Source organism: Procambarus clarkii, chromosome 22 (genome assembly GCF_040958095.1).
Source record: "Procambarus clarkii isolate CNS0578487 chromosome 22, FALCON_Pclarkii_2.0, whole genome shotgun sequence".
Taxonomy (NCBI): domain Eukaryota; kingdom Metazoa; phylum Arthropoda; class Malacostraca; order Decapoda; family Cambaridae; genus Procambarus; species Procambarus clarkii.
The window spans coordinates 35870012-35942100 of NC_091171.1; the positions used below are offsets into that span (position 1 = coordinate 35870012).

General features: G+C 47.2%; 1 protein-coding gene across 1 annotated transcript; it reads left to right on the top strand.

The window, feature by feature from the left end:
• Positions 1-35084: 35084 nt before the first annotated feature.
• LOC123761071 (golgin subfamily A member 6-like protein 7) lies at positions 35085-35615 on the top strand. Its single transcript, XM_045746982.1, has one exon. It carries the CDS (start codon positions 35085-35087, stop codon positions 35613-35615), a length of 531 nt encoding a protein of 176 aa, XP_045602938.1.
• Positions 35616-72089: the final 36474 nt, after the last annotated feature.

Below are 72089 nucleotides of genomic sequence, written 5' to 3' on the forward strand. Positions count from 1 at the left end.
ATACACAGCCTCCCTGGGGTCACCCACCGTTGTCCCCCATATACAGCCTCCCTGGGGTCACCCACCGTTGTCCCCCATATACAGCCTCCCTGGGGTCACGCACCGTTGTCCCCCATACACAGCCTCCCTGGGGTCACCCACCGTTGTCCCCCATACACACCCTCCCTGGGGTCACCCACCGTTGTCCCCCATACACAGCCTCCCTGGGGTCACGCACCGTTGTCCCCCATACACACCCTCCCTGGGGTCACCCACCGTTGTCCCCCATACACAGTATACGCCATCCCTCTATACCTTCTGTCTCAGGTGGTGCGTATAGAGTGAGTCATACACTGAGCGTATAGATATACTCATAGGATGAGTCATGGACGGTGCGAAAATACGTTTCTGTTCTCACGACACGAGAACATTATTCATCTCTGTCTCTCTCTCACTCACTCCATCTCTTGATCTCTCTCTCACTCACTCCATCTCTTGATCTCTCTCTCACACACACTCTTTCTCTCACGCTCTCTCTTTCTCTCACACACACACACTCTTTTTCTCGCTCTCTCTTTCTCTCACACATACTCTCTTTCCATCAAGCTCTGTTTTACACACTTTCTCTCTCACACACACCCTTTCTCTCACTCTCTCTCTCACTCTCTCTCTCACTCTTTCTCTCACACACTCTTCCATGTTTTGACTAAGGCCAGGAATTATTGGTTTAGCTCTGGTAGTTGTGGTGGCTGTGTGTGGTTGAAATTGTGGTGGTGGTGGTGGTAGTGCTTACCTACCAGTGTCTGTACGGAGGAAGTGAGCTCTAGCTCCTAATCCCCCGCCTGTACTAGCCTGGTTGTGCTCGTTACGTTATTAGTTAAATATTCTGGCATTCAAATTCCTTGTCGAAATTGGGCCCTAAGGCTGTGGATGGAGGTGGCTTCTGGAGCTTCTTCTTTCAGTCCATTTCACGTGATTAAACCTGCGAGGATTTTCTTACATATCTAAGAAATACATTTCCGCTGATAGTGGTAGATGTGGTAGTGGTGGTTGTGGTAGTTGTGGTTGTGGTGGTTGTGGTAGTGGTGGTTGTGGTGGTTGTGGTTGTGGTAGTGGTAGTTGTGGTAGTGGTAGTGGTGGTAGTTGTAGAAGTTGTGGTAGTGGTGGTTGTGGTTGTGGTAGTGGTAGTTGTGGTAGTGGTAGTTGTGGTAGTGGTGGTTGTGGTTGTGGTAGTTGTGGTAGTGGTGGTTCTGGTAGTGGTGATAGTGGTGGTAGTTGTGGTAGTGGTGGTAGTGGTAGTGGTGGTTGTGGTGGTAGTTGTGGTAGTGGTGGTAGTGGTAGTTGTGGTGGTTGTGGTGGTTGTGGTAGTTGTGGTAGTGGTGGTTGTGGTGGTAGTTGTGGTTGTGGTGGTAGTGTTGGTAGTTGTGGTAGTGGTAGTAGTGGTGGTTGTGGTAGTGGTGGTTGTGGTGGTAGTTGTGGTTGTGATGGTAGTGTTGGTAGTTGTGGTAGTGGTAGTGGTGGTTGTGGTAGTTGTGGTGGTAGTGGTTGTGGTAGTTGTGGTGGTAGTGGTAGTGGTGGTTGTGGTAGTTGTGGTGGTAGTGGTTGTGGTGGGGTGTCGGGATACAACAACAGGAACAATAACATTGAACTGTGGGCGTGTTGTTGTTTTTGTTGACAGTGACGTCATCACTAGCACACACACACACAAGGTGAAACTATTGTACATCGTGCATGCCGAGTAGTGACGTCATCATCATCATAAGCTTCACGCCGCAGTGACGTCATTGTTTTCGCGCGCGGGTGGTCACCTATCACACACAGCGATTTTCTCAGTGCTGACGTCACTGCCGTCTGATTGGACGATCATCGTGCCCCCTCCCCCACCCACCACCCCTTCCAGTGACGTTATTGCTTAGTAACGCGCCTGAAGTTATCGTACATCAGAGGAGACCATCTTGCCAGTTCGTATACTGAATTACTGAACCATATAATTACTCAACAGGTGTGACGACTGGGATATAGCGCACCTGTACCAGTTCCGGTGTAAACAGTACATATACCGACATATATAATGACATGGAAATAGCACTTGTCCTACAGCAGTCTCAGCTGTCCTCCGTCACCTGTGTATATACAGATGATTATAGACCTAACTGTAATCGGTATAATCCGTCTATATAATTGCTATATAATTCCGAGATAAACTACTGAAATGCCTCCTGTTCGATTATAGTTATACCTGTTTATAGCTGTATATTATATATATTATATATATATATATATATATATATATATATATATATATATATATATATATATATATATATATATATATGTATATATATATATATATATATATATATTATTAAATATGACCGAAAAAGTAAGATTAATAATTCTAACACGAATTTTCTCAATATTTCTTATGCTTCTTTTCACTGTCGATGGTAATTGAAAAATCAGTTCTCCAAAATTCATTATTATTTCTAGTCTGACGCGACACTTGAATGCGTTTTGTAATAACTTATTACATTTTCAAAGACTTTAGTTTACACACACACAACTATAACCTGCAAATACTAAACAGATTTCTTACTATGCTATAATTCAAACGGCTTTTCATTTTATACACCTGCATTTGGGTGAGGTGATATGTTACAACAGTTTTGGATGAGGTGAAAACAAACTTTCAACACAAGACAGAACACGAAACAATGGGTATAATATTGGGTAAGTTAAAGGGAAGAATGGAAGTAACTGCAAAGGGCTTATTGGTCCGTATTTCTTGATGCTTCTATATTGGTGCGGAGTCTTGAAGTGGGTAGAATATAGTTGTGCATTAATTGGCTGTTGATTGCTGGTGTTGACTTCTTGATGTGTAGTGCCTCGCAAATATCGCAAAAAAAAAAAAAAAAAAAAAAAAAAAAACACGGAAATCATCGATAGATACAGCGATAGCAGGCGGCCTGATATCTGCAAGGCACTACATTCAGGCTTGTTCGCATTTGTGTTCCTCACGTGTGCCCCAAAGAATGAGGTAATTAGATAAAATAAGAACAAAGGTAACTGCAGAAGGCCTATTGGCCCATACGAGGCAGCTAAATGTTACAAAAATGCTATGTCCAAGATTACCATCCGAGTGCCGGCGGGGAAGTGGTTCAAATAGCTTCGGCTATCACTTCCTTTTGTCCAGTCGTGATGGTCAAGCGTATTAAGGCATCCTGTACATACCAGTTGCGTTGCTCCTGGCAGTATGGGTTCGAATCACTTCTGGGGTGACTCGAACTATATCGCGTTGTTATGGGGATGACTCGTATCTTTGTCACGTGGGGCTGGAGGGGTAGAGAGCCTGTGACTACACGTGACTATTCTTCACAGAGCCCTTCTAATCAACTCTGCAGCCCTTCTAATAATAATGGGTAACCAACTTCACAATAGGGTACAAATGTACATAGTACATTTGTTCATTTGTTTACATAGGCTACATTCATTTGTTGAAACATGAACAAAAAGCAATCATGTAACCCTCTCACACTCCCTATCCCTGCCCCATCCCTTCCCCTCCCCCTCTTCCGCAGTCTCAACACCTTCCCTACACCTTCTCCTCTCCCCCTGCATCCCTTCCATCCAGCCCCCAGTGTCCTGCGCGCACGGACACACACACACACTCGCACTCACTTGATTAAAGATCTAACTTGTGTAAAGAATCATTCGGAACTTTGTATACCACATATGTCAGGCCAATCCTGGAGTATGCAGCCCCAGCATGGAGTCCATATCTAGTCAAAGATAAGACTAAACTGGAAAAGGTTCAAAGGTTTGCTACCAGACTAGTACCCGAGCTGAGAGGTATGAGCTACGAGGAGAGACTACGGGAATTAAACCTCACTTCGCTGGAAGACAGAAGAGTTAGGGGGGGACATGATCATCACATTCAAGATTCTGAAAGGAATTGATAGGGTAGATAAAGACAGGTTATTTAACACAAGGGGAACACGCACTAGGGGACACAGGTGGAAACTGAGCGCCCAAATGAGCCACAGAGATATTAGAAAGAACTTTTTTAGTGTCAGAGTGGTTGACAAATGGAATGCATTAGAAAGTGATGTGGTGGAGGCTGACTCCATACACAGTTTCAAGTGAAGATATGATAGAGCCCAATAGGCTCAGGAATCTGCACACCTGTTGATTGACGGTTGAGAGGCGGGACCAAAGAGCCAGAGCTCAACCCCCGCAAACACAACTAAGTGAGTACAACTAGGTGACTACACACACACGCACTCTGAGGACTTCGCCACCTGCTTCCTGACTTTATACTTGCACAAAAAAATTACTCTTGATTTACCCGTAAAACAATGGTTATTATCGTGACGCTGGCAGGTGTTTGGCAGAAGGTTAGGGAAGAGAGAAGGAGGCAGGGGGAGGCAGGGGAGAGAGAGAGGGAGGCAGGGAGAGGCAGGGGAGAGAGAGAAGGAGGCAGGGGGAGGCAGGGGAGAGAGAGAGGGAGGCTGGGAGGGAGAGGTAGGAGGAGAGAGAGAGAGAGAGAACTCTAAATTTGGCGCTTAGGGAGAGTTGGCGTAAAGGGCGTGTTTCCATTGCGTGTAAAAGTTAACGGGCGATATTGTCACAAACACTTACTGTGCAGTCTGCCGCCTGACGGTGAGTTGTTATTCGTGAATATTCAACATCTATCCGTAGGCTCCACCAAACACTTACCTCTTGCGAAACCTGTGCATCTTTACTCATGTGTGGCTTCTTAGTCTGTATTTATTAAAAAAAAAAAAGAGTTTACGAGCTCTGAAGCACTCTATACGAGGTTGTTTACAATCATTTTGATTGTTGCCGCCGGAGCCGGCTAGTTTATTGTGCACCCCATACCCATCCTGTGAGCGGTAGCGCAAAAAGCATTACAGAGGGCACAAAAGGACTTTATCAGTTGTGTTGCTCCCATACTGCCAGGAGCAACACAACTGGTATGTACAGGACGCCTTAATCCACTTGACCATCACGACCGGACAAAAGGAGGTGATAACCGGAGCTATTTGAACCCCCCCGTCCCCCCCATCCCCTGCCGGCACCAGGATGGTAATCTTGGGCATAGCATTTTATCAAATCGCCTCATTCTTTGGGGCACACGTGAGGAACACAAATGCGAACAAGCCTGAATGGTCCCCAGGACTATATGCAACTGAAACCTCACACCCGGTCCGGTCGTGATGGTCAAGTGGATTAAGGTGATGTAATAGATGACGGTGTTCAACACGAGTGTATACCAGGCCACCTCACTGGTATATCCACTCGTGTCCACCTCACTGAAGCGTGCCGCCGGCGTCCTCTAACCGGTGTTATCAGAGCGTAACAACGTATAAATTGCGGTGGTTTAGAGGAAATTATAAACCGCCGAAATATTGACGCGTAAAACGCCAGCCATGTTCTGACGATCTTGGTTAGGTGAAACCGCTGCGTTTTTGACGGATTGGTGGTCGAGTGAACGGGCGAAATACTTACGGTAGATATTCCTTTTTTTTTTTACACGTGTATACATCTGGGCTTACATACGTCACGTGTATTTTCCAAACACTTAGACAACAGTATTAAGCACATATTTGTTAAGAACATGTTCGCATTTGTTCAGGTGGCATGGCACCTGTCGCAGGTGCCATGTCAGGTGTGGATGACACTGATACAGGTGACGGGGGGGGGGGAGAGGAGGAGGAGGGGCGGGCAGGCACTGACACAGGTGAGATGGATCAACCGGAAGTTGATCATTTCCTGAAGATGCTAAATTGCTGATTGGCAGGTTGAGCCGACCCCTAACCCCCCCCTCTCCACGCATCTCTTTTCCTTCGTCGTCGTCATTTTAATCATCATTGTAATCATCAGTCATCATCTTAGTTATCATCAACGTATAGTCATCGCGTTCATCATTATCGCATTTTCCGTTGTTCTGCTGTTCTTGAATGTTGTTCCAGTTGTTGTTTCTGATGCTTAATCAACCCCTTCACCCCATCACCCCGCCCTTCCACCCCCCCCCCCAACCATCCCGTCACTGCCCCGTCCCTATAGCTTCACCCCATCCCATCATTTCGATGTATTAACTCCGTAAAAAAATGTAACCGTTTGGCCTGACCAGAAACTCACGAACCCAAACAACCCACCTCACCTACAACAAACAGCCAATATCCAGAAAACGTCAAGTACGTCGCAAATTAAACGGTTTGGTACGTGAAATACAGCGACGTATTGTGAGGGAGGGGGAGGCTGGGCTGAGGGTCGCAGCATCACGTGACCTGGTCACGGGCTGTGCTCGTCACCATCTGCTTCCGCTTCACGTGGCGAGAGAGGAAAAGGGGAAGGAGAAAAAAATAGGGGAAGTTCTAATTGTCCTGTCACGCGGTCACCTCTCACGCGGTCACCTCCTCTCACGCGGTCACCTCCTCTCACGCGGTCACCTCCTCTCACGCGGTCACCGCATGTACTGGTGACTGCTTCCAGTGTGTCACCCTGTGGATGGTTCTCCCGCCCCCCCCCCCCCCCCCGCCCTTGGCTTACGCCATGAGGATAGTGTGTGTATACTCCTCTAGTTGTGCTTGCGGGGGTTGAGCTCTGGCTCTTTGGTCCCGCCTCTCAACCGTCAATCAACTGGTGTACAGATTCCTAAGCCTACTGGGCTTTATCATATGTACACTTGAAACTGTGTATGGAGTCAGCCTCCACCACATCACTTCCTAATGCATTCCATTTACTAACTACTCTGACACTGAAAAGGTTATTTCTAATGTCTCTGTGGCTCATTTGGGTACTCAGCTTCAACCTGTGCCCCTTCGTGCGTGTACCACCTGTGTTAAATAATCCGTTATCTACCCGACCAATTCCTCTGAGAATTTTGTAGGTAGTCATCATGTCTCCCCTTACTTTTCTGTCTTCTACTGTCGTGAGGTACATTTCACGCAGCCTTTCCTCGTAACTCATGCCTCTTAGTTCTGGGACTAGTCTAGTGGCATACCTCTGAACTTTTTCCAGCTTCGTCTTGTGCTTGACAAGTTACGGGCCCCATGCTGGGGCCGCATACTCCAGGATTGACGTTTCATATGTGGTATACAAGGTTCTGAATGATTCTTTACACAGGTTCCTGAGGGCAGTTCTGATGTTAGCCAGTCTCGCATATGCCGGTGATATTATTCTTTTTATGTGGGCTTCAGGAGAAAGGTTTGAAGCCCACATATGTTGGCGTGAGTTGGTGTGATATCAACTCTTAGAGCTTTCTGTCCATTTTATGAAGTACTTCATCTCCCATTTTGTATCCTGTGTCTGGCCTCCTGTTTTCTCCCCCTGGTTCCATCAAAATGTGTCTGTGTGTGTGTGTGTGTGTGTACTCACCTAGTTGTACTCACCTAGTTGTGTCTGCAGGATCGAGCATTGACTCTTGGATCCCGCCTTTCGAGCATCGGTTGTTTACAGCAATAACTCCTGTCCCATTTCCCTATCATACCTGGTTTTAAAATTATGAATAGTATTTGCTACCACAACCTGTTCCTGAAGTGCATTCCATTTTCCCACTACTCTCAAGCTAAAAGAAAACTTCCTAACATCTCTGTGACTCATCTGAGTTTCAAGCTTCCATCCATGTCCCCTCGTTCTGTTACTATTCCGTGTGAATATTTCGTCTATGTCCACTCTGTCAATCCCTCTGAGTATTTTATACGTTCCTATCATGTCCCCCCTCTCCCTTCTTCTTTCTAGTGTCGTATATCTTGAGGTTATCTTGAGATGATTTCGGGGCTTTAGTGTCCCCGCGGCCCGGTCCTCGACCAGGCCTCCACCCCCAGGAAGCAGCCCGTGACAGCTGACTAACACCCAGGCACCTATTTTACTGCTAGGTAACAGGGGCATAGGGTGAAAGAAACTCTGCCCATTGTTTCTCGCCGGCGCCTGGGATCGAACCCAGGACCACAGGATCCCAAGTCCAGCGTGCTGTCCGCTCGGCCGACCGGCTCCCAGGCACAGTTCCCTCAGGCGCTCCTCATACCCCATCCCTCGTAGCTCTGGGACGAGTCTCGTTGCAAACCTCTGAACCTTTTCCAGTTTCATTATATGCTTCTTCAGATGGGGACTCCATGATGAGGCGGCATACTCTAAGACTGGCCTCACGTAGGCAGTGTAAAGCGCCCTAAATGCCTCCTTGATACCTGGTTGATACCTGGTTGATGGGGTTCTGGGAGTTCTTCTACTCCCCAAGCCCGGCCCGAGGCCAGGCTTGACTTGTGAGAGTTTGGTCCACCAGGCTGTTGCTTGGAGCGGCCCGCAGGCCCACATACCCACCACAGCCCGGTTGGTCCGGCACTCCTTGGAGGAATAAATCTAGTTTCCTCTTGAAAATGTCCACGGTTGTTCCGGCAATATTTCTTATGCTTGCTGGGAGGACGTTGAACAACCGCGGACCTCTGATGTTTATACAGTGTTCTCTGATTGTGCCTATGGCACCTCTGCTCTTCATTGGTTCTATTCTACATTTTCTTCCATATCGTTCACTCCAGTACGTTGTTATTTTACTGTGTAGATTTGGTACTTGGCCCTCCAGTATCTTCCAGGTGTATATTATTTGATATCTCTCTCGTCTTCTTTCTAGTGAGTACATTTGGAGGGCTTTGAGACGATCCCAATAATTTAGGTGCTTTATTGCGTCTATGCGTGCCGTATATGTTCTCTGTATTCCCTCTATTCCCTCCTTACTTAGGTTTCTGAATGATGTTCTAACTTTTGCCAGTGTAGAGTACGCTGCTGTCGTTATCCTATTTATATGTGCCGCAGGAGATAGATTAGGTGTTACGTTCACACCCAGGTCTCTTTCGCGCGTCGTCACAGGTAGGCTGTTCCCCTTCATTGTGTACTGTCCCTTTGGTCTCCTATCTCCTAGTCCCATTTCCATAACTTTACATTTGTGTAAACACACACATTTGTGTAAACACACACATTTATGTAAATACACACACACACACGTGTGTGTGTGTGTGTGTGTGTGTGTGTGTGTGTGTGTGTGTGTGTGTGTGTGTGTGTGTGTGTGTTTTAGCCAGGAAGTCTCACGGTTAATGAGTCTTTCCACCTGTCCGCCACCTGGTCACTATGCCTCGGGTTCCTTCTCTTCCTCCTTCTCCCACATCCCTCCCTTACCCATCCTCCCTCTCTTACCCATCCTCCTTCCCTCACCCATCCTCCCTCCCTTAAAGTTATTACACCCCTCACCCCACCATCTCCTCCAGTCTCCACACACTCTCAATCCCACAAACAATCAGTATATTCGCTTTAATTATAATGCGGATGACATACATAATGACACCGTCTTTCTGCTTACAGCCAGCGTAGGCCAGTCTCCTCTCCATAGTCTAGTCGCGACACCCCCTCCCCCACCCCCCTAGTCTCCTCTCCATAGTCTAGTCGCGACACCCCCTCCCCCACCCCCTACCCCACTAATTTGAGGCCCAGTGGGACTTCCCTGCGCTATATATAGGAGACAATTGCTTGGTAATGACCCCAGGACGTTCCTCCACAAGCTGATGGTATTGAAATGAAAAAAAGTAATAGATTTCCTTCTTGCTCGGAACATAAGATATGTATTTCCTCCGAGGCCAGTCAGCCAGTCTCTGTATAACCAAGTTGGTGTATGTATGTATGTATGTATGTATGTATGTATGTATGTATGTATGTATGTATGTATGTATGTATGTATGTATGTATGTTATCTTTGTTGTATTTCTTTAGAGTCTGTGGTGGTGTGAGGGACTCAAGGGAAATAAATGCGCTTTAATAGACAAACCATTAGACCCAAACTGTGCTTATAAACAGAAGGTCTCGTGGAAGTGCAAACGTTTCCAAGGTATGAATTAAACAAGAAAAGTATTTTATCCAAACGTATTAAAAATGTATATGCATTATTGCTCTTAATCTGTAATCTTTCCCACTACCGCCCATTGGATGCGTAGTGTTCACAAAATGAACTTAAAACTGGTAGAAAATAGGATTTCATGCCGGCGAGAGGCTTGAAATAAGAGTCCCCGCTGTTTTTTTTTTTTTTTTTTTAGATTTAGGTACTCAGAACGAAATGTCCAAGTAGCACGGGCTATGGTGAGCCCGTAAGAGTCCCCGCGCATTTCGGGTTGTATATAGAGGCAGATGCTAAGGCCAGGAGAGGGATAAATAGGCTGAGAAACAAGAGATTGACGAGCTGCAAGCGTCTTAGCCTTCAGGAGGACGAGAACAGTCCGTCTCCAGGAGGTTAGTGTGTTGCGGGCTGTGCGTGCAGACAGCCCTGGTGATAGGCCCTTCAATCCTCTAAACAGATATTGAATTGTTGACCAGACCACACACTAGAAAGTGAAGGGACGACGACGTTTCGATCTGTCCTGGACCATTCTCAAGTCGATTGTGAGAATGAATCGACTTGAGAATGGTCCAGGACAGACCGAAACGTCGTCGTCCCTTCGCTTTCTAGTGTGTGGTCTGGTCAACATATTTCAGCCACGTTATTGTGACTCCTCGTCTGCAGATATCGAACTGCAATTGCATATGCTTCCCTGAGTGTTCGGAGATAACCTTTTTTGAAACGCCAAGGGAAGTGTGTCCATCGCAAGTGATCCCTGTTGCATTCTGCCTCTAGTCTGCAACATACTTTGTATATTATAAATACATTACTTCCCTCGTTTGACATAATTTCCCTTTCACCGTAAATGTATTTCTTTGTCGGTGAACGTGTCCACTCAGAGCAGGTGTAGGGCCCCCTTCCTCCTCTTCCTCGCACCACGTGTTGTGTCCAAGTGAGGAGAGATAGGCTTCCTTCATATATAGGCCTAAAATGTTCAGGTATCCCCCTAGCAATGGTATAGGATATTGTTGCAGGCCGAGTTAAACCAGAGTGGCGTTCGTAGGTGTACTCGTGTTAAGGTCAAGAGGTTAAGGTTAGGTGTGGTGTTGGGGTTTAAGGCTAATTAACCTCTAAAGGATTGATTGATTGATTGATGAAGATTAAGCCACCCAAAAGATGGCACGGGCATGAATAGCCCGTAAGTGGTGGCCCTTTTGAGCCATTACCAGTATCAAGAGTTGATACTGGAGATCTGTGGAGGTGTGACTGCACCCTGCGTGACGGGAGAAGTCTCCCGTGACCTCTAGAGGGTCTAGAGCACCACCATATAGGCTTACTGACCAATCAGCTGGCACATTCTGGACCTCAACATTGTCCAGGACAAAATTCAACTTATTGTTTATTCCTAGGGTATATTTTATGTCGAAATTCATTTCTTGCAGAAATTTTGTTTAATCCAACGCTTTCCTGTGACAAATATTTTGCAGGATTGAGAATTGTTATCAGTCAAATTCTTAAATATTATTATGTAAATTCCTATGAAGCTAAAGATAATTATTATATCAAATTTACATATTAGGATACTGTAAGCTGCCATATTCGCGAAGAAATCGTCAACATTCTTAGACTTGTTACCCACAGATTTGATGGTAGTTTACGTTCATTAATAATAATTTTATTTGAAACTATATAAACTACTTTTATACACTTTTGCTGTGTGCCATTCCTTTCCGCCGTCCTATCCTAAATCCGAGTGTAGAACAACACCTCCATAGAACAACACCTCCATAGAACAACACCCCCCCTCCCCTGGAACAACACCCCCCTCCCCTGGAACAACACCCCCCTCCCCTGGAACAACACCCCCCCTCCCCTGGAACAACACCCCCCTCCCCTGGAACAACACCCCCCCTCCCCTGGAACAACACCCCCCCTCCCCTGGAACAACACCCCCCTCCCCTGGAACAACACCCCCCCTCCCCTGGAACAACACCCCCCCTCCCCTGGAACAACACCCCCCCTGGAACAACACCTCCCCCCCCCCCCGGAACAACACCCCTAACCTGACTTCAGTATTAAAATGTCTCTAATATTTTGTTCTAGGATTATAATTTTTTTCCAGATTAACTCATGAAATTCAACTGATTTTTTTTGTCCTATCGGGGAGGAGGGGGGGGAGGGTTTCTGGACCCCCTCTAGATCTTATCCTCTTAACACGTGCTATAGAGTCGTAATGGCTTAGTGCTTTCCCCTGATGTGTGTATGCGGAACCTTACCTTTGACGTCAGATGTACCGTTGTTTACGTTTTCTGTTGTTGAAGGTGTACCGTTGGGTAGGTGAGGGGGGGGGGGAGGGGGGGTTACCTGCTGGTGCCTGTACCACCGTGTCTGTGAGCACGTGGGTATATCTCTTACCTTATAGGTTTGTCCCTGAGGCAAGGGGGCGTCTTCCGCTACTACTGTAGAGATTACTGTGAGGCCTCGACCCTCCCTCACACTCACAGGCAAGAGTCTCCCTCACACTCACAGGCACGACCCTCCCTCACACTCACAGGCAGGAGTCTCCCTCACACTCACAGGCCACGACCCTCCCTCACACTCACAGGCAGGAGTCTCCCTCACACTCACAGGGTATATCACTATACTGCCCTCCACGTGTTCTAAACTGCCCCTCAACAACTGGGAAGGTGTTCACGTCGCCACAATGACACCACAGTTGAACAACTCACAGTCCTCGACCCTCTTGTTCACACACACTTATATTGTCTTCTCCAACTACCTCGTTACGTCTTTTTTTTTGGTAGCAGTCATTCTTGTGAACATTATTGTTGGATATGACCGAAAAGGTAAGATTAATAATTCTAACACGAATTTTCTCAATATTTCTTATTTTTTTCTTCACTGTTGAAGGTAATTGAAATATCAACTCTCCAAAGCTCATTTTTATTTTTGGTCTGACGCCTAGGAGCGTTTCGTAAAGGCTTCTTACATTCTCAAAGATTTGTTTTCACTTAACACTACACTTATGATACACTTGATACACTGTGTATGGTATATTTAACCTACATCTTGCTTTTTATATTCGTGTTGGGTAAGGTGACACAGAGAGTTTTGGTTGAGGTGGGTATTGGGTGAGGTGGGAACATAAGAATTAAAGTAACTGCAGAGGGCCTATTAGCACATACGAGGTCTTGAAGTGGGTAGAATGTAGTTATGCGTTAATTGGCTGTTGATCGCTGGTGTTGACTTTTTGATGTGTAGTGCCTCGCTGATATCGAGCCTCCTGCTATCGCTGTATCTATCGATGATTTCTGTGTTGTTTGTTAAGATTTCTGTGGTAATGGTCTGGTTGTGAGAAGAGATTATATCTTCCTTGATGGAGCCCTGTTGTTTATGCATTGTTAATTACCTGGAAAGAGACGTTGGTGTCTTGCCTATATACTGAGTTCTTTGGGACTTACAGTCCCCAAGTGGGCATTTGAAGGCATAGACGACGTTGGTTTCTTTCAAGGCATTCTGTTTGGTGTCCGAGGAGTTTTTCATGAGTAGGTTGGCCGTTTTTTTCGTTTTATAGTAAATCGTCAGTTGTATTTTCTAATTTTTGTCTGTCGGGATAACGTTCCTATTAACAATATCTTTCAGGACCCTTTCCTTCATTTTATGAGCCGTCGAAAAGAAGTTCCTGTAAAACAGTCTAATAGGGGGTACAGGTGTTGTGTTAGTTGACTCTTCAGAGGCTGCATGGCATTTCACCTTTCTTTTTATGACGTCTTCAACATATCCGTTAGAGAAGCCAGTATTGACTAGGACCTGCCTTACCCTACAGAGTTCTTCATCGACTTGCTTCCATCCTGAGATGTGACTCAGAGCCAGGTCGACGTAAGCATTGGCAACACTCCTCTTGTACCTCTATCGGCAGTCACTATTTGCACTGAGGTACATTTCTATGTTTGTTTCCTTAGTGTAGACTGCAGTGTGGAAGCCTCCGTTCCTTTCGTGACTGTTACATCTAGAAAGGGCAGCTTCCCATCCTTCTCCATCTCGTAAGTGAAACTTAACACAGAATTTTGCTTAAATGCCTCCTTCATCTGCTGCAGACATCTCACATCAGGTATCTGCATAAAAAAGTCATCAACATTCCTGCAGTATACGGTGGGTTTCAAGTCCATGTCAACTAAGACCCTCTGTTCTATGGTACCCATGTAAAAGTTCGCAAACAGGACACCTAGGGGAGAACCCATGGCGACCCCATCTACTTGTTTGTACATGTGCCCATCTGGGCTCAAGAAGGGTGCCTCTTTAGTGCAAGCTTGGAGTAACTTTTTTAGTATGTTTTCTGGTATGTTAAGAGGGGTACAAGCCGGATCATGATATACTCTGTCCATTATCAGCCCGATTGTTTTATCCACGGGTACGTTGGTAAACTGCGACTCTACATCCAAAGAAGCTCTTATCCCTGTGGCCCATGATCCCCACAGCAAGTCGACGAATTCCTTTGGAGACTTCAGGCTGAAAGCACAAGGTACATAAGGAGTCAGCAAGCAGTTGAGTCGCTTAGCAAGTCTGTATGTGGGTGTAGGTGTCTGGCTGATGATTGGCCGAAGTGGGTTTCCAGGCTAGTGGGTCTTGACATTTCCATACATACACCCAGGTTTGTATTCCCCAATAACCTTTGGCAAGTGGAGTCCGGATTTCTTCTCGTTCACAGTTTCGATCAATCTGTTTACCTTCGTTTTCAATTCGGCTGTAGTGTCCTTCGTTACCCTTTGGAATTTAATTTGGTCAGAGAGTATGAGGTTCATTTTTGCCAGATATTCGTTTTTTTAAGAATAACGTATATTGGCCACTTGTCACCTCTCCTTGTTCTAGAGAAGGCTCTTAGCTGCCGCTTTGAGCTCGGGGGACAGTATGGTGCTTCTGTAGTTACCTCGAATCTTTCCTCCTTCTGCAATAAGTTCTGCTTGCAAGGTGTCTTTGGTTGTAACCTTCTGTTAGAAATTACCTTTTTTATCGGGTTTCTTTTTTTTAGAATCCTGATAACAAAAATCTATACGAGTAAGGAGACAGGAAGGAGGATAGGGAGAGAGGAAGGTATGAAGGATAGCAGAGAGGAAGGAAGGGAAGCGAGGTGAGGGAGGGAAGGGACAGAGGGACAGCGGGCCTCTACACCACGTGTGACCAGGAGAGGAGATCCCCAGCATCAGTGACCATTATCAGGAGAGCTCAGCCATGAAGACATTATTATCATCCCTTAACCCACCACCGTGAACACTCACTAAAACTCCGACCTTCCGCTCCCAATGGTTCTTTTGTCTTAACACACACGCACACACACACACACACACACACACACACACACACACACACACACACACACACACACACACACACACACACACACACACACACACACACACACACACCTGCAGGGATAACAGCTTCACTTTGACCTGCCGTGCAGTTCATACCCCGGAAAAAAGGCGTTATTTTCCAGGGTGGCGTAGCAGCGAGGTCCGCTCCCGCCTGCAACATCTGGATCACGACCTTGGCCGCCGCGCTCCCCCGTACTGGTTTTGTGGGTGTTGCGGTTTGATGACAACGTTGCAGCTGGCGACGGAGGAATTAGTTATGTCGTGAGTATGGCACTGACGCGCGTGCGCGGTAAGGGGGGTATGGTGTTTGCGTGGGGAGGTGGGGTGGAAATAAGAATGTTTGTAAAGGGGAATGAGTAGTAACTTGTGTAGGTGGGTGGTAGTGGGAGCAGGTGGGGTGGTAGTGGGAGCAGGTGGGTGTAGGTGGGTGGTAGTGAGAGCAAGTGGGGGTGGTAGTGGGAGCAGGTGGGGTGGTAGTGGGAGCAGGTGGGTGTAGGTGGGTGGCAGTGAGAGCAGGTGGGGTGGTAGTGGGAGCAGGTGGGGTGGTAGTGGTCGTGGCGAGGCAGTAGCAGATGCGTAGCGAGGGTGGTGATGGGCAGGTAATGTCACGGCGCCTGGGGACATCTTGAGGTAATTGTGGCGATGGCAGCCGCCCACCGCACCTACAGGCAGGTGCGGCCTGCCCTCTGCCTGACCCACGCCAGCTGCCTCGACACAGGTTCCCACAGGTAATTGGCCTGCAGCTGGTGTTGACACCTGCTGTGGCGCCCACCTCCTGCTGCTGATGATGTTGGTGCTGCCTGTGTTCCTGGCGTTGGTGCTGCCTGTGTTCCTGGCGCTGGTGCTGCCTGTGTTCCTGGCGCTGGTGCTGCCTGTGTTCCTGCCTCTGGTGCTGCCTGTGTTCCTGGCGCTGGTGCTGCCTGTGTTCCTGCCTCTGGTGCTGCCTGTGTTCCTGGCGCTGGTGCTGCCTGTGTTCCTGGCGCTGGTGCTGCCTGTGTTCCTGGCGCTGGTGCTGCCTGTGTTCCTGGCGCTGGTGCTGCCTGTGTTCCTGGCGCTGGTGCTGCCTGTGTTCCTGCCTCTGGTGCTGCCTGTGTTCCTGGCGCTGGTGCTGCCTGTGTTCCTGGCGCTGGTGCTGCCTGTGTTCCTGGCGCTGGTGCTGCCTGTGTTCCTGGCGCTGGTGCTGCCTGTGTTCCTGGCGCTGGTGCTGCCTGTGTTCCTGGCGCTGGTGCTGCCTGTGTTCCTGGCGCTGGTGCTGCCTGTGTTCCTGGCGCTGGTGCTGCCTGTGTTCCTGGCGCTGGTGCTGCCTGTGTTCCTGGCGCTGGTGCTGCCTGTGTTCCTGGCGCTGGTGCTGCCTGTGTTCCTGGCGCTGGTGCTGCCTGTGTTCCTGGCGCTGGTGCTGCCTGTGTTCCTGGCGCTGGTGCTGCCTGTGTTCCTGGCGCTGGTGCTGCCTGTGTTCCTGGCGCTGGTGCTGCCTGTGTTCCTGGCGCTGGTGCTGCCTGTGTTCCTGGCGCTGGTGCTGCCTGTGTTCCTGGCGCTGGTGCTGCCTGTGTTCCTGGCGCTGGTGCTGCCTGTGTTCCTGGCGCTGGTGCTGCCTGTGTTCCTGGCGCTGGTGCTGCCTGTGTTCCTGGCGCTGGTGCTGCCTGTGTTCCTGGCGCTGGTGCTGCCTGTGTTCCTGGCGCTGGTGCTGCCTGTGTTCCTGGCGCTGGTGCTGCCTGTGTTCCTGGCGCTGGTGCTGCCTGTGTTCCTGGCGCTGGTGCAGTGATTGAAGTAGCACTCGGCATGCTCCCTCCAGACTGGCCTCAGTTACCTCAGCTGAGGCCGACCTCTCTCTCTCTCTATCCAGGCCTTCAACCCTAGCTGGCCTCTCCCTCCCTCTACGCCCTCTCCCTCAGGCTGTTTACGACAGTTTGACAGATCATGTAGATGAGGCTATGGACTCTATGACGTCAGGGTTCTCTTAAGAAGTTAGTAAGTATACAGGTTTAGGATCTGTGATTGGCTTTGAGTGTGCCATTTGGGCAGAGTTTCCACAGCAGTCTGTGTAGATTTTGGAAGAGTTTGGAAGCAGCACCTGTTCACAGAGACCCGAAAGGAGGGACGAAACCTGTTCATCTGGTCGGGATTAGTTGCAGAGATATAAGGTATAAGCCTCTCATGAGTTTTAATTATAAGTGGCTCGACACCATTGCCTGTTGATTGTGTAAGACATTTTAGACTAAAGAGATAATTAATTTATATTAATAAATTCTACATTCAACGTTTATTTGGCATTTCAGTTCATTTTTCCTGTAATTTTACAGAGAATATTTCACTTATGAACGTCTGGGATGCTCTCGGACGCAGGTTCGAATCCTCGTCACGGCCCTTGTGGATTTGAACTCTCTTGTACGTTGGTTAGTACCAGTGATTCTGTAAGTCATATTAATAATATAGCTGAAATAATGATCAAGGGTGAAGTTTTCAAGTATTAATATGATTAACTTATAATTATCACTTCATTAATTATCGAGAGCAAGTCCAAAGTTCAATTAACATTAATTACCTTAACTGAGGAGTTGTGGCAGCAAGAACATCATCAATTTCTTGTATATAATTAGACTTGTTATAATATTCAGACCGTTCTCCTCTCTCTCTCTCTCTCTCTCTCTCTCTCTCTCTCTCTCTCTCTCTCTCTCTCTCGCTCTCTCGCTCTCTCGCTCTCTCGCTCTCTCTCTCTCTCTCTCTCTCTCTCTCTCTCTCTCTCTCGTGTTGGTGGTATGGAGGAAGTGTTGGTGGTGATGGAGAAAGTGTTGGTGGTGGTGGAGGAAGTGTTGGTGGTGGTGGAGGAAGTGGTGGTGGTGGTGGAGGAAGTGTTGGTGATGATGGAGGAAGTGTTGTTGGTGGTGGTGGTGGTGGTGGAGGAAGTGTTGGTGGTGATGGAGGGAGTGTTGGTGGTGATGAAGGAGGAAGTGTTGGGTGTTGGTGATGATGGAGGAAGTGTTGGTGGTGGTGATGAAGGAAGTGTTGGTGGTGGTGGAGGAAGTGTTGGTGGTGGTGGAGGAAGTGGTGGTGATGGAGGAAGTGTTGGTGGTGGTTGAGGAAGTGTTGGTGATGATGGAGGAAGTGTAGGTGGTGATGGAGGAAGTGGTGGTGATGGAGGAAGTGTTGGTGGTGATGGAGGACGTGTAGGTGGTGATGGAGGAAGTGTTGGTGGTGATGTAGGAAGTGTTGGTGGTGGTGATGGAGGAAGTGTTGGTGGTGATGGAGATAATATGCCTGAAGGGGGCGGATGTCACTGGTGGTGAGACACGACCCGTGACGACCCCTCTTTCCTCCTCTTTACCTCACCTCTCACTTGCCTCCCTCACTCTCTCTCCCTCTCCCTCTCTCTCACCCCTCACCTGCTAGTTCCCACGCCTCACCTGCCTCCCTCAGGCTCATCCCGCAGGACACGGCAGCCAAGGTGCTCTGATGTGCACCAGGTGCTCACGGTGCTGTGTACACCATCCTCAGGTGCACACGCTGCTGTGTACACCATCCTCAGGTGCTCACGGTGCTGTGTACACCATCCTCAGGTGCACACGCTGCTGTGTACACCATCCTCAGGTGCACATGCTGCTGTGTACACCATCCTCAGGTGCACACGCTGCTGTGTACACCATCCTCAGGTGCACATGCTGCTGTGTACACCATCCTCAGGTGCACACGCTGCTGTGTACACCATCCTCAGGTGCACATGCTGCTGTGTACACCATCCTCAGGTGCACACGGTGCTGTGTACACCATCCTCAGGTGCACACGCTGCTGTGTACACCATCCTCAGGTGCACATGCTGCTGTGTACACCATCCTCAGGTGCTCACGGTGCTGTGTACACCATCCTCAGGTGCACACGCTGCTGTGTACACCATCCTCAGGTGCACATGCTGCTGTGTACACCATCCTCAGGTGCACACGCTGCTGTGTACACCATCCTCAGGTGCACATGCTGCTGTGTACACCATCCTCAGGTGCACACGCTGCTGTGTACACCATCCTCAGGTGCACACGCTGCTGTGTACACCATCCTCAGGTGCACATGCTGCTGTGTACACCATCCTCAGGTGCACACGCTGCTGTGTACACCATCCTCAGGTGCACATGCTGCTGTGTACACCATCCTCAGGTGCACACGCTGCTGTGTACACCATCCTCAGGTGCACACGCTGCTGTGTACACCATCCTCAGGTGCACACGCTGCTGTGTACACCATCCTCAGGTGCACACGCTGCTGTGTACACCATCCTCAGGTGCACACGCTGCTGTGTACACCATCCTTAGGTGCACATGCTGCTGTGTACACCATCCTCAGGTGCACACCGTTCAATGTACGCCGTAACATGAACGTTCACGTGTGTTGCTCCATGTACGTGTACGTACACGTGCACATGCGGGATTATTCGAATTACTCTCGGCAGCACACACACACACACACACACACACACACACACATACACACACACATGCACACATACAGGGGGCCTGGTAGCTGAGCGGACAGCGCGCAGGACTCGTAATTCTGTGGCCCGGGTTCGATTCCCGGACCAGGTAAAAGGAAATGGACAAAGTTTCTTTCACCCTGATACCCCTGTTACCTAGCAGTAAATAGGTACCTGTGAGTTAGACAACTGTTACGGGCTGCTTCCTGGGGGGGGGGATTTTTTTTTTTTTTGTATTGAGCTACATAGTTACAGTTGATTGATTGAAAGTTGAGAGGCGGGTCGAAAGAGCAGAGTTCAACCCCCGCAAGTACAACTAGGTGAATACATCTAGGTGAATACACACACACACGGACACACACACGGACACACCTCACGACACTGGAAGACAGAAGAGTAAGGGGGGACATGATCACAACCTACAAAATCCTCAGGGGAATCGACCGGGTAAACAAGGATGAACTTTTCAACACTGGTGGGACGCGAACAAGGGGACACAGGTGGAAGCTGAGTACCCAAATGAGCCACAGAGACGTTAGAAAGAACTTTTTCAGTGTCAGAGTAGTTAGCAAATGGAATGCATTAGGAAGTGATGTGGTGGAGGCTGACTCCATTCACAGTTTCAAATGTAGATATGATAGAGCCCAATAGGCTCAGGAATCTGTACACCAGTTGATTGACGGTTGAGAGGCGGGACCAAAGAGCCAGAGCTCAACCCCCGCAAGCACAATTAGGTGAGTACAATTAGGTGAGTACATATACGGATACATACATGGACACACGGACACACATTAAGACACATACATGGACACACGGACACACATTAAGACACATACATGGACACACGGACACACATTAAGACACATACATGGACACACGGACACACATTAAGACACATACATGGACACACGGACACACATTAAGACACTTACATGGACACACGGACACACATTAAGACACATACATGGACACACGGACACACATTAAGACACATACATGGACACACGGCCACACATTAAGACACATACATGGACACACGGACACACATTAAGACACATACATGGACACACGGACACACATTAAGACACATACATGGACACACGGACACACATTAAGACACATACATGGACACACGGACACACATTAAGACACATACATGGACACACGGACACACATTAAGACACATACATGGACACACGGACACACATTAAGACACATACATGGACACACGGACACACATTAAGACACATACATGGACACACGGACACACATTAAGACACATACATGGACACACGGACACAAGTAATGACCAGGTAAAATGACGTCAGGCCCAAAAAAAAAAAAAATGGGACACGCGTAGCTGTCACGATTGTTACCTAAGTGTACTTACCTAAGTGTAGCTACCTAAGTGTACTTACCTAAATGTAGCTACTTAAGTGCAGTTTCCTGTGTAGCTACCTAAGCGTAGTTACCTAAGTGTAGTTACCTATGAGTGCGATATATAACAGTGTTACCTATGATAAGAGATACGGGCAAAGTTTAAGTTGGATCACTTTTAGGAAGCTTGGAGCATTTAAGTTTGTACTTTGAGAGAGAAGAGTCAACAGCAACAAACAACAGAACTACGTTTCGTGTTGGGTATGTTGGGTATGTTGGGCATGTTGGGTATGTTGAGTATGTTGGGCATGTTGGGTATGTTGGGTATCAGAGCCGTTTCGACAAGACGGCGTCCGTGAAGAGTAGAGGCAGGAAAGATTCTTCATTTTTGCCTCTTAAATATTCTCAAATAATAAATAACTATCCTTAAATTAAGATCATTCTTAAATAATCTGTCCTTTCCCTATTCTTCATAGACAATGTCTAGTCGAAACGGCTCTGATACCCAACATATTCAACATACCCAACATGCCCAACATACCCAACAAACCCGACATGCCCAACATACCTGCCACCTGCAAGCTGGTGTCCCCAGAAACAAACTACGGGCTCACCATAGCCCGTGCTACTTGGAGCTTTGTTCCAGGTGGCGAATCTTTAACAACAACAACAACCCAGAAACCATAAGCAATGAACGTCGCACCACACTCGCTAGGAACATGCTATCTTGAGGTTATCTTGAGATGATTTCGGGGCTTTAGTGTCCCCGCGGCCCGGTCCTCGACCAGGCCTCCACCCCCAGGAAGCAGCCCGTGACAGCTGACTAACTCCCAGGTACCTATTTACTGCTAGGTAACAGGTGTATCAGGGTGACAGAAACTCTGCCCATTATTTCTCGCCGGCGCCCGGGATTGAACCCGGGACCACAGGATCACGAGTCCAGTGTGCTGTCCGCTCGGCCGACCGGCTCCCTAATAGATAGTAAACAAACAAAAATCCAGAAATCTACCACTGACTAAAGAAAAATGCAAATCCTGAAAGTTATACTTGTAAGACAAACAAAGACCCACCTTTAATATAAAGACTAACGCGTTCACTTCTTTGCCAACACTTAGACCCAGACCTCACCAAACATCACCAGATGATGACGTCTCCACCTGGGTCACCACTCCTATAAGGGTTTTACCCCAGGCCTTACCCAATGTTTGATTGGCATATGAGTGACCTTAACCACCTACCTCCTCCTCCCTTTCCCTGTGTTAGTTGGTCCTATCCACTTACCTTATGTTTGATTGCCCCTTCAACTCTCCCCGACACCCCTTCAACTCTCACGTGTGTATTTAACCAAATTGTGTACATCATGTATTCATTCTTTACCTGAAGATGTTCCTGAGAGGAACGACACGATGAAGAAAATACATCCTTGAATAATAACTAGGGTTTCCTTACCATGAATTTGGCGAACTTGGTTGCTTTTCTTAATGCTGACACTAAGAAATTAGAAGCATAGAAATATTGATACAGTTTAGTGTATAATGGAGAGAAAGAGACAGAGACAGGCAGATGGTCAGGCTTCAGATGAGCTGAGGTAGGATAACAGCTCTTCCTTGCAGTTTCATTAAGTAACTCTTGGCAACTCAAATGAATTCTAGTCTTAGTTAAAAAAATAAAATAACACATACACAGAGCGAGAGAGAGAGAGAGAGAGAGAGAGAGAGAGAGAGAGAGAGAGAGAGAGAGAGAGAGAGAGAGAGAGAGAGAGAGAGAGAGAGAGAGAGAGAGAGAGAGAGCGAGAGAGCGAGAGAGATAGAGAGCGAGAGAGAGAGAGAGAGAGAGAGAGAGAGAGAGAGAGAGAGAGAGAGCGAGAGAGAGAGAGAGAGAGAGAGAGAGAGAGAGAGAGAGAGAGAGAGAGAGAGAGAGAGAGAGAGAGAGAGAGAGAGAGAGAGAGCGAGAGAGCGAGAGAGATAGAGAGCGAGAGAGAGAGAGAGAGAGAGAGAGAGAGAGAGAGAGAGAGAGAGAGAGCCCTTCACGCTTATAATACGACATAATATTCTCAGTAAAACCGGGTACATAAGGTTTAAGTTTTGTTTTTAAGGCTTTTTTTCAGCCATAAATATTCCCTCCAACACCAAAATGTTCGGGAACAAAATGTTGAACCGAATTTTGTGTCCGAATATGGTGGTGTAGAGTTTGGTGGGGGGGGGGGTTGTTATGGGAGTGGAGGGATGGGGTGAGGGGCGTGGGGGGATGGGGTGAGGGGCGTGGGAGGCGGAGGGTGAGGGGGCGTGGGGGGCGGAGGGTGTGATACGAGTGAGTAACACTATGACGTGTATGGTGTCTCCACCCTCCACCTGCCACCCAGCAACGATTGCCTTCTCAACCCTCACCCCCAATCATATAACCCGTATCTTGGGGATATGATCACGATATACATGATACTGAGATGAACAGACAAGGTGGATAAGGATATAACTTCTTCAGATTGAGAGACTAGGACAAGAGGACACAGGTGGAGGCTGGACACGCAAAATAGCCGAAGGGAATGTAAGGAGATACTCGTATACTGTGTATGGGGGAACAGGTGGAACGCACTGAAAGAAGATGTTGTGGAAGCCACCTCCATCCACAACGTAAAGGCCCAATTTGACAAAGAATTTGAACAATCACAATAGTTAAATTATATTGCAACAGGTATATGGAATAAGGCTATAAAATGCTTGAGCCCACACCCACGTAGTCACTGTGCCACTTTCCCCTACCCCCCCACCACCTGCACCCAATTCCACCACCTGCCCCCACCACCACTACCACCCACTACCACCTGCCACCACTACCACAGCCACCCACCACCACCACCTGTCACCACCACTACCAGCTAGAATCACACCACCCACCCCAACCTACCACCCCCACCACCACCACCAACCACCACTTGCCACAACCATCACCACCACCTGCAACAATCACCACCAGCCACCACCACCATAAGGCCCACCACCACCAGCCCCACCACCACCACCAGCCTCCAGCACAACCACCCACCACCTGACTCACATCGTGAGTGGGTTGACCGAAGCCTCGAGTGGAAGGAACCAAGAAGTTTGGTAATAGTTGGTTGATAGTGGTGCTCAAGCTGTAGGTGGTGGTGCTCAAGCTGTAGGTGGTGGTGCTCCAGCTGTAGGGGGTGGTGCTCAAGCTGTAGGTGGTGGTGCTCAAGCTGGTGATACTGTAGGTGGTGGTGCTCAAGCTGGTGATACTGTAGGTGGTGGTGCTCCAGCTGGTGATACTGTAGGTGGTGGTGCTCAAGCTGGTGATACTGTAGGTGGTGGTGCTCAAGCTGTAGGTGGTGGTGCTCAAGCTGGTGACACTGTAGGTGGTGGTGCTCAAGCTGGTGACACTGTAGGTGGTGGTGCTCAAGCTGGTGACACTGTAGGTGGTGGTGCTCAAGCTGGTGATACTGTAGGTGGTGGTGCTCAAGCTGTAGGTGGTGGTGCTCAAGCTGGTGACACTGTAGGTGGTGGTGCTCAAGCTGGTGATACTGTAGGTGGTGGTGCTCAAGCTGGTGATACTGTAGGTGGTGGTGCTCAAGCTGTAGGTGGTGGTGCTCAAGCTGTAGGTGGTGGTGCTCAAGCTGGTGATACTGTAGGTGGTGGTGCTCAAGCTGGTGATACTGTAGGTGGTGGTGCTCAAGCTGGTGACACTGTAGGTGGTGGTGATGGTGTTGATTGTGGTGTTTTAACCCTTGTGGTATGTGACTATGGTGAGAGAGAGAGAGAGAGAGAGAGAGAGAGAGAGAGAGAGAGAGAGAGAGAGAGAGAGAGAGAGAGAGAGAGAAAGAGAGAGAGAGAGAGAGAGAGAGAGAGAGAAAGAGGAGAATAAGAGCCCAAAGTAGAGAGCAAGAGCGTGATAGTGGAGCGCGCGTGCTTGCGTACGTGCGTGCCCCATCAGCATGTTGTGACTGAGGCGAGGAATGGTGTGGGGCTCAAGGTCGCCCCCCCCCCCCACCCTCCTTTGTTCCCATCCTCCTCCATGTTGCTCCTGTGCTCACTGGTCAGGTTATTGTCTCTCTCTCTCTCTCTCTCTCTCTCTCTCTCTCTCTCTCTCTCTCTCTCTCTCTCTCTCTCTCTCTCTCTCTCTCTCTCTCTCTCTCTCTCTCTTTATCACCTTCTTCCATCTTCATTTATTCACCTGGTTCTGGGCTTCAGCAGGCGAGTCAGTCTACTCATTACTGGAGTGTATGCGTATGTATATATGCGTTCCTGGATGGGTATATAATTAGGTATACCTCTGCAAATGTTGGACGCCAGTTACACGCGGTTACAAAACGCTCATGCTAAACCTACGAGGATAGGACCTAGATCTTTAGTAATGATCCTCAATCAGCGACGAGATGGTCCCATGTACAAACTAGCTGAGAAGTTCCTTGGTCCTTACAGAGTTCTTGAGCATATCACAGGTAATAAGTACAAGCTGGAAAACCTAGCCTCTGGAGAACAAGTACATGAGCATCTCAACCACATGAAATTAGCCCGTCAGACTGTCGGCGATGACACCCCGACTCCTGTCCCTGACAACGTACCGCCTGACCCTACCACTGTGACACCCACTTCGGTCTCAGACCGTTTATAATCTACTTAACAAGTAACACTGTGGCTGAGCATCATGAATTCCTACGCGCAACTTCTGGTCCGCTGACTCTACAGCTACCACTTCTACCTGCAGCCGGACCTCCTGCCTCCAGTTTGCGCAGACATTTAGCTAGTTAGTCATGATGCTCTATGGATAGCTTATGTTGACCAGACCACACACTAGAAATTGAAGGGACGACGACGTTTCGGTCCGTCCTGGACCATTCTCAAGTCGATCGACTTGAGAATGGTCCAGGACGGACCGAAACGTCGTCGTCCCTTCAATTTCTAGTGTGTGGTCTGGTCAACATACTTCAGCCACGTTATTGTGACTCATCGCCTGCACATGGATAGCTTAGTTTGAGGATTATGTTTAAGCAATGTACTCATTATTCATGCATGTCCGAGACGGTGTTGGACGTCTCAAAAAATAAGCTTGTTTGTTTACGGCCACTATAGATAAATCATTATTTTCCTGTATATAATGTTAGTTAGGTACACGCCCAAGGGTTGTCAAATTTGTCAAGCAGATCGCCGAGGACGCCGATGATAGCGTGCCGAGCGGTGTTGGACGCCAGTTAAGCGCCATGGACATACACATAGGGTGACCCAATACCCTCTTATGATGGCCAGCGCTAAGCTAAACAACTTAATATGTATCAACAACGTTGTCAGCAGATCTGAATGTAGCTCTGCGCCTGTAGCCCTCAGACCTTCAGAGACAGGCCTGGGCAACGGAGCGTCCACACACGCTCCCTCACACACTCTCCAAGCTAGTTCCTGGCCCGTGTACAAGATATATATTTTTATTATAAAACTAAGGAGAATGCAGTGGACGTTTGGTACTCCAATTCCTGCCTACTACCGAGTAACCTTCGACCATCCCCGGTCAACAACAACCTAATCATTCTACAACACTATCAAGCGGTGTTACACAACGCCTCTACCCTCTTCCCCCACCCTCTAGGATGGGGTATGAGGGAGATGGGAATGGGGTATACTAGGATGGGTATGGAGTATACTAGGATAGGTATGGAGTATACTAGGATAGGTATGGGGTATACTAGGATGGGTATAGGGTATACTAGGATAGGTATGGAGTATACTAGGATAGGTATGGGGTATACTAGGATGGGTATAGGGTATACTAGGATAGGTATGGGGTATACTAGGATGGGTATGGGGTATACTAGGATGGGTATGGGGTATACTAGGATGGGTATGGGGTATACTAGGATGGGTATGGGGTATCTCTCTCTACCCCTCCCTCCACTATCCACAGCATGGGGGGGGGGGGGTTAGGGTACAGGATACGTGGATTATGATGTGTCTGCTGTTATCGGTACGCCCGTGTAGACAAACACCTATCTATGGGGGGCAAACACCTGTCTGTGGGGGCAAACACCTGTCTGTGGGGGGCAAACACCGGTCTGTGTGGGGCAAACACCTGTCCGTGGGGGGCAAACACCTGTCTGTGGGGGCAAACACCTGTCTGTGAGGGGCAAACACCTGTCTGTGAGGACAAACACCTGTCTGTGGGGGGCAAACACCTGTCTGTGGGGGGCAAACACCTGTCTGTGGGTGGCAAACACCTGTCTGTGTGGGGACAAACACCTGTCTGTGGGGACAAACACCTGTCTGTGGGGGCAAACACCTGTCCGTGGGGGGCAAACACCTGTCTGTGAGGACAAACACCTGTCTGTGAGGGGCAAACACCTGTCTGTGAGGACAAACACCTGTCTGTGGGGGGCAAACACCTGTCTGTGGGGGGCAAACACCTGTCTGTTGGGGGCAAACACCTGTCTGTGGGGACAAACACCTGTCTGTGAGGACAAATACCTGTCTGTGTGGGGACAAACACCTGTCTGTGGGGACAAACACCTGTCTGTGGGGGCAAACACCTGTCTGTGGGGACAAACACCTGTCTGTGGGGGACAAATACCTGTCTATGGGGACAAACAACATACACAACACCATAAACCATACCATACACACACACACTATACCATACACACACACATCATATCATACTCACCATAAACACACAATAAACATACTCTTCATACCGAACATCCGGGACATCTTCAGGATGTTAAAAATAAGATATCGGGTAGTCAGTAGACAACCGACGGTTAGAAAGGCGGGGTCCAAGAGCTAACAACTTCATATCCTGCAGGCACAAAGAGTAAATACACAATAGCAAATATATGCACTCGCCCCACGTCAACCCAAGGAGAATTGATTGACTGGGCACCAATCTTCAAGTGTTCTGCCCCTGTTTAACCATCAGTAACAGTTGTCGACAATTACTGATGGTTGTAAACCAAACGATGCCTCGTGTTCCAAGGAAAAGACCCAGTAGGGTAAGGCTTACCTCGACCTATGGGGAAGGGAAAGCTCTCTGGGTCTGTTAACAGGATATACTAGTGTGTTCATGCGATGCCTTTCAACATGCTATGGTCGGCGTTCGAGCCGAGGTGATTGAAGTGCTCTGTACCATTTTTTTCGCATCCCAGCTTCTTATCTCCAAATCCAAGTTTATTATCCTCAAATCCTAACTTCTTGTCTTCGTATCCAAGCTCTTTGTCCTCATATCCCAGCTCCGTGTCCTTGTATCCCAGCTCCGTGTCCTTGTATCCCAGCTCCTTGTCCTCATATCCCAGCTCCTTGTCCTCATATCCCAGCTCCTTGTCCTCATATCCCAGCTCCTTGTCCTCATATCCCAGCTCCTTGTCCTTGTCTCCCAGCTCCTTGTTCTCGTATTCCAGCTCCTTGTCTTCGTATCCCAACTCCTTGTCCTCGTATCCCAGCTCCTTGTCCTCGTATCCCAGGTCTTTGTCCTCATATCCCAGCTGCTTGTCCTCATATCCCAGCTCCTTGTCCTCGTATCCCAGCTCCTTGTTCTCGTATCCCAGCTCCTTGTCCTCATATCCCAGCTCCTTGTCCTCGTATCCCAGCTCCTTGTCCTCATATCCCAGCTCCTTGTCCTCGTATCCCAGCTCCTTGTCCTCATATCCCAGCTCCTTGTCCTCGTATCCCAGCTCCTTGTCCTCGTATCCCAGCTCCTTGTCCTCGTATCCCAGCTCCTCCTTTTATATCCTTTCCAAGTGCTGCACAGAAAACGACATTCTTACGTTGCTTAATATTTTTTTCTCTCCAAAACGTCGTATTTCGGACGGATGTGTCGATTCCGTTCAAAAATGCGACGTATTGCCTCCGAGGGCGGGTATAGGGACTCCCGGGAGCCCCGCCAGGCATACATTAAGAGATGCTGATGATGACAAAGACCAGACCTGCAGCATCCGGCTCACAAAGACCAAGCCTGCAGCATCCGACTCACAAAGACCAGGCCTGAAGCATCCGGCTCACAAAGACCAGGCCTGCAGCATCCGGTTCATAAAAGACCAGGCCTGCAGCATCCGGTTCATAAAAGACCAGGCCTGCAGCATCCGGCTCACAAAGACCAGGCCTGTTGCATCCGGTTCACAAAGACCAGGCCTGCAGCATCCGGTTCATAAAAGACCAGGCCTGCAGCATCCGGCTCACAAAGACCAGGCCTGCAGCATCCGGCTCACAAAGACCAGGCCTGCAGCATCCGGTTCATAAAAGACCAGGCCTGCAGCATCCGGCTCACAAAGACCAGGCCTGCAGCATCCGGCTCACAAAGACCAGACCTGCAGCATCCGGCTCACAAAGACCAGGCCTGCAGCATCCGGTTCACAAAGACCAGGCCTGCAGCATCCGGTTCACAAAGACCAGGCCTGCAGCATCCGGCTCACAAAGACCAGGCCTGAGGCATCCGGCTCACAAAGACCAGGCCTGCAGCATCCGGTTCATAAAAGACCAGGCCTGTTGCATCCGGTTCACAAAGACAAGGCCTGAGGCATCCGGCTCACAAAGACCAGGCCTGCAGCAGCCGGTTCATAAAAGACCAGGCCTGCAGCATCCGGCTCACAAAGACCAGGCCTGCAGCATCCGGCTCACAAAGATCAGGCCTGCAACATCCGGTTCACAAAGACCAGGCCTACAGCATCCGGTTCACAAAGACCAGGCCTGCAGCATCCGGCTCACAAAGACCAGGCCTGCAGCATCCGGCTCACAAAGACCAGGCCTGCAACATCCGGTTCACAAAGACCAGGCCTGCAACATCCGGTTCACAAAGACCAGGCCTGAGGCATCCGGTTCATAAAAGACCAGGCCTGCAGCATCCGGCTCACAAAGATCAGGCCTGCAGCATCCGGCTCACAAAGACCAGGCCTGCAGCATCCGGCTCACAAAGACCAGGCCTGCAGCATCCGGCTCACAAAGATCAGGCCTGCAACATCCGGTTCACAAAGACCAGGCCTGCAACATCCGGTTCACAAAGACCAGGCCTGAGGCATCCGGTTCACAAAGACCAGGCCTGAGGCATCCGGCTCACAAAGACCAGGCCTGCTGCATCCGGTTCATAAAAGACCAGGCCTGCAGCATCCGGCTCACAAAGACCAGGCCTGCTGCATCCGGTTCATAAAAGACCAGGCCTGCAGCATCCGGCTCACAAAGATCAGGCCTGCAGCATCCGGCTCACAAAGACCAGGCCTGAGGCATCCGGTTCACAAAGACCAGGCCTGAGCATCCGGCTCACAAAGACCAGGCCTAGCAGCATCCGGCTCACAAAGACCAGGCCTGCAGCATCCGGCTCACAAAAGACCAGGCCTGCAGCATCCGGCTCACAAAGACCAGGCCTGCAGCATCCGGCTCACAAAACCCACTGACAGCCAGTTGCCTTTCGTAGCGCCGAGAGCAAGAGGGGCTTAAGGAACGAATAATAAACCTCTTGCATACCTTGACTTCCTGGAAACAGCTGGCCAATCAGGCGTCCTCCTCCCCCCCCCCCCCCCACCACCTGAGTCAACCAATGAGAACTGAATGTTGGGGTCTGGAACGCGTCCAATAACACGCTGGCCTGCAAGGGTTATATACCCAATTAGAAATTAGCTCTTTCGGGAGACTGGTGAGGGAGGGATTGTTTGATTGTGCTCGTTCAAAACCGCCTTCGACTCCCAGCTGTGAACACTAGATTTCGCAATGCTTCGTCTCCTTATATCTCACTACTGACTTACCAAAACAGCCACTCAGTAAAAGGTGAAAACCATTTTTATTGTACCATTATAGTTAATTAACTTAATTAATGGTACAGTAGGAACAGTGGTTAAGTTTTATTGGTTCGTGAGGTTCGATATTAAGTGAACGAGTGATGCGTTTTTCTTTATTGACGGTTCGGTAATGGAGTCAGGAGGTTCAAAGACAAGCTCGAGATGCTGCGGCAATCTTTGATCTCTGGAACATATCTCATAAATGAAGGGGTGCTGGTTCGTTATACTAGGGCAACCCCAATACAGCAGCAGCCCGTCCTCATAAACAAAGGCAAAAGGTCATTCCATGCACCCGCCAAACCCCCTGTTTATGAATGAAAACCGTTTACACACGACTCACCAACCCGTTTTCGACTCAAGTCCATTACATTCAGCGGTCGACCCCACTGACGTATTCATAATTTTTTACATGCTGTTAATTAAAAACGGGAATTTTCTCAAATATAAATTAATGTTATAATATATTAGCATAATGGGCATATATAGGCATAGGTTAGGTTAGGTGTTTAGGTTCTGTTGGCGATTATTTCTATTTGAATACGTGGGTGAAGCATTTACAGCGTTGTGGTTCGAACAAAATTCGTCAGTGAAGCAATTGTTCTGGAAGTGTTCGAACGACAACCCGTCCTCGACTCAAGTTCATTCAGCCGTCCTCCAACAGCCCGTCCTCCAAACAAAGATCCAAAAGTGATTCCATGCACCCGCCAAACCACCTGTTTATGAATGAAAGGCGATTTACACACGACTCACAACTGCTGAAGTTCGAACATATCCGGAACAAGTGCTTCACTGACGAATTTTGTTCGAATCACAACGCTATAAATGCTTCACCCACGTACTACAAATACAAATAATCACCAACAGAACCTAAACACCTAACCTAACCCATGGCTAAATATGCACAATATGCTAATATATAATAATATTAATTTACATATGAGAAAGTTCCTATTTCGAATGAGCAGCATGTTAACATTGATGAATGCGTCTCTTGGGGTCGACCGCTGGATGGAATGGACTTGGCCTGAGGGCGGGTCGGATACAGATGTGCTGGTTCGTCTTACAAAGGGGAAGAACCACACTGGATAGGTGAACAATGACGGTCCTAACTATTGATATATAAACTCATATCTGACTAACTATACATATATAAACACTAACTATATAACTATATCAACACATATCTGGCTTACCCGTTTTCATCAGCTGGCTTTTCACTTTGCCCACCTCGTTCCATGACCTGGATTACCGTTTGATTACCTGGATTAATTAATTATTAATTAGTATATATTAGTGGTTTATTTAGTGTACTGTAAGGGTTTAATTAGCAGACTTAATGACTTTATTATCTTAGATAAAGGCTTAATTAGCAGACTTAATTACTTAACTACTTGTTGATAATGGTTTGATTGACATAGATAATGGTTTATTAAGCACACATTAATGCCTTAATTGACTCACAAAAAAGGCTTAATCAACACACTTAATGTCTTAATAGCTTACCTATGTGACTTAATAAGAACATATATAGCTAGATTCGATCAGGTAGTTTTTTATCGGTTTATCTGAAGTGGATGGCTTTAATACACATTCAGTCATCTGGCTTAGTAAATGCATCTGCCTATTGTGGTTAACTGGCTTAATTAGTTTACCGTGCTTAATGGCTTACTGCAAATAATGGTCTTACCTGGCTATTGTCATACCTGGCTTGTCATACCTGGCTTAATTGTCATACCTGGCTTGTCATACCTGGCTTAATTGTCTTACCTGGCTTAATTGTCATACCTGGCTTAATTGTCTTACCTGGCTTAATTGTCATACCTGGCTTACGTACCTGCCTTTAATAGCGTACCTGGCCTAATCATCTTTCCTGATTAAATTAGCTTACCTGGATTGGACGTCTCAGCTGATTTAATTTACCTACCTTGATTATGCGGCTTATCTGGCTTAATTAGATTGCCTGGCTTAACTGCCTTGGTATACTTAGCTCAGCATGTTTCATGCATTTAGGGCTTACTACCCTAAGCCCCCCCCCCTTCCACTTTCTTTGCTGAAGCCAGGATTTATCAAGCATTTACGAAACCAGTACATCTTCCAACAATCATATGAGCTTTATTTACTTATAACAAAAAGTGTACGAGCCTTGGAAACATCACAACCCAAGGTTGTTATAGTTATAAACAACCTCGTACGGTCCTTCGGAGCTCGTTTAACTGTTTCATTAAACAAAGCCGTCATGTTGGTTGAAAGATGTACTGATTTCGTAAGTGGATACGCTAATTTATCCCTCTATGGTTCATCACTGTGACCAAGCACCAAATGAGCGCTCAAACACGGCTTAAGGACAGCCTAATTGGTCCCTAACGACTTGCCACCGCCGCCCGCTAACCAATCGTCTTGCCCGACCTCTTTAAGTCCCGCTGGAGAATCTTAATGTGATCTTCCGAGCGTTGTTATGCACGTGCGGCTCAGCAGGCTTCGACGACACGTGGGTGACGGGAGCGGGCCTCTGTCGACAGATGACAGCGCGTGGGGGATGGGAGCAGGGCCTCTGTCGACAGGTGACAGCGCGTGGGGGGATGGGAGCGGGCCTCTGTCGACAGGTGACAGCGCGTGGGGGGTGGGAGCGGGCCTCTGTCGACAGGTGACGGCGCGTGGGTGATGGGAGCGGGCCTCTGTCGACAGGTGACAGCGCGTGGGGGATGGGAGCGGGCCTCTGTCGACAGGTGACGGCGCGTGGGGGATGGGAGCGGGCCTCTGTCGACAGGTGACAGTGTGTGGGGGATAGGAGCGGGCCTCTGTCGATAGGTGACAGCGCGTGGGGGATGGGAGCGGGCCTCTGTCGACAGGTGACAGCGCGTGGGGGATGGGAGCGGGCCTCTGTCGACAGGTGACGGCGCGTGGTGGGTGGGAGCGGGCCTCTGTCGACAGGTGACAGCGTGTGGGGGGTGGGAGCGGGCCTCTGTCGACAGGTGACAGCGCGTGGGGGATGGGAGCGGGCCTCTGTCGACAGGTGACAGCGCGTGGGGGATGGGAGCGGGCCTCTATGGACAGGTGACAGTGCGTGGGCGTCGGAAGCGAGTTTGTGTCGATAAGTGACAGCGCGTAGGTGACGGCAGCGGGCCTCTGTTGACAGGTGACGGCGTGTGGGCGTCAGAAGCGAGTTTGTGTCGACAGGTGACAGCGTGTGGGCGTCAGAAGCGAGTTTGTGTCGACAGGTGACAGCGTGTGGGCGTCAGAAGCGAGTTTGTGTCGACAGGTGACAGCGTGTGGGCGTCGGAAGCGAGTTTGTGTCGACAGGTGACAGCGTGTGGGCGTCGGAAGCGAGTTTGTGTCGACAGGTGACAGCGTGTGGGCGTCAGAAGCGAGTTTGTGTCGACAGGTGACGGCTGCGTGGGTGTCGGAAGCGAGTCCCTGCCAACAGGTGGGGCCGAGGTGACTATTTCTCATTACTTTTCGTCAGTTTCCCTTTCGGGACACTTACTGAGAGCGTGGAGGCTGGAGCGTCGTTGAGGCGGGTTCGTTACCTTGCGGTTATGCACTTTCCTTGTTTCCGAGGATCAACGTTTCCGGGGGGCCCGGTCACGGAGCAGGCCTCCTGGTTGGTGGTCTGATCAATCAGACTCTCTCTTTCATACACTGCTCCTGCTGTGTGACTGGTGCTGCTGTGTGACTAGTGCTGCTGTGTGATTGTTTATTTCTTCATGCAGAAGTTAGGTCTTGAGAAAAGAAAAACCTTCCCTGCTGTACTAGTTATTAAGGCTTCTAGCCTCTCATAAGGGCAGTATATCTGAATATACCTGCATGTGTCAGTTACTTTCTCTCTCTCTCTCTCTCTCTCTCTCTCTCTCTCTCTCTCTCTCTCTCTCTCTCTCTCTCTCTCTCTCTCTCGCGGCCTTGACGGTGACAGGAAGCCGGTTGCTTGTCAAATATCTACAAAGATTCGCCTTCTTGCTAAATGCTTCGTTCGTATACCTCACCAAACCTAACCTAACATAGATTGACCTAAGCTAACGTAACATAGCCTAACCTAATCTAACCCCAAGATAGCCTATCCTTAATCTTAACGAACCTAGCCTATCTTATTTTATGCTAATCTAGCCTAACCTAATCAATCTTATCCCATAACTTTCTATTAAAATATTTTTACCTCTGTCACCGTCTCTCTCGTCAAACCTTCGCCCTTACTCGTCTTCCCTCAGGACCTCGGGGACTCCATCCTTGCTGTGTTCACCTTCCGGAGCACGGAAGGTCATCACATTTGAACTGTAGCAAGCTATGAACAAACAACAGCAAGCTATGAACAAACAACAGCAAGCTATGAACAAACTACAGCAAGCTATGAACAAACTACAGCAAGCTATGAACAAACAACAGCAAGCTATGAACAAACAACAGCAAGCTACGAAGAAACTACAGCAAGCTATGAACAAACAACAGCAAGCTACGAAGAAACTACAGCAAGCTATGAACAAACAACAGCAAGCTACGAAGAAACTACAGCAAGCTATGAACAAACAACAGCAAGCTATAAACAAACTACAGCAAGCTACGAAGAAACTACAGCAAGCTATGAACAAACAACAGCAAGCTATGAACAAACAACAGCAAGCTATGAACAAACTACAGCAAGCTATGAACAAACAACAGCAAGCTATGAACAAACAACAGCAAGCTATGAACAAACAACAGCAAGCTATGAACAAACTACAGCAAGCTACGAAGAAACTACAGCAAGCTATGAACAAACTACAGCAAGCTATGAACAAACAACAGCAAGCTAAGCCTTTGACAAATGTGACCATTTAGTTATTACACATAAGATGCGTTCAAAAGGAATTACCGGAAAAATAGGCAGATCCCTGGAAACACAAACCGAAACTATCTCTATTTTCCGCTTGTTACAACTTGTAATAAAGTTGTTACATCTTGGCTTAACATGTCTATGACGTATTAGAACGTTGTTACAACTTGCTATATTGGTTGTTATAACTGGTTAGGGAGGTGTTAAAACTTGTTCGAACGTTGTACCAACGTCGTAGTTTCGCTGCGTGTTTGGCGGGATGGATCTACAATTTCCTGACTAATAGAACCTAATGTGTAATATTCAATAAAATAAAATCCGGTCCATCAACCGTGAAGAGCTCAGTCCCCCAGGGTACTGTTCTTGCTCCAGTACTTTTTCTCATCCTCATATCGGACATAGACAAGGACTCAAGCCATAGTACTGTATCATTCTTTGCAGATGACACTAGGATTTTTATGAGAGTAGACAACATAGAGGACACGGCAAACCTCCAATCAGACGTAAATCAGGTCTTTCTATGGGATACAGAAAATAATATGATGTTTAACGAAGATAAGTTCCAGCTCATGCGCTACGGAAAAAATGAAAATATAAAACGGGAACCACGTACAAAACTCAGTCAAATCATAACATAGAACGAAAAGGCAATGTAAAGGATCTGGGTGTACTCATGTCGGAAGACCTTACCTTCAAAGAACACAATAAAAGTAGCCGTCACAACTGCATGAAAAATGACAGGTTGGATAACAAGACCCTTACACACTAGAAATGCTATACCGATGATGATACTTTTTCAAGCCGCTAATGCTCTCTAGAGTGGCATACTTCCGTACAATGACAGCCTCTTTCAAAGCTGGAAAAAGTGATCCTCCAGTTGTTGCTTCCCCCCTCATTTAATACTTCAGAGTTAATTTAGCTGCAGTTCAGTGAGAGGTCACAGTGGTTCTGCAAGCAGTGTTAAGTTGCGGTATTGAGGGGAGGGTAAGGGAAGAGCAGTTCGGGTTATTACACTAACCTGGAGACCGTCCAGAGATAATTTACTGCTAGAATCCACTCAGTAAAACATCTAAACTACTGGGACCGACTAAAGAGCCTAAATCTGTATTCTCTTGAGCGCAGGCGGGGGAGATACATAATAATTTATGCGTGGAAAATATTAAAGGGGCTGGTCCCAAACCTGCACACAAAAGTAACATCACATGAGACCAGGAGGCATGGCAGGATGTGCAGAATACCCCCATTGAAAAGTAAAGGTGCAACAGGTACTCTGAGAGACAGAACTCTATCAACATCAGAGGCCCGAGACTGTTCAACACGCTTCCACTACACATAAGGGACATAACTGGCAGACCCCTCACAGTGTTCAAGAGAGAACTGGATAAGCACCTCCAAAGGATACTTGATCAACCAGGCTGTAATTCATACGTCAGGCTACGAGCAGCCGCGTCAAACAGCCTGGTTGACCAGTCCAGCAACGAGGAGGCCTGGTCGACGACCGGGCCGCGGGGACGCTAAGCCCCGGAAACACTTCAAGGTAGCTATGAACAAACTACAGCAAGCTGTCCACCCAGCTGTGAGGGCGCCTCACAGCTAAGTGGACAGCGCTTCGGATTCGTAGTCCTGAGGTTCCGGGTTCGATCCCCGGTGGAGGCGGAGACAAATGGGGAAAATGTTTCTTTCACCCTGATGCACCTGTTCATCTATCAGTAAATAGGTACCTGGGAGTTAGACAGCTGCTAAAGCTGCTTCCTGGGGGGGGGGGGTAACAAAAAAGAGGCCTGGTCGAGGACCGGGCCACGGGGACGCTAAGCCCCGAAATCATCTCAAGATAACTTCAACATAGCTATGAACAAACTACAGCAAGCTATGAACAAACTACAGCAAGCTATGAACAAACTACAGCAAGCTATGAACAAACTACAGCAAGCTATGAACAAACTACAGCAAGCTATGAACAAACTACAGCAAGCTATGAACAAACTACAGCAAGCTATGAACAAACTACAGCAAGCTATGAACAAACTACAGCAAGCTATGAACAAACTACAGCTAGCTATGAGCAAAATTACAGGAGGCTATGAACAAACAAGATACAATCATCAGTAGCAGGTATCTCTCCTGTACTTTAACCCAAATCAATGTAAAAAAAAGAAAAGATAATTCGACAGCGTGGTGGATATCTGAAGGGTATAAAGTGATGTACAACTATGCAAGACAACCACAAAATTACCCGATTCCTTGTAGAGGCAATTACCAGATGACAATCGTAGCAAAATTACCCCCCAAACTCCTTTTTTCTCCATTGCCAAGAAACGTTATTATTGCAACAGTCACAAGAACGCCTACGAGGAGATACTGCAACCCGTCCTCGACTCAAGTCCATTACATCCAGCGGTCGACCCCACAGACGCATTCAAAATTTTTTACATGCTGTTAATTCAAAATGGGAATTTTCTCAAATATAAATTAATATTATAATATATTAGTATATTGTGCATATATAGGGGTAGGTTAGGTTAGGTGTTTAGGTTCTGTTGGCGATTATTTGTATTTTTAGTACGTGGGTGAAGCATTTATAGCGTTGTGGTTAGAACAAAATTCGTGAGTGAAACACTTGTTCTGGAAGTGTTCGAACAGTCATCAGTTGTGAGTCGTGTGTAAACCATTTTCTATTCATAAACACCAGGGGGTTTGGTGGGTGGATGGAATCACTTTTGGGTCTTTGTTTGGAGGACGGGCTGGATACTGAGGCAGTAAAATGGGATCGAACCAGAGTCTCTTGACTCTCCAGGTACACGTACCACTGATGTGACCACGATGAACCCAATAGTACCTCACCTGAGAAGTACTACTAGTCGATAGTGTGTGTGAGTGGGAGGGGGGGGTGTCTTGGGAGCTCGATCAAGACTGAGAGTTCGATCCCTTACCATGACCTCATCAATTTCTCACATTGTTTGTCAAGTGTTACCGGTATGATAATTTCCTCACAGACACACAAAAGCCCGCTGCCACAAACATAAAGCAGCTCCCACACACCCACTGGGCATGATATTCTCAGCACGCCGGAGCTCGCCCGCATACCTCTAATTACGCTGCTTCCTCCTGCGTCCCGGCACACCTCGGGGTCGCCAAGTGATGTCTCTCCACCCAAACTTTCAAATATGACGTCTCCGACCCAGTAGGGTCCAAAACCTGTACCGGCAAGAACATTTTTGACGCCAGAGTGATGTCTCACACACCTCATCCTCACCAAATATATTAAAATTAATCAGATTAGGCTATGTTCGGTCGCCTTAGGCTATGTTCGGTCGCCTTAGGCTATGTTCGGTCGCCTTAGGCTATGTTCGGTCGCCTTAGGCTAGGTGCGGTTGGGTTGAGTTTGTTTATAAGAGTAATGATAACGTATGGAGATGCATACTTTTTTCAGATCTTAGACCCTTCTCGCGGTGTCAGTCAGTGGTCACGGCTGCCACCGTGGTCCTGGGGGAGGCGCTGGTAGCGAGTGGTCCGGGATTCCTGGATCGCAGTCCGTTGGCGAGTTAATTGGCGGCCGGGCTGGTGGCTAATGGATCGGGGAGCTGGAGGTATGTTTGGGTAGCTGGGTGACTGGATAGGAAGCGGGTTGTGTGTGTGTGTGGGGGTACCTAGGGGTGGGTGTTTTGATAGCTGTGTGTGGGTGTTTTGATAGCTGGGTGGGTGTTTTCATAGCTGGGTGGGTGTTTTGATAGCTGTGGTGTGGGTGTTTTGATAGCTGTGTGTGGGTGTTTTGATAGCTGGGTGGGTGTTTTCATAGCTGGGTGGGTGTTTTGATAGCTGTGGTGTGGGTGTTTTGATAGCTGGGGTGGGTGTTTTGATAGCTGTGGTGTGGGTGTTTTGATAGCTGTGGTGTGGGTGTTTTGATAGCTGGGGTGGGTGTTTTGATAGCTGTGGTGTGGGTGTTTTGATAGCTGTGGTGTGGGTGTTTTGATAGCTGGGGTGGGTGTTTTGATAGCTGTGGTGTGGGTGTTTTGATAGCTGGGTGGGTGTTTTCATAGCTGTGGTGGGTGTTTTGATAGCTGGGGTGGGTGTTTTGATAGCTGTGGTGTGGGTGTTTTGATAGCTGGGGTGGGTGTTTTGATAGCTGTGGTGTGGGTGTTTTGATAGCTGTGGTGTGGGTGTTTTGATAGCTGTGGTGTGGGTGTTTTGATAGCTGTGGTGTGGGTGTTTTGATAGCTGGGGTGGGTGTTTTGATAGCTGGGGTGGGTGTTTTGATAGCTGTGGTGTGGGTGTTTTGATAGCTGTGTGTGGGTGTTTTGATAGCTGGGGTGGGTGTTTTGATAGCTGGGGTGGGTGTTTTGATAGCTGTGGTGTGGGTGTTTTGATAGCTGTGTGTGGGTGTTTTGATAGCTGGGTGGGTGTTTTGATAGCTGTGGTGTGGGTGTTTTGATAGCTGGGTGGGTGTTTTCATAGCTGGGTGGGTGTTTTCATAGCTGGGTGGGTGTTTTGATAGCTGTGGTGTGGGTGTTTTGATAGCTGTGTGTGGGTGTTTTGATAGCTGGGTGGGTGTTTTGATAGCTGTGGTGTGGGTGTTTTGATAGCTGTGGTGTGGGTGTTCTGATAGCTGTGTGCGGGTGTTTTGATAGCTGTGTGTGGGTGTTTTGATAGCTGTGTGTGGGTGTTTTGATAGCTGTGTGTGGGTGTTTTGATAGCTGGGTGTGGGTGTTTTGATAGCTGTGTGTGGGTGTTTTGATAGCTGTGTGTGGGTGTTTTGATAGCTGGGCTAATGGATATGAAGCGGGTTGTATGTGGATATAGCTGGGTGGATGTTTAGAAAGCTGGGATAGGGTGAATAGCTGGGGCGGCAGATGAACTGTTACATGGCTGGGTGGTAAGGTTGTGGGTCGCTGGGGCCGGTGGATGGTTGAGAGGGTCGATAGCTAGGAAGGTTGATTGTGTGAATGGATCTACCTGGTTGGCAGGCGCAGCTAAGTGGTTGGGTTGGTGGGTGAACTGCTGCCTGGCTGTCGGTCGGTCGGACTGGCTGATTGGTTGACTGGCTTGCTGATTGGTTGAGATAGCGGGGGTGAATCGCTGCCTGGTTGCCGAACTGGTTGACTGATTGACTGACTGATTGGCTGGTGCGTGAATTGTTACCTGGGTAACTTGCTGATTGGCTGAGTTGGTAGTCAGTTGCTATATCTGACTGGCTGTCAGACTGGAGACCGTTCAGCAAGTCAGAAATCCAATTTTCCTGACTGGTTTGTAAGTGTCTCAGACAAAGGCCAGTGGCATCACAGTTAGTTGACTGGAGAGACAGATTGGAAAAAAAAGAGTTTGATTTCAAGGAAATTTCAATATTCATTTTATTTGTACTACTAATATTTTTTTGTATTGGATATGTACTTGTTTTTTGTTAATTTTGTTATACATAAATGATAGTAATTTGTAATATCATTATCATAATCGGTTTACTTATAATTTCTCTTAAACCCGAAATTATCTTCGATTTATTGCATACATTCAAACTCGGACGATATTTTCCGATTCCTGAAGTTTCCTGAAGTTACTGTATTTGCAGGGGACACATATATGCATTTAGTCCAACGCCAACCCAATACAATACTGTATTTACATTCACAAAATCATACGTTTCCACTGCAGAACCTCTTGAACACGTCTTTCAATAAATGTATGATGAAAATACATACAAATATATATATATATCGTTGTAAATTAGGTGCATCTGACACGCTCGGAAAATACTGGAAGGTATATATAGCTTCCTGGAACAACCTTAACTCTAGGCTTTCGCAGGGGACCAGGAAGAGTAGTGATGCACATTACAATCATCCCTGGAATGTACTGTGTGGACCTGGAAGCCACGAGGAAGTCTGCATGATAGCTAACTTGGGAACGTCTGGAAGGACTCTGAGACGTTTGAGAATTAAATACTGGGCTTTTGGAAGCGACGACGAACTCATAATTAAGTTTCGGGCCTTTCCTGGAAACCTCGACTAAATCTGATAATTAGTAGAGAACTCCTGAAAGCCTTGAGGAAGTCTCATAATTACGTTGTAGAGACCTGAAAGCCTTGAGAAAGTCTCATAATTACGTTGTAGAGTCCTGAAAGCCTTGAGGAAGTCTCATAATTACGTTGTAGAGTCCTGAAAGCCTTGAGGAAATCTCATAATTACGTTGTAGAGTCCTGAAAGCCTTGAGAAAGTCTCATAATTACGTTGTAGAGTCCTGAAAGCCTTGAGGAAGTCTCATAATTACGTTGTAGAGTCCTGAAAGCCTTGAGGAAGTCTCATAATTACGTTGCTGACAAATGGAGGTCTTGAGAAAGTCTAATACTGGCATTGTGGACACACTGAAATCTCGAGGAAGTCTGATGAATGGTGATCCTGAAAGCTACCTCCATGAAAAAATATATTTTTGTAAATGAATGTATTAGAAAATGGGATCCCTTCAAAAAACAACACACACAGTAAAAAGGACGCAGCTCACTACATCAGAACAGGAGAAAGAGAAGGAGAGAGCAGATAAAACCGTTAATCTTACCCTGGGAATTAGCATATACAACCCTATGTCCTTGAGTCATAGATGTTTGCATGGAGCTATGAAAGAGAGTTGACCAGACCACACACTAGAAGTTGAAGGGACGACGACGCTTCGTTTTCGACTTGAGAATGGTCCAGGACCGACCGAAACGTCGTCGTCCCTTCAACTTCTAGTGTGTGGTCTGGTCAACATACTTCAGCCACGTTATTGTGACTCATCGCCTGCCTATGAAAGAGACTCGCCTCTGTTCACCCAGATCATGACCATTCAAGTTCAAGTTTATTGAGACGATAAAATACACCTCAAAGGGGATAGAGTAGCTTAGGCTATTTCTACCCTCCTCTACGTCAGGTCCCTCAAGCGGCGCACGAATATACTGAGTACAAATCCACAAATCACAATACAAGAATCATATTTTATATAGCAGGTTAATGTAGTAAACACAGCATATAAGTCTTGGGCAAAGTGCTTGTAGCTCCTAAGTATTCTGTCTATCATACCATTATCACATATCCAGACAAGTCGATGAAATACTTATTTCCTTATTATGTAGTACAATTCTTATGTAGTACAATTCGACTTATTTCCTTATTTCTATAGTTATCAATAAGTTGACACTCTACTACACAATGATCTAAGGTGTGGGCGTGCATCATACTACATAATTTACACTCGTTATTTATTTCACTGACATTATCACCGTATTGCCAGAAATATTTGTATCTTAGTCTTAATCTCATGTAAATTGAGTCCTTCCAAGACGACCGTCGCAGCCGCATTCCAGCGGAGGTAAGGTAAGATAATTATATGGAGAAAGAGTTAAGCTGAGCTTATACTTTGTAGAGATATATAAAGACGGAAGGGGTGGAATGGTGGCCCACAATCACTTGCACCATCGGTGATCGAACTCCGACCTTGCAAGTAGAGACCATGTCACTATTGAGTGACAAGTGTCAAATATTATTCCACAGCAAACAATGTAACAACGTTATTTGTACTGTTTTCTACCTTGTTGTAACAACATAATTTTGTGTAACCAAACTCTGTTGTCGTTAAAGTGTTTGTATTTTGTTCACGCGTTGAATACGATAACAATTTCGCAATATTAAAGATAATCAAACATTCCAAATGCAGTGATTAATTATCTGTTCAATACTGTTCAATACTGGCTTGATGCTCCCCTTGATAGTTAGTTCCAAATGCAATGTTATATATCTGAATGACGTTATGATCAAAGCAAACCATCATTAACTGCCCCATCTTACACCGCTACTTATCTCTGAGCATCTCAGGAGGAATGTTACGGGTGCGGAGGAGGTCTGGCTGGTAACCAAGATGGTGTGGTCAGTGGGCCGGCCGGCGGGAGGGTAAGCCACTCACCCAAGTCGTGACTTGCTCCGGGGGAAGTGTTGGAGGTCACGCCCTTCCTCCTGCCGCAGCCTTCCTGCCGCAGCCTCACACACACAGACTAAGAGTAAGGGGAGACATGATCACAACCTACAAAATCCTCAGGGGACTCGACCGCGTAAATAATGATAAACTATTCAACACGGGTGGTACGCGAACAAGGGGGACACAGGTAGAAACTGAGTACCCCACATGAGCCACAGAGACGTTAGAAGGAACTTTTTCAGTGTCAGAATAGTTAACGGATGGAATGCATTAGGCAGTGATGTGGTGGAGGCTGACTCCATACACAGTTTCAAATGTAGATATGATAGAGCCCAGTAGGCTCAGGAATCTGTACACCAGTTGATTGACAGTTGAGAGGCGGGACCAAAGAGCCAAAGCTCAACCCCCCGCAAGCACAAATAGATGAGTACACACACACACACACACACACACACACACACACACACACACACACACACAGGGACGCCATTAACTAGCCTTCTGATGACCGGATGGAAGGCTGCGGGAGGCGCTCGACTTGTGTCTCGGGGCTCCGGGGGAAGGTGTGGAGTGACCGACATGAACTAGCTTGTGTTACACCGGACCTGGGCACGGCCAGGAACGTGTGTACACGCACCCCAGGAACCTCTCTGGAAGACTTTGTCCCCCGCTAACGGGCTGTAAGAAGGGAGGATAATTATCAGGATCTGATTGTTACCGCCGGAGGCGGCTAGTTTATTGTGCACCCCATACTCACCCTGTGAGCGGTAGCGCAAAAAGGATTACAGAGGGCACAAAAGGTCTTTTAGTAGGAGACGCTAAGACTGTGCTACTGATTGGAAGACAAGACGAAGGGAAGGACTGGTGCCCCCCACAACTTGGACTATCGGGAATCGAACGCCGACCTGAAAGAAGCCAGGCTGACGCTATGCCGACCAGTACAAGTAGTTGGGAAACGGATGCAGGTTTATCTGGACTGCCTGAGAACCCGCGCTTTCTCCGGTGCGTCTTAAATACCCGGATTTGCACAGGCTTGTAGAGCACATGTAATCGTCAAGTTATATCTGAAGGAGTGAGGTCTATGCTCTTGGACCCCGTCTTTCTAACTCACACATTTCCACGACGCAGCCCACAACAGCTGTCGAACTCCCAGATACCACTCTTTTGACTGCTGGGTGAACAGCGGCATCATGACGAAAGAAACGTGCCCATCGTTTCTACCCCGAGGGCACAGGACACGGGTGCACAGGACCCAGGTGCACAGGACCCGGGGGCACAGGACCCGGGGGCACAGGACCCGGGGGCACAGGACCCGGGGGCACAGGACCCGGGGGCACAGGACCCGGGGGGCTCAAGCTTGACATATAGGCCCACACAAGGAGACGAGAGCACATAGGTCGCTCCTCGCCCTCCTTCCTCTCCCCTCACGCGCACGCACACACGCACACACACATTTTCCTCTGCTAAATCGTATCAGCTATCACCTTAGTGCCTTGTATAATTGATCTATATTATCATATTTACCGGCGTTTCCAGTTCTCTTTGACTCATGTTGTTGTTGTTGTTACATCTCTACACAAGCTTTAAAAAAAGCTTGTGTAGAGAAGCGACTGGTCTAAAAATTATAGCCCAATCGTACTAACATCACACACAATAAAAGTCGTGAATGAGTGATCAGGAGTCAGCTCTGCAGTTTTATGGAGAAAAATGACCTTCACAACCCAGGTCAACGCCGATGTAGAACGGGAAGATCAAATGTCTTTGAACAAATCCACAAGGGCCGTGACGAGGATTCGAACCTGCGTCCGGGAGCATCCCAGACACTGCCTTAATCGACTGAGCTACGACAGGGTAAAAGGGTTGAAACCGAAGTTCTACTGAACTTACTGGATCCCGTAGCCTCTCCGAGGCACAAACCAGGCTTTTACACAACATCAACAACATCATTGATGCATCACGTTAGTGTGATCTCTGTGTGTGATCAAATGTCTTTCCCAGTTACTCGACCACTGTGACCGAATCGCGGATGCACTAGAAAAAAAAAAACAGAATGCAGGAGAGGATAACACACGGACGTTGCAAAAGTACTGGATAAGTACCTGTTACCTAGCAGTAAATAGGTACCTGGGAGTTAGTCAGCTGTCACGGGCTGCTTCCTGGGGGTGGAGGCCTGGTCGAGGACCGGGCCGCGGGGACACTAAAAAGCCCCGAAATCATCTCAAGATAACCTCAAGATAAGTGTGACCGCGGAGTAATAGCCCATAAAATGAGATCAACAGGAGCAACAGAGTAAAGTAAAGATGGTAAAATGAGATCAACAGGAGCAACAGAGTAAAGTAAAGATGGTTATTAAATTTCCTGCCAAACAGAATGCAAAGAGTAAGAGCCAAACAAAACAAAATCAAGTTCAAGTCTAAAATCAAGTTTAACATAATAGAAGTGGGATCCCTCGATTGTTTCAAGTGCGGGTTAGACATATATATAAATGAGATTGGGTGGATATAAATAGGAGCTGCCTCGTATGGGCCAATTGGCCTTCTGCAGTTACCTACATTCTTACGTTCTTAGGTCCAATCACGGAGACAAGCTCTGTACCTCAGGGCACAGTCCTTGTACCGCTGCTTTTTATTATTCATATTTATCAGACATACAAATCACAGCAGCTTCGTGTCTTTTGCAGGATAACTGAAAAGTCAGCATGAAAATTACTTCTGTAGAAGATATTGAAGAACGACAAGCTGATATTAATAAAGTTTTCGATTGGGCAGCGGAAAATAACATGATGCTTAATAGTGATAAATTTTAGGTACTTACTTACGTATGGAAGAAACGAAGACCTTGAACAAAATACTGGCCACAAGACTCGATCAGATCTACTAATGGTAGGAAAGCAACATGTAAAGGATTTGGGAATAATTATTCAGACCATCTCTACGCTCTCAAAATGTACTCTCCGGAAAGTTGACTGAAAGGTCAGGTCCCAAATTAGCACAGTAAAATAACCAAAAAATGAAGCCAACGATATGGTAGGTAATGCATGACAGAGCCAGTGAAGAGTAGAGGTGTCAGAAGCACAATCAGAGAACAATGTAAGAACATCAGAGGTCCACGGGTCTTCAAATACTCTCCCAGCAAGAATAAGAAATATACATGCCGGAACAAAAGAAAGCTTCTTTGGGAAAAGCGGGACCCTGTATAGTACTGGTGCTATACAGGGTCCCGCCTCAAAGGGACCCTGTATAGCAAAGCCTCAAAAGCCTCAAAGATATCATCTTTGAGGCTTTTGGGTGGAAGATTATACAGTACTGGGGAGGCTTGGCGCTGAGAACGACCCATGGGAGATATAGTACAGTGCTGGAGAATAGCAGCTCTGAGGGCCTTGTGTGGGACTTTATATAGTGAGACACGTCCCACAGGACACTCCGTCGCCACTTGCATTCCAGTGGCGAGGCATTGCTCTGAAGACCTTTCTGAGGCAGCTTGCACACACCCCTGGCCGGGGTGCGGCGGCCTCCAGGACCTTACCGTGGCAACTGTCACACCGGCGGCTGTGAGAACGGTCTGTGGGAGCCCCACAGACTGCTTGTGTGGTGCGTGGGTGAGCTACGGACTGATGATCGGAGAGGCGGCGGCATTTCCGTATGGTTTTTATCAGGATCGGAGTCCGACAGGTGCTGCTTCTGCATCACAATAGCCGCCCTCGCTTCCCTGATAGCCATCTCTGCACCAGTTAATTACAACCGCACCGAAAACCACCGTCAACAATACCCTCGTAAACCCAGGAACTTGAGCCGGTCGGTAGTACGACGGCCTCGATTCTTGCAGGAAGGTGTTCGATCCCCGATGGTCCAAGTGGTTGGGCACCACCTTTCCTTCCCTCCGTCCTAGCCAATAGCCCCTTGTCCTCCTTCCTTCCATGTGATATATACTCATAATGACTGCATATTTATCCTCATAGCCTCATTAATTTCCTCATTAAATCGATAGTGACTGCCACAGTTACGAACTGGTAAGAGACGCATTGAGAGCTCTACAAAACAAAAAATAATATTTTCCAGAATGTTTGAAGCTCTTTATAACAAATTCAATTTGTTAAAACGAGTGTTGTGAGCACATATTTTAAGAGGAGAGCTGCACATTATAGAGGAGCTCAAGGTCAACTTCGTAAGACCTCACTTACAGGTAGAGGGGCTCTTAAGAACTGACTCACGTACGATACACCGAGATACACTGAGTATACCGATGGACACTGTCGGATACATTTTCTACACTGCAGATCATGATGGGTCAGTGTCGAACGGTGTCGTTTGGTGTGTGTCGGATAGTTGATTGGTGTCGAATACTCCAGCATTCCGGTAGATATCGCTGGACACTGTCGGCCGTTTACATTAACTGTCCGATCCTAGCGAAACTTGCAGATACTGCCGAGCACCACCAGACGTCGATCAGCACCACCAGACGTCATCAAGCTATCTCCAGAGACCCGTCGAACACAGTCGAGTTCCGACAGACACCGTCGGACACTGGCATGCGCCACAACACAAGATTAATCACGACCAGACTCTCAGAGGACTCTTGAACACCTTTCATCACTGAATACCATCGAGCACCACCAAACACCCTTGAGCACCATCGAGCACCACCAGTCACCACCATCGCAAGCCATCTGAAGGCCAGAAGTCTACGTAACAACCTGAGTAGTGACCTTCAACACCCCAGTGCCAGGATTCATTGAGCATTTACACAATCACTTACGAAACCTGTACATCCTTCCTCAGTCATGGAGGCTTGGTTTACATTTATTATACAGTTTACCAGGTTGTTCATTAATACTAAGAATCTTGGATCGTAATGTTTCGAAGCTCGTCAACTCTTATATATATATATATATATATATACACGTTTATACCTCTGGTAATAAACATGTTATTATAAAACCCGAACATCACAAAACAGTTTATCCACAACGCAGGAAAATGACTATGAAAGGTCAACAACAATAAGCGGGAGCAAAAAAGTGAGCGGATCACTATAGTTAGGAGGCGACGGGACGTTGAGGGCTGGAGAGTGACAATAACAATAGCCGGTGACCGCGGGTTGAGCACTTCCGGTGCTTCCTGCTGCACTTCCCGCCGTGTCGCAGCTGTAAAGGTTTAATCTCGATTGTGATTGGCTCTTGACTTGTGGGCAGGCGTGCTGATTGGCCCTCTGGGCTCCGAGGGTTAGAGGTGACTCTGAGAGGCACCAAAACAAAAACTAACTCGGTATAAATCGTGTTTATTTCAGTGTTAAAAATCGAATTGTCAACAATTTGCCGACTTAGGAAATTAATGAACACGGTTTTGTGTCTATGTTTCTTTTATCCTTTTCGGTGGGTTCTTTTTTTTCCTTCTTTGTGTTCGTTGCTTACTTTTCTTTTTCGCATTTGTACGTGTATGGTAAAGTTGGAAGCGAGTAGAACATTTGAGCAACATTACTGAATGTCCAGTCATTATATACCTTTTAGATCTGCCGGTATTCAACCCGTCCTCACATTAGGCTGGTTAAAGCAGCGGCCGTCCTCCCTCCCCCCTCCCCATCCCGTCCTCACACTAGGCTGGTTAAAGCAGCGGCCGTCCTTCCCTCCCCCCTCCCCATCCCGTCCTCACACTAGGCTGGTTAAAGCAGCGGCCGTCTTCCCCCAGACGCATTCATTAATTTTAACATACTGTGTATTAAAAATTGGTTTGTTCTCATATATAAATTAATATTATTATATATAAAAATTCTATGTATAGTTAGGCGAAGGTTAGGTTAGTTAGGTGTTTAGGTTCTGTTGGCGATTATTTGCATTTGATGTACGTGAGTGAAGCATTTGTAGCAACCCGTCCTCGACTCAAGTCCATTTCATCCAGCGGTCGACCCCACAGACGCATTCATAAATTTTGACATGCTGTTCATTCAAAACGGGAATTTTCTCAGATATAAATTAATATTATAATAGCATATTGTGCATATGTGCATATATAGGCATAGGTTAGGTTAGAGGTTTAGGTTCTGTTGGCGAATATTTGTATTTGTAGTACGTGGGTGAAGCATTTATAGCGTTATTGTTCGAAAAAAATCGTCAGTGAAGCACATGTTCCGGAAGTGTTCGAACGTCATTCAGTTGTGAGTCGTGTGTAAACCGATTTTCATTCAATAACCGGGGGTTTGGCGGCTGGATTAACGAGCTTGGATCTTTGTATGCGAGGATGGGTTGCTTGAAGATATCCTCATTATGCTCCCAAAATTTGCCATTGCAGGCTACTGATCACACACTCTAGCATGACTAACCATTCTGCAAGAGGGAGAATTCTAGTATTGCATAGCTAGCTCTTGACAAACTATGCTGCTCTTCACATAGGCCAGAGTAACTGTTGGCCTTAATAACATAGCTAGCTCCTGATTTTTTTTCATTAACACATTTAGGAACATCTGCATTTGTGCAGCTACCATAGACTATATAAAAGGGAGTACAGAGTGTGTCAAGAACTAGCACATGGTAATCTTCTTGTTTGATAAGCTGTTCACTTAAGACAGTTAAGCAAGTCCCAGCTGTGTCTGGATTAAATTTTTGTTTAAATTTTGCCCCGAGGGGCGAGTTTATTGGGCAGCGCCACTCATCCTGTAAGTGGGCATACCGCCTTAGCAGCATGTACAACTACTCCCAATAGGAAGAAAACCCGGTGGTTTGTTCATCCTGTCACTTGTACCCAGACACAGCTGGGACTTGCTTAACTGTCTCAAGTATACAACTCCTCAAACTAGAAGATTAACATCTGTCAACCCTTAAAATCTTACGTTATCTTGCGGGTGCAAAATGGAGGAATCATTTAAGAACAGTATCAATATTTGACAAATGGCGTTTTCCTAACTCAAACAATGTGGGGTTTATTATTTTACACATAGTTCTAATGTCTCTCAGGTATTCACATTCACGTAGATAGTGGTCAAGGCGGTGTCCGTCACTCTCATCACAGATTCTGCAACTGGATACAAGTGACAGGATGAACAACCCAGCGGGTTTTCTTCCTATTTGGGAGTATTGTACATGCTGCTATGGCGGTGTGCCCACTCACAGGATGAGTGCCGCTGCTCAATAAACTCGCCCCTCGGGGCAAAAAGAGAAGAATAACCAGCTACGTGATGCCAAAGATCCCCATCACACAGGATGGTTAGTCATACAGGGCCACGTGATCAATTGTCTACCCTGGCAAACTCTTGGTGAATTATACAACCCGTTCTCGCACTTTCGTATAGTCAATATTGACTTATTAAATATGTGCATATGTGACATACTAAACATACTAGTTTACCTTGAAAAGCATCTTATTGCTTCGTAATTACAATTATTACTTAACCTATTATAGGTATAGGTTAAGTAATAATTGTAATTACGAAGCAATAAGATGCTTATCTTAACATACTAAGAAGGTTAGGTAAGGTCGGTGTTTTCTATGAATCTTTTCAAGGTAAACTAGTATGTTTAGTATGTCACATATGCACGTATTTAATAAGTCAATATTGACTATAAGAAAGTGCGAGAACGGGTTGAATTATGAGGATATCATCAAGAACACGAGAGACAATAAAGTGATTGCAACGTTCCAGGCACCTTACGCCACGGGGTCTGAAGTGGTCTAATATAACGGGTCCATTCAGTGATGTAGTGCGCGTGAGCTCGTGACTCAGTTCCTGCTCCCAGATCTGTACACAAACGATATATAACCCTTCACGTAGTCTGTGGTAGCTGTATCAGTGTATCAGATGAACAACCCATTTTCTATAGCATCGCATGTTGGGGTCGTGGAGGGGAAATGCCAGTGAGTGTCGGGTCGACTCACCAGCTCCGAGCGTCGTAATGTGTGAGGGAGACAACGCCTCTGAAACAACAAACAACACGGTAACCTGACTCCGTCCTTCCCGATACTCCCCACGCCCTCGTACATCCTCCGGACCACCCTCACAATCGTCTGGGCCACTCCCACAACCTTGTGGGCCACTCCCACAACCTTGTGGGCCACTCCCACAACCTTGTGGGCCACTCCCACAACTTTGTGGGCCACTCCCACAACCTTATGGGTCATTCATACAACCTAATGGGCCACTCCCACAACCTTATGGGCCACTTCCACAACCTTATGGGCCACTCCCACAACCTTATGGGCCACTCCCACAACCTTATGGGCCACTCCCACAACCTTATGGGCCACTCCCACAACCGTAATGGGCCACTCCCACAACCTTAATGGGCCACTCTAACAACCTAATGGGCCACTCCCACAACCGTAATGGGCCACTCCCACAACCTTATGGGCCACTCCCACAACCTTAAGGGCCACTCCCACAACCTTATGGGCCACTCCCACAACCTTAATGGACCACTCTCGCAACCATATGGGCCACTCCCACAACCTTGTGGGCCACTCCCACAACCTTGTGGGCCACTCCCACAACCTTAACAGCATCTTGAGCCTCTGAGAACAGCACCCTGGGGCCTCTGAGAACAGCACCCTGGACCTCTGAGAACAGCACCCTGGGGCCTCTGAGAACAGCACCCTGGACCTCTGAAAACAGCACCCCGGGGCCTCTGAGAACAGCACCCTGGGGCCTCTGAGAACAGCACCCTGGACCCTCTGAGAACAGCACCCTGGACCTCTGAGAACAGCACCCGGGGCCTCTGAGAACAGCACCCTGGACCTCTGAGAACAGCACCCTGGACCTCTGAGAACAGCACCCTGGACCTCTGAGAACAGCACCCTGGACCTCTGAGAACAGCACCCTGGACCTCTGAGAACAGCACCCAGGACCTCTGAGAACAGCACCCTGGGACCTCTGAGAACAGCACCCGGGGCCTCTGAGAACAGCACCCTGGACCTCTGAGAACAGCACCCTGGACCTCTGAGAACAGCACCCGGGGCCTCTGAGAACAGCACCCTGGACCTCTGAGAACAGCACCCGGGGCCTCTGAAAACAGCACCCTGGGGCCTCTGAGAACAGCACCCTGGACCTCTGAGAACAGCACCCTGGGGCCTCTGAGAACAGCACCCTGGGCTTCTGAGAACAGCACCCTGGGGCCTCTGAGAACAGCACCCTGGACCTCTGAAAACAGCACCCTGGGCCCTCTGAGAACAGCACCCTGGGCCTCTGAGAACAGCACCCTGGACCTCTGAAAACAGCACCCTGGGGCCTCTGAGAACAGCACCCTGGACCTCTGAAAACAGCACCCTGGGGCCTCTGAGAACAGCACCCTGGGGCCTCTGAGAACAGCACCCTGGACCTCTGAGAACAGCACCCTGGGGCCTCTGAGAACAGCACCCGGGGCCTCTGAGAACAGCACCCTGGGGCCTCTGAGAACAGCACCCTGGACCTCTGAGAACAGCACCCTGGGACCTCTGAGAACAGCTCCCTGGTGTAACACGGGTTTGGGTTCCTCTCTCTTTACTTCCTTCTTTCTACTCCCTCTACCCGTATTCTTACTTTTATTTCTAAACCAAGGGACTCCAAAACTTTTAACAAAGCCAACTCCACGCCACGTGGTCCTAAGACGATTGACCGACTTAGGATTCTACACCCAGTATGACGTGACCTAAGCTCTGAACAAAACCCTAGAGTCACCTCTGCTGCCACCACCAGACCAGTAATACAAGAGCAATGATCGAGGTCTGGATCGATCACGCTAATTAATCAACCTAGGGGCTTGATCCCCACTATAAACGATGACCTTGAGTGTGGAATAAATTACACGGTAATGATAATTCCGATTCGATGTTAGAATCGGCGCCCAATGCAACTCCGCCTCGTGTGGACCACGTGACCAGGACAAGTATACACATAAAACACATGGAAACAATAAAATGCAAATTAATAACAAATTTAATTTATTAAAAGAAAACTAAAACAAAATCTAAATGTGTTCACTCCCTATCACTTTAACACTCCCTACTTGACCTGAGTGGCAAATGAGACTATTTCTATACTTAACAATAGCAACTATACCTTGGGCGACCACAGTTCTAGGTGTTGGGCCTGTTCTTGGGGAGAGGTAAGATGTTTGACCTCTCCTAGCTGCTTCCGTGACCACACTGATTTTTCCCTTGTCTCGTCTCCCCCAGACAGAACATTGTATCCTTGCGCCTAGTCAAAGTTCTACCCAGTTACTAGCAAGGTTTAAGTTATAACAATTAAACTCGGTTGTACTTAATTGATCCAGACTAGTTGAATTATTTTACTGAAATAAATTACACAAGCCTCTAACGGCAGAGCTGTTCCCGATCACAAAAATGGTTATTAAAACTTTGAGAAATATTAGACATGTCAACCCTGCTGACCTATGACCGCCGGTCACTCCGCCTCAAAAGTTAGATCTGATTCGTGACGTCACTGATGGTGACTTAAACTCAATAATTAGAATACTCTTGATATTGTATCCAGTACTATTATACAATACAATTTTAATGCAAAATGAATAAAGGCTAATTTTCTCTAAATTACTGAATACTATAGGATGATTCATTTACGCAGATATGAACAAAGCGTCGGTTATTTCCACCGCGAATTCCCCTGGGGGTCAGGTCACCATGCGGCTCAGCTTCCCATTCTCTTTTGTCGATAAACCACTCTGGATAATTCTTACAACAGCCTAGTTTGTTACAACCCCCCCGCACAAGCACTTAGTAAACCTTGTTAATTTGTTAAAATTCACGAGGTTTAGTATCCAAACCCACAATTCAACTCATGCCACAACAAAAGCTAACCTAACTAATAAAATTTGACAAATAATAGTCCAACATCATAATGAACATGTTCATATTTCATAAATTTCTCAGCTGTCAACTGACAGCAATCCTTCAATATCAGGAAACATACATCCTACCCTCACTGACATAGCTAAATAACATGTCCCTACTCTACCATCAAAGACTAGCTATTAAACTCTCTTGGCTCTTCACTAGCCAAGTCCATGTGTCCTCTAGAGCCGGCCACACCGTGCTCAAACATAACCATTAAAGTTATAAGTTCAGACTGAACTTTCAGTCATCCGGGAGCGTACTACGGAACTATCAGGTACACATCCGTGTACTAACCACTCCCCATCAAGGAACACACCTAACGTTTATTACATGTATCTAAAAATAAAAATTCCTATACTATATCACAGGTTACGGCTGACTGTACAGCCAAGTGTTCTCACTCACTAGAAGTGTCAATGTTTATATTGGTCCGCCTCTCCTGTGTTCAAACATTCTGAAAGAAAAAAAAATAGCACAACATAATTTTCCATAACCGTTTGTTCTGGGCTGAGACAATTACACAGGGGCTTCGATTTTGATTACTGACCAATTTATAGTTAAATTTCATATATTATACCAGAATTATTTTAAATCTGTTTTTCAACATTTATAAAGAATTGATTCTAACTCTGTTTTTCAACATTTAAACAAAAGTGTCCAGATGTTCTTTACACAGATGTTCAGAGCCACTTTGTTGTTTGTATCAATTGTTCATATTGAGTAAGCGATAAAAAAAAATCGATGCTGCTGGATGCTGAATGTAGTCGCTGACGATGACGGTGTCGATCTTGCTTCTCCCCATGTGTAGACATCAATACCTGGTCCTCTTGTACTCCCATCCGGTACTCCTGAATGACGACAGAGTGTAGTAGAGCGGAGTGACAAGTGACAGCTGTAGAATACTGTTACTTCGGCCATTAATCTTGCTCTCGACAGTCCACACGCCTTCGTATCAATCACAGTTCACACGGTAGTCTTGATGTTAAACTTGTCGCAGATGACCACAGCAGAGCAGAACTGGATGTACCAACGGTGTCTCTTAGCAGGAGTGATGTTAGAAGGTCGTAGAGGCGGGTTGCTTGTTTGCAGAACAGGTGAATCTCGTCTTCCATCATTGCTCACGTCATCTCAGGCGTTTCTTGATGTCACCAGGTTACTAGGCCGTAAACACCAACTGTGCATACCCTCGTACCGTCGACTTTAGGCCAAAGGAGACAATTTTGCGACCTTCTATTGGCGAGTCCCGGTACTCTGTAGGGAAACCGTGCCTTCCACCTGTGACCGCCTTACTTCTGCTTTCTTGTTACTTCAGATGACGTAATCATTAATCTTCCGGCGAAATTCTTGAGTACTGCTACGTGCTTTCCATTTCTTGACCTCTCCTCCAACACTGCTGGAATGACTGCAGTCTTGATGACGCAGCAGGTGGGTATTGGTGATCTCGAGACAGCTACCCCGGCGTTGTATGGCACCTCCGGTGACTGCTATAATGTGGGCAGCTCGCTGGCCCTGACAACCTCGTTAGTGACGTGAGGCGTCGGCCGGGTGACTCTTGGACAGTCACTCATCCCCAAAGTAACTGATGTATGGGTTACTGGGTCTAGTGGGGGGAAGGGCTTTGTGTAACGTGCCTCCCCCCTCGGTCTTTACAGACAAGGGTTCACGTGTGGCTGGAACAACTGGGTCGGTGTACCAATCAGACCTGGGAACAGACAGACACAACACAGCGGAAGCATAGATATACTCTGGGTTTGGTGGAGGTGGAACCCCAGAGCACGGTAAAAGTTGCTACCTGAGTCAAGTATAGACATAGTACATCTCATTGCCTTTACAGGAAAATCTAATGAACACTAAATTATACTAACCAAGGAAGTTACTTTACTGTATAGCGCGAGATCTCGTCACCATAGGGTGGCGAGACTGCACCTGACTACTGATGAGCGATGACAGAGGGTCATCCTCATCTTCTGACTCGTCGGTGAAGCCATGAGTCAGCACTGCAGAGTCAGGAACTAGACCCGCTGAAGGCAGTTCTAATTCCTCTCTAGCATGATATTGTTTCAATTTATTTACATGAATTGTCCTTTCCACCTGGTCCTCGAACACTCCTTTTATAACAAGATTAACCGGCCCCGCCCTTTTAATTACTCTATAGGGTCCTCGCCACCTCGGAGCTAGCTTCCTGCTCTGATTGGCGGGCGCAGCCTCATTCACTCTCAATACGAGGCTTCCTTCCTTCAACTCAAGAGGGCGCACTTTCTTGTCATAAAAATGAGCATACCGAGTCCGTGCCTTCTTGGACGCTTCAGCTGCAATATTCCATGCATTTCTCATTTTTCCAAGGACCTCTGAAGGATAGTCCTCCCCGTATGCAACATTATGTCTGTTAAGCAGACCTGACGGGAAATTGCATGAATTACCAGTAAACAAATGAAGTGGTTGGGTGTTAATTGATTGGTGGATGGCAGTATTCAAGGCGAACTGAACATAGGGTAGGTGTTCATCCCAGGTGTTTGCATCATGTTCAGCAAGGATTGCAAGTATATCCTTGACTGAACGATTAGTCCGTTCCGTCATTCCGTTTGCTTGTGGGTGGTAGGCCGTTGTAAAAGCCGAAGTTGTCTCTAAAATCTTACAAACTTCTCTAAATATATTCCCATTGAATTCTTGACCCCGGTCAGAGACTAAAACTTTAGGAGGTCCGAATACAGTAACGAACCTACGCAAGAATGCATCTGCAACCGTACGAGAATCCTTCTGAGGTAATGCAACTAGTGTAGTGTATCTAGACAGATGGTCAACTAGCACCAACACATATCTGTTACCTGAATGACTGTGGTGTAAATCAATCAGATCAGCCCCCACACGATCTAACGGTTCACGAATTTCAGGAAATTCCTGAAGTGGGGCTTGTACCTTAAGGGTACCTTTCCTCCTCTGGCAACGAGGGCACGACTTCACGAAATTGATTACCTCAGAAAGTAATCCTGGAAAATAAAATAGAGACTTTGCTTTTAAGTGCGTTTTAAAGATCCCCGGATGCCCTGCAATTTTTGAAGCATGCGCAAGCTTTAACGCTGATGACCGCAACGCGTCCGGAATAACTAGCTGAAATACTGCCCTATCATTCTGGCTATTAATATAATACAGGACGCCCTGTTTCATCTCAAAATCATGTATAGGTAAGTTCTTTTTCTTTTTCGGGTATTTTCCTCCTTCTAAATACTCAATAATCTCTTTCCATCTAGGCTCGCTCATCTGGTATTCTCTCATTTTATCTGATGGAATGGTTTCAATGTTTTCATTAATTTGAACTGCCGCTATATTTCTACTTAGCGTATCTGGCACAACATGTGCTGGACCAGGCTTGTACAAGATCTGGAATGAGTGGGCCGAAAGTTCGTGAGACCAGCGTGACATTCGTGGGCATTTCGTTCGCTTTTTAAATATGTGTGTTAACGCTCGATGGTCTGTGTAGATTACAAAATGCCGCTGAAATAGGTAAGGCTCGAAATACCTAACTGATTCTACTACTGCCAGTGCCTCCCGATCCGTAGCTGAATAACGAACTTCAGGTCCTTTGACCTTCCTACTGAAATAGGCTACTGGATGGGGTAAATTATCTGCGTCTCGCTGAATTAAGCACCCGCCAATAGCAATACCGCTGGCGTCAGTGTGCACTTCCCACTCTTTTTCAAAATCAGGAATAGCCAATACCGGTGTCGTGATTAGTTGGTCTTTCAGTTTGCGATAGGCCTCGTCATGTTCAGATTTCCACACAAACTTCGCATTTTTCTTTGTCAGATCAGTCAGGGGTGCTGAAATGCCAGCGAAACCTTCAATATGACGACGAAAATATCCGGCCGCCCCCAAAAACCTACGCACGTCCTTTGCTGTCCTTAGAGTAGGCATGTCAGCAATGGCGCGGCAAGAATCTGGGTCAGGTCGGATACCGTCCGGGCACACCTGGAACCCCAGAAATTTGAATTTCTGAGCCGCCAGGGTGCACTTCTGAACATTCAGCCTGAAACCTGCCCGATCTAACAACTTCAAAGTCTCAGTCAAGTCCTGTAGGTGTTCCTCAAACGTCCTGGAATATATCACAACATCATCCAGGTACGCTAAAGAATGCCTACCCAGTACCGGACTAAGGATAAAGTTGATGGCCCTCTGAAACGACGAAGGCGCTGTCTTCAAACCAAACGGCATCCTACGGAATTGATAAGTGTGCCTACCATCCGAGAATGCTGTTTTTTCCCTATCTTGTTCTGCCACCGGAATCGCCCAATACGCCGATTTTGCGTCAAGAGTTGAGAAATACTTAGCAGCACCAAATTGATCTATTATCTCCTGTATTCGGGGCAACGGATACACATCACCCTTAGTTAATTCGTTCACCTTCCGGTAGTCAACACAGAAACGATAACTACCGTCCGGTTTCCGAACTAGCACAACAGGAGAGAGCCACGGTGACGTACTAGGCTCTATCACGCCCTGTCTCAACATTTTCTGGCACTCCTCCCTGATAATGTTCTTTGCCTGTTCCGGCAACCTCCACTGTCTCGTGTATACAGGCAAATGATCACCAGTTGGAATGGTGTGCTCGATCTTATCAAGGAGACCAATCTGGTCATCCTCTGTCGCAAACAATTTCGGGAATTTTCGTAAAACTCCTCTCAGTGCCTTCCTATCTGCCTGTGCAACATGTTGCAAATCAAGTGCTGAAATTAATTTTTCCACTTCCTCTACATTCTGTGCAACATTTCTCGTTTCGTATTGTACTTTGGATGGTGTTTTAGTGTTCAACATATTCAGTGCACTACATTGTGCAGTGACGGCTGGCGTCTCAGCTGACTCATGGTGAAAGATTTCTGTGTCCTCCACCATGGTTCCCTGAGATACCCTATCACCTGCCCTGAAGCGAAAAGTCTTATGTGAAAGATTGACAACTGGAATGAGTGCACCTTTATCGAGCACTACAACTAAGTGATGAGGAATTAATAAACTATCACATCTCCCAGCCACCTGAAGGGTGGTACCTGGTTGTATGTGACGTCCCACGGCTACTTTAATAAATTTAACAGAATGTGGTGGGCAACTCTGTTTGGTCAATGCATGCAAGGCGCATGACCTCTTAACTGTGTCTGGAAGAGACTTAAAAATCAATTTTGGATAGTGCGCATTATATTTCAGCTTCCTCTTAATTGAAGCTACAACTGGGGGATGGTCGATCATCTCCACTGGGTAGGAAGTCTGTCCCAACTGCAACCTGCAGTTCCTAGCCCCTTTTTGAGCAGACAAGGAATAATTAAATCGCGACAGAAAATCAGTTCCCATTAAGATGTGACCAGGAAAATCAAGGTTCTCTACGATCGTACATGTGTGAGGCTGCAATGCCCCATCAATCTCAAAATTAACTGTACCTTGACCTACGATCTCAATCTTTTCCCCATTGACTGCTGTTAATGTCTTCGCGCAACGTTGAAGACGTGCATACTTAAAATTGCTGAAGGCTGACTTTTTAATTACCGTCGCCTGGCTTCCTGTATCAACAAAAGCTGTCAATCTCACACCTTCCACTTTCACCTCAAAAGTAGGCCTGCCATCACTAGGAGCCTGCTTTCATGCTTTCGTAGGAGTGACTTCGCAATCCCTCTGTATATGCCCGCGCTTCCAGCAGGAGTAACACCTCCGCGGATCTCTGTTGGTACCCCGCGCAGGGTGGCTCGAACTTGCAGCCGAGGGCTGCTTCCCGCCTGATGAACCCGCGCCACAGTTCCTCAGCTTGGCTCCCTCGCCTTTACTTAACGCCTCTACGTATGGCGACAACTGAGTGCCCGGCGTCTCCGTGCGCATCTGCCTGTCTAAGGCTGTGGCGGCCTGGGGTTGGGGTTGAGGTATGGTGTGGGTGGCCTGGGGTTGGGGTGTGGATTGAGGTTGAGGTATGGTGTGGGTGACCTCAGGCTGGGGTGTGGATTGAGGTTGGGGTGGGTATGGGGTGGCCTGGGGCTGGAATGGGTATGGGTATGGGTATGGGGTGGCCTGGGGTTGGAATGGGTATGGGTATGGGGTGGCCTGGGGTTGGTATGGGTATGGGGTGGCCTGGGGTTGGTATGGGTATGGGGTGGCCTGGGGTTGGAATGGGTATGGAGTGGCCTGGGGTTGGGGGAAGGGTTGGTATGGGAACTGAGGATGGGGTTGGTATGGGAATTGAGGATGGGGTTGGTGTTGTTGTAGTGACGGATGAGGTGTACCTAGGTGGTCCCCAGTGGTGTCGGAAGAGGTGCTGTCCTCTACACTTCCACTTCCACTCCCACTGGTCCCCACTGACTGGTCATTATCTGGGTTAAACATTTTCTGTGATTCCTGGTGTGCCACGTCTCTTCTAAACTACCCTTTAGTACACCCTCGACCCGGACTCACTACAACCGTGATCTTACACAAAAAAAAATCACAACTCTTTTCTAAGAGAAAACTACTAAATTCCCAAAATAGGAAATACAACGATTTATCGAGAGAATCGCTGAAGTGAATCCAATGAATGAGTGTCTGCCCCGCACTCGTGTCTGCCCGTGAAATATCCCGCAGTTCTATTGCTGAAACCTAAGTCCTTTACGTTAAAAAAATTAAAGAATCTAATTTATATAAAACAATTTAAATGATAACGCAACTAACGCGCAGCACTCGTGATGGATTAATAAAGAATATTTACTGTACTTGAATACTAAACGCGCTTGAAGTGAGCAGCGTGGCCACTGATGACTGATGGAGCGGGACCAGCTGCGCTGAAAAAAAACTAAGTCCCGCGCTTTTTCGCTTAAACGCTGAAAAATCAAAATTTTTGTTCTGAAGGAAAATAACTAGTTTTACGTTAATAAACCGCTCTAGCGATTAATATAGACACCCAGGACCTATAAATGCTTACTAAAAATTGAATTTTTATCAAAAACTGCGTTTTTACTCAATTGCTGGACTCTGCCAATTTTCCTGACTCCGAGGGAAAAAAATTTCTATCACCCCAAATATCACAAAACTCCTTTAATTCACAAAAATTTGGGTTTCTCGTTTCCAGATATAAATACGTTATTATTTACTACTGACGTTGTAAGCAGAACAATACTGACACTTCGGGCGGTTTCAACACTCACTAATTCGAATTTTTCGTCAAAATCCGAGATTTTCAACTCAAATGGACTCTGACAAAATTACGACACGATTTTCTCGAAAAATAACTAAATTCGGCAAAAATGTAATTATCACTGTTTAATGCTTTACGAACAGAATTACGTCCCTTGCGCGCACTAGAGAGTAATACTGACCCTAGGATATACACGAAACATGAAAATTAGAATTTCCGCCAAAAAGTCAGATTCTAGCCCAAGCTGGACTTAGAAAATTTTCCACCTACGTTTCTACTGAAAACAGAATTCTAAGTCTACAAACACAATTCTACCGTCTTACTGGTAAAAACTAGAAAATATCACTCGCATCGACTGGAGAATCCTAATGACGCCCAGATCATACACGTGACCCACGAATACAAATTAATTACAGTTAACGAGTTTCCGACATCGACTTAGCCGAAAACTTATCCCAAAATACTTAGAAATATACCACGGACTCTATTAAGCATTTACACGCAACTTATTATCCCTTAAACTCCTTCACTTATCTATCGTGACCGACATATAGCCCTAAGTCCAGAGGATTAACAACGCCTCTGACTTAGACTAATAGAACAGGGAATAACAAAACTTAACGTACGCACTTAGCCTAATATGCAAGAAAACGCTACACTTGGGAAAAATTTTAACCGGGGATTGAATTTAGGGGAAAAAAATTAATCTAGAACAACGCAAATAAACGGAAATTACTTTATAAATTGAAGTATACTTAATTCAAAAATGCACTCGACTTAATCTTATAATTGTTCCTACCGGCTCGCCGTACCACACCTAGCCTAGGGGCCACACCCTCTAGGTTCCAACAGAGCGACACGCAGCTTTCAGCAACAATTATGACTAGGGACGACTCAACCTCCACTAAGTGTGCGATCACTTAGTTGTTGAATCGCTGCTAGGTAGTTTACTAGTCCGTCCCTCGGAGGCCGCAACGCCCTTCACGGATTACGTTTTTCCTAGCGTTTTGGGTCGTCTAATAACGCCCTCGGACTATCTACTGGCGTCCCACAGATATATCCGCCCCCGACAGCCCTCAAGGAACTGCTGTTGAGAGTATGGCGGCTCCCAACACCTCTGAATTAATTGCAATGGGTCGAGTATGGTACCCAGTCCAATCAACTCGGAGCGGTCTCCTTTTCAATAAATCTATTTTAACAGCCTAATCTTACTAACTAAACCTTAATCATATCAGCCCGCATGACCCAAGATTCGCCAATCCCCACTCAAACGCACTTGTGGGGCGCACTGCTAATCCTGGCCCGCGGCTGTCTCCTTAGCATCCGCGCACGTGTTCGAACGGCTAGACGCGTGAGCCTTTCAACAATTTCAAACAAAATTGTTGAAACCACCGCTGTGCACCATTGTAACACGGGTTTGGGTTCCTCTCTCTTTACTTCCTTCTTTCTACTCCCTCTACCCGTATTCTTACTTTTATTTCTAAACCAAGGGACTCCAAAACTTTTAACAAAGCCAACTCCACGCCACGTGGTCCTAAGACGATTGACCGACTTAGGATTCTACACCCAGTATGACGTGACCTAAGCTCTGAACAAAACCCTAGAGTCACCTCTGCTGCCACCACCAGACCAGTAATACAAGAGCAATGATCGAGGTCTGGATCGATCACGCTAATTAATCAACCTAGGGGCTTGATCCCCACTATAAACGATGACCTTGAGTGTGGAATAAATTACACGGTAATGATAATTCCGATTCGATGTTAGAATCGGCGCCCAATGCAACTCCGCCTCGTGTGGACCACGTGACCAGGACAAGTATACACATAAAACACATGGAAACAATAAAATGCAAATTAATAACAAATTTAATTTATTAAAAGAAAACTAAAACAAAATCTAAATGTGTTCACTCCCTATCACTTTAACACTCCCTACTTGACCTGAGTGGCAAATGAGACTATTTCTATACTTAACAATAGCAACTATACCTTGGGCGACCACAGTTCTAGGTGTTGGGCCTGTTCTTGGGGAGAGGTAAGATGTTTGACCTCTCCTAGCTGCTTCCGTGACCACACTGATTTTTCCCTTGTCTCGTCTCCCCCAGACAGAACATTGTATCCTTGCGCCTAGTCAAAGTTCTACCCAGTTACTAGCAAGGTTTAAGTTATAACAATTAAACTCGGTTGTACTTAATTGATCCAGACTAGTTGAATTATTTTACTGAAATAAATTACACAAGCCTCTAACGGCAGAGCTGTTCCCGATCACAAAAATGGTTATTAAAACTTTGAGAAATATTAGACATGTCAACCCTGCTGACCTATGACCGCCGGTCACTCCGCCTCAAAAGTTAGATCTGATTCGTGACGTCACTGATGGTGACTTAAACTCAATAATTAGAATACTCTTGATATTGTATCCAGTACTATTATACAATACAATTTTAATGCAAAATGAATAAAGGCTAATTTTCTCTAAATTACTGAATACTATAGGATGATTCATTTACGCAGATATGAACAAAGCGTCGGTTATTTCCACCGCGAATTCCCCTGGGGGTCAGGTCACCATGCGGCTCAGCTTCCCATTCTCTTTTGTCGATAAACCACTCTGGATAATTCTTACAACAGCCTAGTTTGTTACACTGGGCCTCTGAGAACAGCACCCTGGACCTCTGAAAACAGCACCCTGGGGCCTCTGAGAACAGCACCCTGGGGCCTCTGAGAACAGCACCCTGGGGCCTCTGAAAACAGCACCCTGGGGCCTCTGAGAACAGCACCCTGGACCTCTGAAAACAGCACCCTGGGGCCTCTGAGAACAGCACCCGGGGCCTCTGAGAACAGCACCCTGGACCTCTGAAAACAGCACCCTGGGGCCTCTGAGAACAGCACCTGGGGCCTCTGAGAACAGCACCCTGGGGCCTCTGAGAACAGCACCGTGGGGCCTCTGAGAACAGCACCCTGGACCTCTGAGAACAGCACCCTGGGGCCTCTGAGAACAGCACCCTGGGGCCTCTGAGAACAGCACCCTGGACCTCTGAGAACAGCACCCTGGGGCCTCTGAGAACAGCACCCGGGGCCTCTGAGAACAGCACCCTGGACCTCTGAAAACAGCACCCTGGGGCCTCTGAGAACAGCACCCTGGGGCCTCTGAGAACAGCACCCTGGGGCCTCTGAGAACAGCACCCTGGGGCCTCTGAGAACAGCACCCTGGGACCTCTGAGAACAGCACCCTGGACCTCTGAGAACAGCACCCGGGGCCCCTATATAAATCTGCCACAATGTACTCTCAATAAAAGAGAGGAGGGAGGCATCACACAATATATACATGGAAGATACCGGAGGGGCAGGTCATAAGTTTCCACAGTAAAATAACAACACACTGGAGCGACCGACATGGTAGGAGGAGGTTTCTTGAACGGAACACTAATGGTGCAGTGATTTGCACCGATTCAAAAGCAGCACTGCAAAGCCTAAGTAAAAATCGGTCAGAAAATCTTGCAATAGTCGCTGAAATTAAGAGAGCTGTGAGTGTACTTACCAATCAGGGAAGAGTCATCAAGTTTCTGTGGATCCCCTCCCATGTTGGGGATCCCCTCCCATGTTGGAATAATATGTGGGAATGAACGAGCAGATGTGCTGGCTGCTGAAGGCGCTGAAGGAGACCATATTGAATACTTCATACCCAAGACTCTACTACAAATTAGAGGTATTGTCAGGCAACATCACCGTGACAAGGTAACTGAGGAAAGGAGGATAGAAGCACAAACCAGTGAATCTATACGATGGTACAACATGGTTGCAGCTGGCAATCCCAATCGTTATGGCCGAAGAGGAGGAGAACGAGGGAGAGAATCAGTAATAGCGAGAATCAGTCTTGGATACAAATATCCTTGGAGATATGGAATGGAAACAACAGTTGATCAGCGAAGTTGCAGAATCTGTGGTGAGAGTGATGGACACCGCCTTGACCACTATCTACGTGAATGTGAACACCTGAGAGACATTAGAAATATGTGTAGAATAATAAACCCCACATTGTTTGAGTTAGGAAAACGCTATTTGTCAAATATTGATACTGTTCTTAAAAGATTTCCCCATTTTGCACCCGCAAGATAACGTAAGCTTTTAAGGGTTGATAGATGTTAATCTTCTTGTTTGAGGAGCTGTTCACTTGAGACAGTTAAGCAAGTCCCAGCTGTGTCTGGGTACAAGTGACAGGATGAACAACCCAGCGGGTTTTCTTCCTATTGGGGAGTGTTGTACATGCTGCTATGGCGGTATGTTCACTCACAAGATGAGTGGCGCTGCCCAATAAACTGGCCCCTCGGGGCAAAATTTAAATTTAAATTAGCTGCAGAATTGACCCATTGGTGAGTTGAGGCGCCACGGGCCACATCAGACATGAATGAACATAGAGGTTCCTCTTTACATGAGAATTATTGCCAGAGTAAAAAATGGACACGTTCTTGGACAAAATACACAGTTTCTGCAGGAAGTGCCGAACCAATTGGGGCTGCAGTGTTCTGCGGGCCGCTCCAAGCTATAGCGTTTTTGGACTCTGTTATCACACGACAAACCTGTTAACAGGCTTGGGGAGTAGAGGAGCCCCTACAGCTCACTCCAGGGTTGTGATGTGTGTCTGCATATATATAAACACGTTGTACTGAACGGGGTGAGAATAGCTTGAGCTACCTCATCCCTTTGTGTGTATATATACCTCAATAAACTTATTTCACTCTCACTCCAGGTGTACTACAAGCATGTATCCTGCCCAGGCCTATCCTCGACATTTATTGCTTCAATGTGTGATTAATGAACCAAGTAGTGTCAGCCATTGCTCCTCTTATACATGTTGACCAGACCACACACTAAAAGTTGAAGGGACGACGACGTTTCGGTCCGTCCTGGACCATTCTCAAGTCGATTGTGGCAACATACTTCAGCCACGTTATTGTGACTCATCGCTTCTTATACATATTATAATGTATGATATTATAATGGATTATAAGTACATATTATAATGCAGTCTTAAGCCTAAGGGACGAGGTGAACACCATTGAAGAAGATAATGCAGGACAAAACGCTGAAGCATCCTGCAAAATGCTAGAGCACATCACTTACGAAACCGGTATATCTTTCCTAAATCAGGACGTCTCTTTTGACACTAATTAGACAGTTTCAGAGTTTCAGAACTTCTCAACCCCTAGGTTATTATTGTAATAAAAACCTCGTAGTGTTCGAAGCTCATAAACTTTTTCTGAGAATGTAAACAAAGACATCTAGATTGAGGAAAGATGCAAAGGTTTCGTAAGCAGTTGTGCTTGATGAACCCGGACACAGCTTGACGAATAACAACTGCACTTAGACCCCATTCTTGAAGGTTGTTAGATATTGCCTGTATAACAGAGCCAGCTTTGCAGTGCTCGCAATTTAGCTGGCAATTCATGACGCTAACTCCAACACTACTGGTACTAGTCCAGTCCGCCTCCAACACTGCTGATACTAGTCCTGTTAACCTCCAACACTGCTGATACTAGTTCTGTTAACCTCCAACACTGCTGATACTAGTCCTGTTACCTCCAACACTGCTGATACTAGTCCTGTTACCTCCAACACTGCTGATACTAGTCCTGTTAACCTCCAACACTGCTGATACTAGTCCTGTTACCTCCAACACTGCTGATACTAGTCCTGTTAACCTCCAACACTGCTGATACTAGTCCTGTTAACCTCCAACACTGCTGATACTAGTCCTGTTAACCTCCAACACTGCTGATACTAGTCCTGTTAACCTCCAACACTGCTGATACTAGTCCTGTTACCTCCAACACTGCTGATACTAGTCCTGTTAACCTCCAACACTGCTGATACTAGTCCTGTTAACCTCCAACACTGCTGATACTAGTCCTGTTAACCTCCAACACTGCTGATACTAGTCCTGTTAACCTCCAACACTGCTGATACTAGTCCTGTTAACCTCCAACACTGCTGATACTAGTCCTGTTAACCTCCAACACTGCTGATACTAGTCCTGTTAACCTCCAACACTGCTGATACTAGTCCTGTTAACCTCCAACACTGCTGATACTAGTCCTGTCGGCCTCCAACACTGTCAAGTCCTGTCCCGTACATGCACAATTATTTCTCTCTGGCGCGATGCAAACGAGTTACTCCTGTCCGTAAATGCCTTCCCGTCCCCTGTCCTGTCAACACCAATGCCCCAACTCCCGTCCCTGCTCTGTCAACCTCCGGTCCCAACAGGTTCCAGGACCACTAACTGTCTTCACCAACGGAAAGGTAAGGTAACTATGAGGGTAACGCCCTAATTTAGGAAGACTATATGGCACTTGGAAGGGATATGAGGGCAAGGAGCTGGGATATGTGGACAAGGAGCTGGGATATGTGGCCAATGAGCTGGGATATGTGGACAAGGAGTTGGGATATGTGGACAAGGAACTGGGATATGTGGACAAGGAGCTGGGATATGTGGACAAGGAACTGGGATATGTGGACAAGGAGCTGGGATATGTGGACAAGGAGCTGGGATATGTGGACAAGGAGCTGGGATATGAGGGCAAAGAGCTGGGATATGAGGACAAGAAGCTGGGATATGTGGACAAGGAGGTGGGATATGAGGACAAGGAGCTGGGATATATGGACAAGGAGCTGGGATATGTGGACAAGGAGCTGGAATACGTGGACAAGGAGGTGGGATATGCGGACATGGAACTGGGATATGCGGACAAGGAGCTGGGATATAGGGACAAGGAGCTGGGATATATGGGCAAGGAGCTGGGATATGCGGACAATGAGCTGTGATTGGACGGAGGAAAAGAACGGTGCCCAACCACTTGAACTATCGGGGGATCGAACACCGACCTGCTCCAGAAGCGGGCATTAGCAACCTGAGCATATCCAGACCGACCAGGATGAGCGCACACCCACATACACTTCAGCCAAAATAGGAATGGTTTAAACGCTTCAGGTACACGAGAAGTCAGTGCACCGGGAGTAGGTCAGATGTTCACCTGTTCACCTTCAACACTCACACCCACCTGTGTGTTCTCCCTTGATGCTCACACCTACGAGATGAGGCTTGGCGGGATGCTGCGGGATGTTTTCTTGGTCTGTCTGCCTCTCTCTCTCTCTCTCTCTCTCTCTCTCTCTCTCTCTCTCTCTCTCTCTCTCTCTCTCTCTCTCTCTCTCTCTCTCTCTCTCTCTCTCTCACTCTCTCTCACCCACTTGTCATCCATATGGGGCTTCTGATATGTATGGAAGTGATAGTGTTAAATGTGTAGGTATGTGTGTACTCACCTAGTTGAGCCTGCGGGGGTTGAGCTTTGGCTCATTGGTCCCGTCTTTCAACTGTCAATCAACTGGTGTACAGATTCCCGAGCCTACTGGGCTCTATCATATCTACACTTGAAACTGTGTGTGGAGTCAGCCTCCACCACATCACTTCCTAGTGCATTTCATTTACTAACTACTCTGACACTGAAAAAGTTCTTTCTAATGTATCTGTGGCTCATTTGGGTACTCAGCTTCCACCTGTGTCCCCTTGTGCGTGTATCACCCGCGTTAAATAATCCATCCTTGTCCACCCTGTCAATTCCCCTGAGAATTGTGTATGTGGTGATCATGTCTTCCAGAGCTCTTCTGTCTTCCAGCGACGTGAGGTGCAGTTCCCTCAGCCTTTCCTCGTAACTCATGCCTCTTAGTTCTGGGACTAGCCTAGTGACATACCTCTGAACTTTTCAAACTTCGTCTTGTGCTTGACAAGGTACGGGCTCTATGCTGGGGCCGCATACTCCAGGACTTGCCTAACATATGTGGTATACAAGGTTCTGAAAGATTCCCTACACGGGTTTCAGAAGGCTGTTCTGATGTTAGCCAGCCCCGCATACGCCGCAGATGTTATTCTTTTGATGTGGGCTTCAGGAGACAGGTTTGGCGTGATATCAACTCCTAGATCTTTCTCTCTGTCCGTATCTTGAAAGATTTCATCTCCCATTCGGTATCCAGTGTCTGGCCTCCTATTTTCTCCACCTAGTTCATTACCTTACATTTACTTGGGTTGAACTTTAGTAGCCATTTGTTGGACCATTCCTTCAGTTTGTTTAGGTCATCTTTTAGCCTCGTACTATCTTTCTCTGTCTTAATCCTCCTCATAATTTTGCATCATCAGCAAACATTGACAGGAACGAGTCTATTCCCTCTCGGAGATCATTTATATATAACAGGAACAGTATAGGTCCAAGAACTGATCTATGAGGGACTCCACTGGTGACGCCTCGCCACTCCGAGACCTCACCCCTCACAGTGACCCGCTGTCTTCTGTTGCTTAGGTACTCCCTTATCCAGTGGAGTACCTTCCCTTTCACTCCTGCCTGCATCTCCAGTTTGTGCACTAGTCTCTTATGTGGTACTGTGTCTGAAGGCTTTCAGGCAATTCAAAAATATACAGTCAATCCACCACTCTCTTTCTTGCCTGATTTTTGTTGCCTGGTCATAGAACTCAATTAATCCTGTTAGGCATGATTTGCCATCCCTGAACCCATGCTGATGTTGTGTTACCAAGTTCTTTCGCTCCAGATGTTCCACTAGCTTTTTTCGCACAATCTTCTCCATCAGCTTGCATTGCATGAAAGTTGTGGACACTGGTGTGTGTGTGTGTACTCACCTATTTGTAATCACCTATTTGTGCTTGCCGGGGTTGAGCTTTGGCTCTTTGGTCTTGCCTCTCAACCGTCAATCAACCGGTGTACAGATTCCTGAGTCTACTGGGCTCTATCATATCTACATTTGAAACTGTGTATGGAGTCAGCCTCCACCACATCACTGTCTAATGCATTCCATCTGGTAACTACTCGGACCCTGAAAAAGTTCTTTCTAACGTCCCAATGGCTCATTTGGGTACTCAGTTTCCACCTGTGTCCCCTTGTTCGCGTACTGCCCGTGTTACACAGTTTATCTTTATCTACCCTGTCAATTCCTCTGAGTATTTTGTAGGTAGTGATCATGTCTCCGCCTTACTCTTCTGTCTTCTAGTGTCGTGAGGTGCATTTCTCGCAGCCTTTCTTCGTAATTCATGCCACTTAGACTAGCCTAGTGAGTCTAGCCTTGAGTCTAGCCTAATCAAGTGTGTGTGTGTGAGTGTGTGTGTGTGTGTGTGTGTATTCATCTAGTTGTATTCACCTAGTTGTGCATGCGGGGGTTGAGCTTTGCTCTTTCGGCCCGCCTCTCAATTGGCAATCAACTGTTACTAGCTACTAACTAATTTCCCCCCCCCCCCACACACACACAGAAAGCAGCTCTGTAACAGCTGTCCAACTCCCAGGTATCTATTTACTGCTTGGTAACAGGGACATTAAGGGTGAAAGAAACTTTGCCCCATCTGTTTCTGCCTGGTCCGGGAATCGAACCCGGGCCAGAGAATTACTAGTCCTGTGCGCTGTCCACTCAGCTACCAGACCCCGTGGGTGTGTGTTTGAGGGGGGGGGGGGAGGGTGGCAAACTCTTTTTTAATCTTCATTCGACTCCCATATGAATGTATTCCAAGCGTTGTTGCTTTTAACTATTCACGAATGTCTTAATGGTACAAAATATCGGTGGATACGAAGAACACAGCGAAGGTTTATATGTGTGTATGTTTCCTTAATGTTTACATATAAAGTTTGGACATTATATACCTGTTGACAGTACCTCTGACTGGTCGAGGGTTTGCGTATATTTTCTCGCTAATGTTCGTCTTTGCTATTTCCTGTCTCTCTGTCAATCTTAAATCATTTTCAGCTCAATGGATTAAAAAAAAGTAGAAGTGCTATTTCCAGGTACATAAAAAAAAAGGTGTTTAACTCTGACTCCAGTCAGTTAGGAGTCGAACTCAGGCCATCATTTTCCGGGCTCGTGAAAATTTCCACAACAACATAAGTATACAATTTGGACTATATATCAAGGACGTTATATGAAAGGGGTTATATCAGGGAGGGGGTATATTACGATCACCTTCCATTACCTTACATTAGGGGGGAGACAAACACCTATTATCTCCCTTCATTGCAATTTCCCCTTAAATATGCAGCACCCACAAGGAATTTCCCCGCTTGCAGTTGACCCCTTGCACGCTGCAATTGAAGAATAATTGGCTGATTATAATTATTGAGCTGACTTTGGCCGGCCTGACCTCATGTCCACGTTAATCTGCCAGCGCCATAAGCCGCGTAGGTAAGATAGGTGAGTGGGTAGAGGGGGTAATTACGGCCTCGTGTCGTGCTCTGCTTCAGACCTTCTCTTGGGCGCCTGCCACGCCCACCTCCCGGCACAGTATCACAACCCACACGCCCAACATCCCCCGCCCACACTCCCCACAAACCACCACCCACACGCCCACAAACCACCACCCACACGCCCACCCTCTGCAATGTCCCCCATGAATAGGTCGGACTCTTATTGGCGTGAGAAACGACTCGCATCTTATGAGAAACTGATTTCTGAGTGTCTGGGAAAAGATATACTTTAAAGTACTTTTTTATACTTTTTTTGTAATCCTGATGTAGCTCAATCCCTGAGGGTGGGCGAGTGGGCCCC

What these genes read in the sequence shown, in the direction of transcription:
- LOC123761071 (XM_045746982.1), top strand. Translation starts at nt 35,085, where the DNA reads ATGAACAAACAACAGCAAGCTATGAACAAACAACAGCAAGCTATGAAC.